Source organism: Budorcas taxicolor, chromosome 5 (genome assembly GCF_023091745.1).
Source record: "Budorcas taxicolor isolate Tak-1 chromosome 5, Takin1.1, whole genome shotgun sequence".
In the NCBI taxonomy this organism is placed as follows: Eukaryota; Metazoa; Chordata; class Mammalia; order Artiodactyla; family Bovidae; genus Budorcas; species Budorcas taxicolor.
In genome coordinates this window covers 162,823,644-162,892,215 of record NC_068914.1, presented here as the reverse complement: position 1 = coordinate 162,892,215, position 68,572 = coordinate 162,823,644, and the positions used below count along the sequence as shown (strand labels likewise).

Genomic DNA, 68,572 nt, shown 5'->3' with positions numbered 1-68,572 from the left:
TGGCCTTAGCATGCTGTTTCCCTGGAGACTCATCCGCCTGGCCTGAGTGTCACTGCCCATCCCTCATGCTGCTCGGGAGCGTTCCCTGGTGTGGATGGGCCACTGTTTGTTCTAGCATCAGCCTGTGGTGTGGCTGGACCACGGTTGGCTCAGCCATCTCCAGTTGAAGGACATCTGTGTTGATTCCTGTTTGGGTCTATTCCAAATAAAGATCCTAGGGATGCTTGTGTGTGTATGTGTTTGGTGTGAAGAGGAGTCTTCAGTTCTCCAGGGTAAATAACCAGAGGGCGCCTTCTGGGTCACGTGGGCCTGCATGTTTGGATTCTGAGGAAGCTGCCAGGTTCTACCTCTTCACGTCCTCGCTAGCAGGCATCAGTGATCTCGTCTCTCCGCATCCTTGCCGGCGCCAGTTATGGCCATGACTTCTCACTCTGTCGCTGTAATGGGGGTGATATCTCACTGTGCTTTAGAGGCTAATGCGAGGTCTTAGTCCCCGGACCAGGGATCGAACCCTTGCCCGCTGCAGCAAAAGCTCGGACTCCTAACCACTGGGAGGCCGCCAGGGAAGCCCCTACTGGTACTTAATTGACATCTGTGTATGTTTCCCTTAAAATGTCTCTTCATGTCTCTTGCTGATTTTCAAAGTTGGATGACTTATTTTTCTACTGCTGAGTTTTTAGGGTTTTGCATATTCTGTATACTAGCCCTTGGTCAGGTAGACGGCTTGCTTTTCCTCCTACAGAGCAAGTTGTAAATTTCAATGCGATCTGCTTTATCCGTATTTTCTTTTACGTCATTTGCCTTTGGTGTCGAGTTAAGAGTTTCGTCCTGGCCCTAGATCCCAAAGATCTACTACTGCATTTCTCCGAAATGGTTTCTAGCTTTACGTCAACGCTCATGATCCATTTTGAGTTTTGTGTAAATTGTGAAATCCTTGGGTTTCCTTCCGCTCTTCCTCCCCGCCACTTCCCTCCCCGACCCATGCGTGTCTAATTGTCTTTGTTTAGTCCTTCAGTCATGTCCTTCTCTTTTGCGACCCCATGGACTGTAGCCTGCCAGGCTCCTCTGTCCATGGGATTTGCCCACAAGAGTACTGGAGTGGGTTGCCCTTCCCTCCTCCAGGGGATCTTCCCGACCCAGGGACTGGACCCACAGCCTGCAGCTCCTGCTCTGCCAGGCGGACTCTTTACCACTGCCCCGCCTGGAAACCCATGCACGTCTAATTGTTCCAGCACAACTGGCTGAAAGCGCCGGCTGTCTTTCCTTCATCGAAATGCTTTTACACGTTCGTCAAAAATCACTTGGACACAGTTGTGTGGGTCTGTTTCTGGGTTGTCTGTTTTGTTCTGTTGATCTGTGTGTCTGTCCCTCCGCCAGTACCGCAGTCTTGATTACCATAGCTTCCCTGGTAGCTCAGCTGGGAAAGAGTCTGCGTGCAATTGAAGGAGACCTGGGTTCGGTTCCGGAGTTGGGAAGATCCCCTGGAGAAGGGATAGGCTACCCACTCCAGTATTCTTGGGCTTCCCTGGTGGCTCAGACTGTGAAGAATCCGCCTGCAGTGTGGGAGACCTCTGTTCAATCCCTGAGTCGGGAAGGTCCCTTAGAAGAGCGCCTGACGACCCCCTCCAGTATCCTTGCCTGGAGAATCCCCATGGACAGAGGAGCCGGGGGGGTGGGGGGGGGCTGCTGTCCACAGGGACAGGACGTGCAAGTGTCAGAGTTGAGTTGATGAGTGCCCCCACTTTATTCTCCTTTTCAAAACCGTTTTGGCTATTATAGTGCTTTGCCATTCTGTACACATCTGAGGATAATCTTGTCTGTATCTACAAAAAACCTTGCTGGAATTTTGATAGGATTTGTGTTATCTTGTATATCCATTTGGAGAGAATTGGCATTTTCACTATTTTTAGTCTTATAAGCATGAAAGTGGTATGGCTCTCTGTTTATTTAGATCTGTGATTTTTAAAATCAGCATTATGTTATTTTCAGAATTTTAACTTTATTCTGAAACATTGTAGGTGGTGTTATGTTTTTAATTCCAGTGTCTTTGTGTTCATTGCTAGTATGTAGAAATACAATTGATTTTTTAAATTGCTTATATTGTATTCTGAGACCTGCCTGAACTCACTTATTATTTCTAGGAATTTTATGGGTAGATTCCTTGGGATACTCTAGTAGATAATCATGTTATCTGCAAATAAAATGCAGGTGGTTTTATTTCTTCATTTTGGAGTTAAATGCATTTCTTCCCTTTTCCTGTCTTATTTTTAAAGAATTGGTTGCGCCCAGGCGTGTGGGGTCTTCTTGGACTGGGGGTTGGACCCATGTCCCCTGCATCGGCAAGCGGGCTCTAACCCCGGCAGCAGCGGAGACACCCCTCCTCGGGTTACTGCCCTGCGTGATGCTCCCAGCCTGCCTGGGACTGAGTAAAGGCGGTGAGGGGAGCGTGCTTCCCTTATTCCCGATCTTAGGAGAAGGCATCCAGTCTCTCACCACGAAATATGTTAGTTATAGTTGAGATCACTCCCCTCTATCACTGCTTTTCTGAGAGTTTTTATCATGTATGCGTGTTGAATTTTGTCAAACTGCCTTTTCTGAATTGATTGATATCATGTAATTTTTCTACTCTAGCTTGCTAATACGTTGGACCACATTACTTTTGAATATTGAACCATCCTTGCAGCCTTGGAATAAATCCCACTTGGTCATGGTGTATGATTTTTTTTTACACATTGCTGAATTCTATTCACTAATACTTTGTTGAGGGTTTTTGTGTCTATATTCATGAAGGACTTTGGTCTGTAGTGCCCTTTTTTGATACTGTCTTTGGTTTTGGTATTAGACAGTTCTAGCTTCCTGCTTGTTTGAGTTTTAAATTATGAATTCAACTTCATTAATAGTTATACGACTCTTTAAATCATCTGTTTTGTTTTGAGTGAATAGTGGTAGTTGGTGTTTTTTAAGAGATTAGTTCATTTCATCTCAACTGTCAAATTTTCTCTGTAGAGTTGCTCATGTTGTTGTTTAGCCTCTGAGTCACTTTGGACTCTTTGCGACGCTACGGACGGGAGCCCACCAGGCTCCTCTGTCCACGGGATTCTCCAGGCAAGAATACTGGAGTGGGCTGCCATCTCCTCCTCCGGAGGACCTTCCCGACCCGGGGACTGAACCCGGGTCTACTGCAATAGCAGGCGGACTCTTCAGCACTGAGCCACCAGGGGAGGTCCAGAGTTGCTCATATTTGCTTATTATCCTTTTACTGCGTGTGGGGCTCATAGCGGGACCCCTGTTTTTCCCCTAATATTATTAACTTATCTTTCTTTTCTGCCTTCTGCTTTGTATGAGGGTTCTTCAGAGAAACAACCAATAATGTGTGTGTGTGTGTGTGTTTATTTTAAGCAATTGGCTCATGAGATTGCAGAGGCTTGGTGGGTCCAAGATCTGATCAGAGAGGCTGGAGGGTCAAAGTTCAAGTCCAAAGGGAGTCTGCCATGGAAATCAGGAAGAGCTGATGCTACCAATGAAATCAGAAGACAGTCCGCTGGAGAATTTACTCGTGCATGGAGGAGGTCAGCCTTTGTTCTCTTTGGTCTTCTACTGACGGGACAGGGGCTTTCCAGGTTGCTCGGGGGTAACGAGTCCCCTGCCAATGCAAAACGTTCAATCCCTGGGCCGGGAAGATCCCCTGGAGAAGGGAACGGCAACCCACTCCAGTGTTCTTGCCTGGGAAATCTCACGGACAGAAGAGCCTGTGGGCTACAGTCCATGGGGTTGCAGAGTCAGACTCGGCTGAGTGACTGAGTGCACGAATGATTGGACAATGTATTCTATAGGATTTCAATCCTTTCACATTTCTTGACGTTTGTTCTATGACCCAGGATGTGGTCTATCTTGGTCAGTGTTCCATGGATGCTTGAAAAGGATGTTTATTCTGCTGCTGTTTGGTGGACAGTTCTATAAATGCCCTTTAGGTCCTGTTGCTTGGTGATGGTTTTGCCTTCTTCTAAATCTTGGTTGACTCTGTGTAGACGTCCCATCATTTGCTGACAGTGGAGTCAATGGGGGGCAGTGGAAGTCCCTAAGTAAGAGCTATAATTTTAGATTTGTCTATTTCTTCTTTCAGCTCTATTATATTTTGCTACACACACACACACACACACACACAAATACACACACATATATGTATATATGTATTTTTTTGGCCACACCATGTGGCAAATGGTATCTTAGTTGTCCATCCAGGGATTGAACCGACACCCCTGCGTTAGAAGCGAAGTCTTAACCACCAGACCAGCAGAGGAGCCCCACTTTGCATGTTTTTAACTCTGTTGTTTGGTGTGTAAATGCTTACAGTCATCATGTCTTCCGACTGCATTGATTCTTGTGTCACTATGTGACAGTCCTCTTTGATTCTAGCCATTTTCTTTGCTCTGCAATCTACTTTATGTGATTTTAATATATAATAAATGATAACATGATAATGCGTTCAGTTCAGTTCAGTCGCTCAGTTGTGTCCGACTCTGTGCGACCCCATAGACGGCAGCCCACCAGGCTCCCCTGTCCCTGGGATTCTCCAGGCAAGAACACTGGAGTGGGTTGCCATTTCCTTCTCCAGTGCAGGACAGTGAAAAGTGAAAGTGAAGTCGCTCAGTCGTGTCCGACTCTTCGAGACCCCATGGACTGCAGCCCCCAGGCCTCTCTGTCCCTGGGATTTTCCAGGCGAGAGTCCTGGAGTGGGGGGCCATCGCCTTGTCCGCACTCCCTTCACTATTCCCACTTCAAAACCAGAAGTGCCCAAGTCTTTCTTAAACGTACGTTTCGCCCCACATCGGACAGTGTGACAAGTGCTGCTTCAGCCCCCCAGCGTGACATAAGAGGGTCATGATGAGAATTGTGACATTTCCCTCTGTCTTACACATTCTGTTATTTTTCTTACCTTTCTGAGGGTTTAAGCCTTCTGGTATCATCTCTGTTTGAAGAACTTTACCAGCTCTTTCGGGGTAGTTGTGCTAGTGATAAGTCCTTTTCGTTTTCTTCGTCTGTGGGTGTCTCTGTTTCCCCTCCCTTCTCTTTTTGGCTGTGCTGTGTGGCAAGGGGGTCCCAGCTCCCTGACCAGGGATCAAACCTAGGCCCCTGGCAGTGAAGTGCAAAGCCCTAACCACTGGACAGCCAGCTAAGTCCCTCTCCTTCATTCTTTTTTTTTGTTTGTTTAAATTTTCTTCCTCTTCACCAGCTGAGGCTCTGGCTAGTGTTGTTTATTTTCTGGGTCTCCGTTGCCCGTGGGCTCTGCTCTGGTTGCTGTGAGCAGGGGCTGCTCTCGAGCGCGCTGTGCGGGCTTCTCACTGCAGCGGCTCCTCTCGCTGTCGCACGTGGGCTCTAGGGCCCGAGGGCTCAGCAGCTGTGGATGAGACTCGAGCGCACAGGCTCAAGGACTGTGGCCTGCGGGCCTAGCTGCTCTTCGGCCCGCGGGGTCTCCGGCAGGGGAGGCTGAACCAGCGTCTCCAGCGTTGGCAGGCAGTCTTCACCGCTGAGCCACCAGGGGAGCCCCGCTTCATCCCTGAAGCGTTTTTCGCTAGATATGCAGTTCGTGGTTGACAGTCCTTTCCTTCCAGCATTTGAAAAATGTGGCGCTTCCTTCTGGCCTCTGTGGTTTCTGATAAAAGCCAGTGTTATTCCAGTTGCTCTTCCCTTATAGGCAGTGTATTATTTCTGTCTGCTTTCAGGAGGTTTTTGGTTGTGTTTTTACTTGTATTTTTTGTTTGTTTTCCTTCAGCCTGTTTTCTTTTGGCTGCTGAGACTGGGTAATTTCTCCTATTCTGTTCTCTAGTTCATAGACTTTCTGTCATAACACAATTCATTGTGTTATTGAGCCCATTCAGCGAGTTTTAAATTTGGTGTATTTTTCAGTCCTGCGATTCCGTTTGAGTTTTTAATAGCTTGTTTCTATGCGAGAAGATTTTCTATTTTTCTACTTGTTTCAGGATAATGTGTAATTGATTATAGAGGCATTTTTGCGGCAGCTGCTTTGCAGTCTCTCTCAGCACCTGATTCGTTTCACTATTGGTATCTGTTGATCGTTTCCCTCTCCTGTGGGTTCTTTCTCTTTTAGTACGTGCTCTTTCTGTCCATTCACTTTGGCTGTGCTGGGCTTCTCTCTGGTTGTGGCGAGCAGGGCCGCTCTCTCGCTGTGCTGTGCACGCTTCTCATTGCGGCGGCTTCGCTTGCAGAGCGCAGGCTCGGGCGTGGGGGCTTCGGTAGTGTTGGTTCCCAGGCTCTGGAGTCGTGGCGCGTGGACTTAGCCACTCTGTGGCATGTGGGATCTTCCCGGATCTGGGATTGAACCTGTTTGCTGCACTGACAGGCAGGTTCTTTACCAGTGAATCACCAGGGCAGCCCTTTTCCCAATTTTTAAAATTGTATTTAGTTGGGGGAGCAGGAAGAGGTGAGTCTAAATCATCTACTCTCTGGTGTTAGGATTTTTAACTTTTTAATTTATGTGATTACTCAGTGTGTTTTAAGACAGCTTTGAAAGAAAGCGAAAAAAGTGAAAGTGGAGTCGCTCAGTCGTGTCCGACTATTTGGGACCCCATGGACTGTAGCCCACCAGGCTCCTCCATCCATGGGATTCTCCAGGCACGAGTACTGGCGTGAGGGTGCCATTGCCTTCTCCAGAGGATCTTCGCGACCCAGGGATTGAACCTGGGTCTCCCGTATTGTAAGTGGATGCTTAACCATCTGAGCCATCAGGGAAGACAACTTTATTGGGATATAATTCACATGCCCTACAGTTCACTCCTTTGAAATGTGCAATTCGAGGGCGTTCACTGGCGGCCCAGTGCCTAGGACTTGGTGCCGTCCCTGCTGTGCCTGGGCTCTGTCCCTGGCTGGAGAGGTAAGGTCCTACAAGCCACATGGTGTGGCCAAAAAAAGCAAAACTCGATAGTTTTCAGGTTATGCACCTAGTTGTGCAACCCTTGCCAGAGGCAGTTTTAGAAGAGACTTCTTTCCCGTAAGAAACGCCACACCCCCCGGCCTGGCCACGGCCCTGGCAACAGCTCATCTGCTCTGTCTGCACGGGCTCCCCTGCCCTGGACACGCCCTGTGAGTGGGGCCATGTGACCTGTGACGCTCTGCCCCTTTCACTCTGCAGAACACGGCTCAAGATCCATCCCTGCTGGGCCCACTTCAGCGCTTCATCCCTTTTTACTGCTGAAAAGGGCCCCATCTGGGCTCCCCTGTCGGCTCAGTGGTACAGAGCCTGCCTGCCAGTGCAGCAGATGTGGGTTTGATCCCCAGGTTGGAAAGATCCCCTCGAGGAGGAAATGGCAACCCACTCAAGTATTTCCTGCTTGAAAAACTACCATGAGCAGAGGAGCCTTGCATGGTACAGTCCATGGGGTGGCAAAGACTTGGACACAACTCAGTAACTGAGCACTATAAGCTAATACTCCATGTACGCCAGGCTGGAGGAAGCACAAGCTGGAATCAAGGTTGCCGGGAGAAATATCAATAACCTCAGATATGCAGATGACACCTTCCTTATGGCAGAAAGCGAAGAAGAACTAAAGAGCCTCTTGATGAAGGTGAAAGAGGAGAGTCATTAAACTGACTTAAAACTTAAAACTCCACATTCAAAAAACTAAGATCATGGCATCCAGTCCCATCATTTCATGGCAAATAGGTGGGGAAATAATGGAAACAGTGAGAGACTGTTTTTTCTTGGGCTCCAAAATCACTGCAGATGGTGATTGCAGCCACGAAATGAAAAGATGTTTACTCCTTGGAGGGAAAGTTATGACCAACCTAGACAGCATATTAAAAAGCAGAGACATTACTTTGCCAACAAAGATCCATCTAGTCAAGGCTATGGTTTTTCCAGTAGTCATGTATGGATGTGAGTTGGACCATAAAGAAGGCTGAGTGCCAAAGAATTGATGCTTTTGAACTGTGGTGTTGGAGAAGACTCTTGAGAGTCCCTTGGACTGCAAGGAGATCCAACCAGTGCATCCTAAAGGAAATCAGTCCTGAATGTTCATTGGAAGGACTGATGCTGAAGCTGAAGCTCCAATACTTTGGCCACCTGATGGGAAGAGCTGACTCAATGGAAAAGACCGTGATGCTGGGAAAGATTGAAGGTGGGAGAAGGGGACGACAGAGGATGAGATGGTTGGATGGCATCACCGACTCAGTGGGGTTTGAGCAAGCTCCAGGAGATGATGAAGGACAGGGAGGCCTGGCGTGCTGCTGTCCGTGGGGTCACGAAGCGTCGGACACAACTGAGTGGCTGACCAGCAGCAGCAGCATGCATGGAGAGACCACACTCAGACATGGATCAGCTGATGGATATCTGGTTTGCTTCACCTCTTGGCTATTGCAAACGACACTGCTGTGAATGTTCAGGGACACGCTCTGTGTGTGCCTGGGTCTTCCTTTCTCTTGGGCACATACCTAGGAGTGGAATTGCTGAGGCACTGCCCAGCTGTTTTCCAAAACAGCTGTACCATTTTCCATTCCCACCAGCAATGCAAGAGGGTTCCAACTTCTCCACATCCTCACCAATACTTGTTATTATCGTTTTTTTTTTTTTTTTTTTTTTTGCGACACACGGCTTGCAGGATCCTAGTTCCCGAATCAGGGATTGAACCCCGGCCCCAGCCCAGGAATGTTGGAGTCCTGACCACTGGGCTGTGAGGGGAGTCCCCTAATTTTTTGATTCTAGGCACTCTAGAGGGTGTGAGGTGGTATCTCATTGTGTTTTTTTCAAATTAACGAATTTCTTGCTTTGGCTGTGCTAGGTCTTGGTTGCTGCACGTGGGCTTTCTCTAGTTGCAGTGAGTTGGGGCTACTGCTCACTGTGGGGCATGGGCTTCTCACTCCGGTGGCTGCTCCTGTGAGCACAGGATCGAGGCACGTGGGCTCAGGAGCTGTGTGGGCCTTAGTTGCCGCGGCATGTGGAATCTTCCCGGACTGGGGAGGGAGCCTGCGGCCCCTGCGCTGTAGGGCGGGCTCCCATCCACTGCACGCCCAGAGGCGCTCCTCCCCGTGGCTCTGGGCTGCGCTCCTCCCCGTGGCTCTGGGCTGCGCTTCCATGGCGGCCAGGGGCGTGCGCATCTTCTCATGCGCTTGTTGGCCATTTGCAGGCCTTCTCCGGGCAAGTGTTTATTCAGTTCATTTGTCGATTCTTTCATCTGGTTATTTTTTGGTTGTCGAGTTGAGGACTTTGGCTTTGATTCTGAGGGAGACTGCGGAGCCACCGGGAGGTTCTGAGCACAGGGGTGATGGTATCACATGGGCTGCTGTCCAGAGAAGAGCTACAGCGACGCCAGGGGTGGCGGAGAGACCGGTCAGGACACCTGGATGACACAGTTGAGAGACGAAAGCCTGGCACTGGGGTCGTAGCAGGGGCAGAGACACTGGGCTGGTTCCAGATGCCTCCGAGGGGAACTCACAGGATTCGCTGACGGCTCAGAGAAGCCTGGCGTGCTGCAGTCCACGGGGTCACAAAGAGTCAGATCCAACTTGGCAACTGAACAACAGCAACAGACGTGAGCAGTAGGAGAGCCGCTCGGGACGCGTGGAGTCACCACCACCTGAGACGGTGGACTGGCGTGCTGTGCACCCCGACAAAGCGCTACAGACCCGGCGGCTATGAGGCTTCGACCCCAGAGCCCTGCAGCCCGGGCGTCTGAGCTCTGGTGTCAGGCGCTGCCCCCCACCGGAGGTCCGTCGGGAGCATCCTTCCCGCCTCTCCCGGCTCTGGGGGTCACTCCTGGCGTTCCTGGGCGCGCAGCCGCGTCCCTCCAGCCTCTGCCTCTATGATCCCGTGGCCTTCTCCCTGGAGTCTGCGTCCACAATTCCCCTGCTTGTGGGGACACCACTCATGGGCTCAGGGCCACCCCCAGTGACCTCGATCGCCGGCAGGGACCCTATTTCCAAGCAAGGTCATGTCCACGGGTACTGAGCATGAAGGTGCCAACCTATCTCTGTGGGGAGGACACGATTCAACCCGTAACAGATGGGGAGACACCAGCGGAGCAGTTTGGGGACGGAGGCCAGGAGCCGGGAGTCAGGCGTGTTTGGTTAGGGGAATCCATTACGTCTCTTAGAGGAGACGCCGAGGACGCACAGAGATACAGAGCTGCCCAAGTGTGATTTTCAAAAGTTAAGAATACGACTCCCCAGCTCTGAAGTGAGGATGTGTCCAAGATTTAGTTACCTCGTTAACGAGGAAACCAGTGTGATGGTGAGGCTGGTTCAAAACCCTGGAGAGAGAGAAGGATGTGTAGTGAGTGGCTGAAAAAAAGCTTGCTTGAGTAAGCGTGCTGATTTAGATTAAAACCTAGTTAATGTTCTACAGGGCTGTAAAACTGCAACCTCTTCCAACTAACATTTTCTGCAGAAATAAATTCTATCACCGCTGGGAAAATTCATTTGCAATGCTATCAGACAAGAATCTCATTACCTACCCATCCATTTTCTGCAATCTACCTTTTCTGAGTTATTAAAAATCATAATCAGTAGTAAACAGCAAGTAAGACAGACACACGCCCTAGAGAATCAAAAAGTACCTTGGTGGGTCTGCTGGAACACACTCAGCCTCCCACAGAAAGGACCCACCGCCATTCTCTCGTGCATTCATGTTTTGGAAATGTTTAAGGAGTCCCCTGCTATGAGGATACATACTCTCCAAAGGTGGTTCTTCACAGAAAGCCGGTCTTTTCGCGTTTGGGCCTGACTCACCTACACAGGTGCTGAAAGAAGTGGTAATTAACACATCCCCGCCTCCTCGCTGGGCTGGCACAACTAAGCCGCACGGGGTTACCTAACAACCACGGCCGGAAAATCCACTTCTGCCTGGAGATGTCCTCACCAGGAATGTGGGCCTGCATCTCTAGCACGCTGGAGGTTCCAGTTTCTCTTGCCTGTGACACCTGTGCACGTGGGTGAGTTTCTCTTTTCACAAGGACCTAGGGGTTGGGCATAGTTCCCGTCTGCCCGACTGCATCCGAAGCTGAACTGGGCACGCCATCGTTCAGGCCCCGGTGTGGGCCTGCGGGCCCTGGCTCATCGCTGAGGCTACAGCCCTGGTTCCACAGGTGGACGGGTCATCCTGTCACAGGAGACATGTTCTCAAATGTGACACCTGTCTCAGGCCAGGGCGGCACAGTCCTTTTGTCTGATTAGTGTCGGTCACTCAGTCACGTCCGGCTCTTCGCGACCCCATGGACTGCAGCCTGCCAGGCTCCTCCATCCATGGGATTCTCCAGGCAAGAACACTGGAGTCGGTTGCCATTCCCTTCTCCATTTGTCTAATTACATCCTGGTAAAAAAAAAGAGGGCTGATTTCTATTGAACCTATGCAAATAACTAGATTTCTCTTGGAATTTAATTGTGGGTAAAAATGATTTTCCCTCAATTCCAAAGTAAGAAAATATCATTTAAAGAGTGTTTTGTTTGCAAAAGTACAGTCTACTAAATGAAAGGTTAGAGGCAGATCAAGAAGGATTTTAATCTTACTTCTGCCAAAAAATGTCGATAGAACATTACAAAGTAATACTGATACTGTCTCCTTGCCTTCGTTAGGCCCAAGCTTTCAGCAAAGATAGAATGGGGTGGGTTGGGGAGGGAGGGCTATGGAGCGGGAGGGTCAGGGATGTACCCAGAGCTGGGCTGAGCTTGATGTGTCTAATGGGGAGCTTCCCTGACGCCTTGGGCTTTCATGGTGGCTCAGCAGTAAAGAATGCGCCTGCAGTGCAGGAGACCCAGGAGACCCAGTTTCGATCCCTCGGTCAGGAAGATCCCCTGGAGGAGGGCATGGCAACCCACTCCAGTATTCTTGCCTGGAAAATCACATGGACAGAGGGACCTGGCGGGCTACAGTCCAAAGGGTCGCAAAGAGTCAGACAACTGAGTGACTAAGCAAGCAAGCAATGGGGCGTGGGGGGAGGCAGTTGTGCTTCTCGAGCCAAGTGTCTGGCTGGTATAGCCAACAGACGATGGCGCCGGAGCGGCAGGGTAAACACTCAGAGCCTTCTCACTGTTGAAAGGGTTACAAACCTAGAAACGGGGAAGGACAGACGAGATCTGTTGTGCTACAACTAAAGCTATCATTGTGAGCTCAAGATTTGTCCATAGGTATCAGACACGACATAGGTGTGTGCCTGTGTGTGCGTGTGTACGTGTGCACGCGCGTGCACACCCTCCTGACTCTCTCTGCTGAGTGCAAATGGAAGCATATTTTGTATTGTCACGATGACATTGTGTTCTATTTCTCCCATTCAGCATCACATGATTGAGATCCAGCCGCGTGGACCCGAGTGGTGCAGCTCCTTTTCAGTCGCTGTGTGCCAGTCCGTGTGTGGACACACCTCACTCCATTCGTCCTACTGTCCATGAACACGTCCATGTCTGTGTTCCTCCCCCCGGTATTTTTTGGGGCTTCCCTGGTGGCTCTGACGGTGAAGAATCTGCCTGCAGTGCAGGAGACCTGGGTTTGATCCCTGGGTTGGGAAGATCCCCTGGAGAAGGGAATGGCAACCTGCTCCAGTACTCTTGCCTGGAGAATTTCATGGACAGAGAAGCCTGATGGGCTACAGTCCATGGAGTCGCAAGGAGTCAGACACGACTGAGCGACTAACACTTTCACTTTGCAGTATTTTTGCTCTTAAAAGTAGTGCTGCTTGGAAAATGTTGCCAGGTCTCCTGATGGGTTAGTGCAGCTTTCTCTGGCATGCAGCCAGGCATGGGACGTCCCAGGAGGATCTGTTGACTGAACCCTAGCGTTGGGAACAGGTGTGCGAACCCTGGCAGCTTGCATTTTCCCAAACGCCAGTCACTTCTCCCTGCCGCGTGCTCCTCTTAAAATGTGACTCTGAGACTGATTTTCACAGGAAGTAGGGGTCATTGTTCCTCTATCTGCCGAATCGGCTCAGCTTTGTGGACAAGTGATGCTACATGTCTGAAAAGTGATACTGGGGCCACCTGGTTCTCTTGGAACCTGGCCACCCTCCCTTGAGGGCATCCCCACCAGGCCGCCAGTCCACAGCAGGAACCAGCTTGCCAGGCACACAGGTGCTGGATGTTCTAGGAGGCGCCTGGGGTGCAGTGAGGAGCAGACCAGCCATGCCGCTGAATCTCTCCCAAGTAGCAGATTCCTGAGTGAAAGGAGTGATTGCTCTGGTTTGAAGCTGCCCAGTTTGGGGGTGGTTTGTTATGCGGCAATGGCTAACTGCTGCACACACCCAGTTTCTTTGAAGAATGCCACATTGTTTACAAGATAATTGTACCACCTGGAGCTCTGGCCAGCAGGGTTTGTGCTCATTCGGTGTGGTTCTAGTTTGTATTTCCAAAATCGCCAGTGAGGTTACTGGCTTCTTCCACGTTCTTCTCTGAAAGAAGACTGATGGCAGATGTGCCCATCATTCTTTCGGCTTGTCTTTCTCTAATGGATTTGGAGAGCTCTTTGTTGTGGATACGAATCACTTGCAAGGTGTTTGTGTTGCAAATATCTTCTAGTTTTCAGTTCTTCATTCTCCTTATGGTCTTCTGAGGAACAAAAGTCGCATGATACATGCTTTCCACCTTTTTATTTTCAATCTTGGTGATGTTTTTGGGGTGTGTTTGCCATAAGTAGTATTTAAGTGTGTCAACCTTCTAATTAGAGAGTCTCTGTGTTTTAACAGATGATTTTAATTCCATCATGTCTCTGATTACTCAGGTGTTTGAGTTCATTCCTGTCGTCCAATTTTGTGTTCATTTATCACGTATTTATCTTTTTTCTCTTTTCTGCTTTTTGTTGGCACAATTTTTCTTCACTTCAGTTTTCTCCTGGCTGTTTTGAAATCTACAAGTCCTATTTCCATTTTTCTCATGGAAACTTTGGAAATTTTAGGCTTTTCTTCTTTTGATTCTAAAATTTTCTTCTTGTTGCTCAGTTGCTAAGTCATGTCCAACTCTTTGTGGTCCCATGGACTGCAGCACACCAGGCTTCCCTGTCCTTCACCGTCTCCCGGCGTTTGCTCAAACTCACGTCCACTGAGTCGGTGATGCCATCCAACCATCTCATCCTCTGTCATCCCCTTCTCCTCCTGCCCTCAATCTTTCCCAGCATCAGGGTCTTTTCCAATGAGTTGCCTCTTTGAATCAGGTGGCCGAAGTATTGGAGCTTCAGCTTCAGCATCAGCATCAGTCCTTCCAGCGAGCACTCAGCGTTTGTGATACAAGAGCTGTTGGGTGCTCCTTCTTCCTGCTCCTCCCTCCTCTTTCCATAGGCCGTGTTCATCTCACGTGGGACTTTCTCTCAAGTTGTTGGATTCTCCCTGAACAGTCTAAGCTAGTTTCTTTGTGGCATCAAGGTCTCATACTTGGATTCATTTTCTAGGGCCTATCTTTCAGTCCTTTTTGAGAGACTTGGTGTACGGATGTTTATAGGTGTGAAGACACCTTTATTTTGCTGTTTCACTTGAATGCTAGTTTCACTGTGTACGGAATTTTAGGTTCAGTTCTCTGAGAATGTTGACAGGTTCACCCCTTTGCCAACTGACAATCAGGTTCCATCTGATTAAAGAAAATCCTTCCTGACTGAAGGCCTTTGAGCTATTCTCTTCATCCCTGGAATTCCGGAAGGCCACTAGGACACGCCTTCCCTCCTCCTGGCATCCCCCTGGTGGTGGAGAAGCCATCCTCCTAGGCTGTCTCCAGCTTCCCGCTGGCACCCAGCTTGCCTGCGGTGGACAAGGGTGCTCCTTCTCCACTGCTGCTCCCACACATCTGGACCCAGGCAACGACATTTGCGAGAGAGGGGCCATGCGCGCGGCTCCTGCATCTGGTGCGAATGTGGTCGGGCCACTGCTGGGTCTGCCTCACCTTGGCCCAAGGATAAGTCTGGAGGTTGGGCTTTGCTCGGGAACTTGATCTCTGGGCGGCCTTGCCTGCAGCCCTCAGCCGCCCGCCCAGCCTTCGCTTTTCAACCTGAGCAGTGGCTGCACAAATCCTGGTCAGCAAAAGGCCCGGCCAGCACTCCTGTGTGGACAGGGCCAGCCTACTGCCAATAAGGTGTTTGCCCGAAGAGCCTAAGCGGCGGCCCCTGCCCTGCCTGCCCACGTGGAGGAAGGTCTCCCGGGGCTCCGAAGAACCCAGGCTCTGCCCTGGGAGCGTGTTTCTTCTCCTACACTGGGGCCTCCCTGGCTGCCACAGACTGGGGGTCATCTGCCGCTCGTCCCCAGGCAGGGCTGGGCTCCCTCATGGCCAAAATCCTCAGGGAAACAGCCAAGCCTCTCCCTCCTCCCAAAATACTTGGGGACTCAATCTCGAGAGGAAAACTATCATGAAACCACTGAATTTTGGAGTTCAAGCCAAGGCCACAGTGGAAGCTGCCAGTGGAGACTGCAGCTAACCCTCAGGCCTCTGAACTAGCGCTGCTCAGGCCCCTTCTGTCCTACCTGGATCCTACAGAGGCCGTTCCCATCGCAGGCCCCCCACTCTCGGTTCCTCAGGGCTCCCGGGCTGCCCCTGTCAGTACTGGCGCGCCCTGGTCTCCAGCAGGGCCGTCCAGGCTGCCCGCGGCTGTCTGCCTGGCCCAGCCTGCGTCCATCTGGCGCTCACTCTGGGCTCCCCCAGTCCTGTGGCCCCCCTCCAGGTTCCCCCCAACACTCAGCGGGGCCTGCCCCATCCAGTGCTTCCGACGCCTGGACCGGCCCCCTTCATCCCCTTCCCACTCCCCTCCCAGGCTCCCCTCCAGCGCCCCCTCAGATGCCCCCAGTCCTGTGTCCGCGACTCCCTCGCCCGCCCGGCGCCCCCTCTCCCGAAGCCCGCGCCCCTCGGGTGCCCCCGGCCCGTGTGCGGCGCCCCCTCTCCCGAAGCCCGCGCCCCTCGGGTGCCCCCCGGCCCGTGTGCGGCGCCCCTCGCCCGCCCGGCGCCCCCTCTCGTGAAGCCCGCGCCCCTCGGGTGCCCCCGGCCCGTGTGCGGCCCCCCTCGCCCGCCCGGCGGCCCCTCTCCCGAAGCCCGCGCCCCTCGGGTGCCCCCCGGCCCGTGTGCGGCCCCCCTCGCCCGCCCGGCGGCCCCTCTCCCGAAGCCCGCGCCCCTCGGGTGCCCCCGGCCCGTGTGCGGCGCCCCTCGCCCGCCCGGCGCCCCCTCTCGTGAAGCCCGCGCCCCTCGGGTGCCCCCGGCCCGTGTGCGGCCCCCCTCGCCCGCCCGGCGCCCCCTCTCCCGAAGCCCGCGCCCCTCGGGTGCCCCCGGCCCGTGTGCGGCGCCCCTCGCCCGCCCGGCGCCCCCTCTCGTGAAGCCCGCGCCCCTCGGGTGCCCCCGGCCCGTGTGCGGCCCCCCTCGCCCGCCCGGCGCCCCCTCTCCCGAAGCCCGCGCCCCTCGGGTGCCCCCCGGCCCGTGTGCGGCCCCCCTCGCCCGCCCGGCGGCCCCTCTCCCGAAGCCCGCGCCCCTCGGGTGCCCCCGGCCCGTGTGCGGCGCCCCTCGCCCGCCCGGCGGCCCCTCTCCCGAAGCCCGCGCCCCTCGGGTGCCCCCGGCCCCGGCGGCGGCGGCGGCCCTGCCCGCGTCCCCTCCCCCGGCGGCGGCCGCGCGTCATGGCGGCGGCGGGCGGGGCGCGTCTCGCACGCAGCGCGCCGGGCGGAGCGCCCGCCGCATTGTTTGCTTCGCTGGGGAGCGAGCGGGCGAGCCAGCCGGCCCTGGCGTCCGAGCAGCCGCGCGCCAGCGCCCCGCCGCCCCGCCGCCCCGCCGCCGCCCGCCGCCCGCCGGCCGGGCTCCCGCGCCGGGCCTCCGCTCGGCCCCGCCGCCCGCGCGAGCCGCCGCCCGCGAGCCCGCGGCCGCCGCGCCGAGCCGGGCCGGGCCGCCGCCGCCAGGAGCCCGCGCCCAGAGCGGCGGCGGGCCGGGCCTGCGCGGCCGTTGGCGGAGGAGCCGCGGGCGCCATTAGCGCCGCCTCGGCCGCGCCGGCCCCCGCGCCCGCCGCCCGGCTCCCGCGGCCGCGGCCCCGAAGGTGAGTGCGCCGGGCGGGCCGCCGCCGCCGCCGGCCTCTCGGTGCTGGGGCCGCCGCCATGTTTGGGGCCGCCGCGGCGGCGCATTGTCCGCGGGCGGCGGGGCCGGGGCAGGCCGCGGTGTGGGGGCGGCGGGCCGGCGGGCGGGAGGCCGGGGGGCCGGGGAGGGAGGCCTGGAGAGGCGGGGCGGGAGGCCGGCCCGGAGGCCCGGTCGGGAGGCCGGGGGGCCGGGGAGGGAGGCCGGGCGGCTTGGGAGCTCGACGGGGAGGGAGGCGAGGCCGGCGGGCGGGGAGGCCGGCCGGCGGGGAGGCCTGGGGCGCCGGTCTGGAGGCTGCAAGGCCAGGGAGGGCGGGCGGGCCGGGTTGAGAGGCTGAGCGGCCGGCAGGGAGCGAGGCCGGGCGGCGGGGAGGCCCGGTCGGGAGGCCGGGGGGCCGGGGAGGGAGGCCGGGCGGCTTGGGAGCTCGACGGGGAGGGAGGCGAGGCCGGCGGGCGGGAGGCTGGACGGGGAGGGAGGCCGGGCTGTGGAGGTGCCGAGGCCGCCCTGCCCGCCGCGCCCCCCGCCCGGCGAGGTGGGGGCGGCCCGGGGTCTCGGCTTCCCCGGCCGAGCGTTTGCCCGAGGGTCGCGTTATGTAACGGACGCGCTGGGCTTGTTGAGCCGGGACGGCAAACTTCCTGTTCCAGGGCCGCGCGGACCCGGGCGGCCGCCCCCTGCCGCGCCCGCGGCGGGCGGCCTCCGGGCCCCCAGGAAGAAGTGACCTGGTTGTAACTTACGGGGCACGCGCTACAGGCGGGCCCTGCTGGAGGAGCCGCCCACCGCCCGAGAAGGGTCGCGGGGGCGGCGCTGCATGCCGCCCCTGCGCGAGGGTGTTCGTGGCTTTCCTAGGGCCCGGCGGGAAAGGCGGTGTTGGAAGCTGAACCGGTCTTGGGTGCCGCGTTCCTCTCTTGTGGCCACAGGGCTTTTCAGGCGGCGTTTATCAGAAGGGTCTGGAGGGTCTGTGAATGGCCTCCACGTGGGAACCTTTGTCCTGCACGGAAGCTCCAGCTGGACGGAGGTTGGAGGTTTGGAGCCTGGGGTGTAGGGGAATGGTGGCCTGGTGAGGTGGTCTGCAGAGTGACCAGCGCCTTCTTGTCCCTGTCACCATCGAGCTTTCAGATTGCAGAGCTGCCATGACCAGTAAGTGCTGTCCTTCTTATAGCAAGTGGCCAGGTACGAAGTCTTGGTCACTTCAGGAGCATGTGGGTTTTGAAGAGCCGGTTATGGTTAGTGCTGTTGGTACTGTGCTCTGGAGGAGAAAATTACACGTTTGCCTTTCCTCTGCTGAGTAACCAGCTGTGGCTTCTGCCCCACCCCAAAGGACCCCTGAGGCTGCACGCTGTGCCCTGGCTGCACTGGGGGCCGCCCTGCAGGCTGGGGTGTTGACAGCAGGGGGACTTGCTCCGCTCCCCCAGAAGGGCTGGCAGGGCCAGGGCCAGCTGGGGGGCAGCTTGGCTGGCTGCACCCCAGGAATGCAGGGCTGTGGGCCCCTTGGGATGTGGAGATGCAGGTGGGTTAGGGTTGGTTTGCCCACGGGCTCTCAGGCTCCCCTTTGTAGGGCATTCTTGTCAGATTTCACAGAAACATTTCTGTTTTACGAAAGAGAAGGAAAACCACAGTGAGAAGGCTCTGTCTCAAGGAATGCATCTCGGGCCTGCTGCGATTTCCTTTCAGGTGTGACAGCGCAGGCCGCTGTATGGCACCTTTTCCTGGCCGACTCCCCAGGGCCTTGTCCAGCGGGGGGCCTTGGGCTCCACCGGGCACGAGTGTCAGCCAGTCTCGTCAGCATCACTCTGCTTCCTGTCAGTGGCGTGTGGTGGTTTGGAGTGGGGAGAGGGCACTGTCATCAGTTCCTAAGGTGTCACCCTGCTTGGCGGGTGCTGGACCAGAGTCAGGGATCGTCACGAGAGGGAGACTGGAAGTAGAACTTGCTGGTGGCCGATGGCGGATGTCTGACAAGAGCAAGTGCTCGAAAGTCTCCATGGCCAAGGCTTTAGGCGCCTGAGCCTGTGCTGCACCCAGTAGAGAGGAGGAGCACTCTGTGGATGGCGAGGGGGTCTCTGGGTTGCCCTCACTGTGACAGGATGATGGCCCAGCACTGTGGTCAAGCCAGCAGCGAGAAGGTCCCTGAGGGGCAGGCAGGTGGCTGGAATGCGGTGGCCACTTCTGAGGCCCTGCAGGGGCTGGGTGGGGTCTCCTGGGGTGAAGCCTGCCCAGGCCAGTATGGGGCTGCCCTCATGGGTCCTGGCACGGGCGGTGGCCTGTGCCTCAGCATGGCTGTGCAGGGTGTGTTCGTGGCGACAGTGGCGGGCTGAGGGCTCTCTCCTGAGCAGCAGCGGGGGACAGGCAGTGGCCAGAGCCTGCAGGAGTGCAGCTCTGTGCACATACTGTCTTGGGCTCGGGACTGTGACCCGAACTCGTGAGGGGTGTGGATCCAAGACGACCAGTGAGCTGTGGGCGTCAGCATTCTGGAGGGACTTGTCCCCGTGTGTGCCTCTGGGGGCCCTCCTGACTGCCTGCCTTCTGCTCTGGTCCTGGGAGCCCTTGGGGGGCAGTGGCCTGGTGGCAGTGGCTGGTGGCGGTTGTTGAGGTGCCTGCGTGAGTCCAGGATGAGTGATTTTGGGAGCCTCGGGCAGGTTACCTGGGAGTTGTGTTTGGATTTAGTGCCAGTTGGTTGGCTCTTCGCACATGTGCTGGGTGGTTTTCGCCTTTCCTGTCTTTTGCATGGCGCTCACGTGTTGTCTGTCTGTTTCAGGGAGTCAGTGCCAAATGAGGAGGAAAGGCCGAGGTCATCGCGCTGCAGCGAGGCACCCTTCCTCCCCCGGCAGCACCAAGCACTCCCCCACACGAGAGACCCTGACCTACGCTCAAGCCCAGAGGATGGTGGAGATCGAGATCGAGGGGCGCCTGCACAGGATCAGCATCTTCGACCCCCTGGAGATCATCCTGGAAGATGACCTCACTGCCCAGGAAATGAGCGAGTGCAACAGCAACAAGGAGAACAGCGAGCGGCCGCCCGTGTGCTTGAGAACTAAGCGGCACAAGAACAACCGGGTCAAGAAGAAAGGCGACGCCCCGCCCAGTGCCCACGGCGCGCCCGCCTCCACCAGCGCCCTCCCTGAGCCCAAGGTGCGGGTGGTGGAGTACAGCCCCCCGTCGGCGCCGCGGCGGCCCCCCGTGTACTACAAGTTCGTGGAGAAGTCGGCCGAGGAGCTGGACAACGAGGTGGAGTATGACATGGACGAGGAGGACTACGCCTGGCTGGAGATCGTCAACGAGAAGCGCAGGGGCGACTGCGTGCCGGCCGTGTCGCAGAGCGTGTTCGAGTTCCTCATGGACCGCTTCGAGAAGGCCTCGCACTGCGAGAAGCAGAAGCAGGGGGAGCAGCAGTGCCTGATCGACGAGGATGCGGTGTGCTGCGTCTGCATGGACGGCGAGTGCCAGAACAGCAATGCGATCCTCTTCTGCGACATGTGCAACCTGGCGGTGCACCAGGAGTGCTACGGCGTGCCCTACATCCCCGAGGGCCAGTGGCTCTGCCGCCACTGCCTGCAGTCCCGCGCCCGGCCGGCCGACTGCGTGCTCTGCCCCAACAAGGGCGGCGCCTTCAAGAAGACGGACGACGACCGCTGGGGCCATGTGGTGTGCGCCCTGTGGATCCCCGAGGTGGGCTTCGCCAACACCGTCTTCATCGAGCCCATCGACGGCGTGCGGAACATCCCCCCCGCGCGCTGGAAGCTGACCTGCTACCTCTGCAAGCAGAAGGGCGTGGGCGCCTGCATCCAGTGCCACAAAGCCAACTGCTACACCGCCTTCCACGTGACGTGCGCCCAGCGGGCCGGCCTCTACATGAAGATGGAGCCCGTGAAGGAGCTGGCCGGCGGCGCCGCCACCTTCTCCGTCAGGAAGACCGCTTACTGTGACGTCCACACGCCCCCTGGCTGCACCCGCAGGCCTCTGAACATTTACGGGGACGTGGAGATGAAAAACGGTGTCTGTCGGAAGGAGAGTTCGGTCAAAGCGGTCAGGTCCACGTCCAAGGTCAGGAAGAAAGCCAAGAAGGCCAAGAAGACGGCCCGGGAGCCCTGCACGGCCCTGCCGCCCGTGTGTGCGCCCTACATCCCCCCGCAGAGGTGAGCGCTGCAAGGGGGCGCAGGGTCTGTGCGGGCCCGCCACGTGCCGTCTGCCTGGCCCTGACGGCCCCGCTGACGGGGGCCTTGTTCCCGCTGCCCTTGGAGGGAGCGTGGCTGTCGTCAGAGACTCGGGTCTGAGGCGGGGCCGTGTGTGTGTGTCTGGTCTCCTCGAGGCCCAGGGCCGAGCTCGCCCGGCCGCAGCCCCGCCTCTGGTGCCCAGGGGTCACTGCCCTCTCTGCCTTCCTCGCTGTGCTCACGGCAGCGTTTGGGGATCTTGTGTGGACTGAAAAAACGCACGCATCTATTTATCTGGCTGCCTCGGGTCTTAACCGCAGTGCATAGGATGCTCTGTGCTGTGTGGCCCCGAGCACGTGGGCTCCGTTGCCCTGCAGCATGTGGGGGCCCAGGTCCCCAGCCAGCGACTGAACCCATGTTCCTTGCACGGGAAGGCGGACTCCCACCCGCTGGATCACCAGGGAGTCCCCTGGTGGGATGTTTGATTTGCTGAACTTAGGCAGTGTGGTCGGGTGAGGCAGACACGGTGGAGACGAGAGTGGGGCTGACGGGGACCCTGGCGGGAGACTCTGCCTGCCTTTCTGTCGGGGCACGGGCTGTCTGGTTTCCCAACTGTTTCTCTTAGATGAGCGTCGCCTGGTCAGCATGGGATTCTCTTTCTCGAGTGGTCCTGGTGGTGGGTCAGGATCCTGCTGGCCACCCCCATCTCTAGACTTGCCCCCTTCTGCTTGTCTCTCTGGCTGCTGACTTGTTTTTGTTTCATTGGATTTAAAAATGCTCTTGTTGGGAACACCAGGTAAGTGGTTTGGGGACTTTCTCAGCAGACCTGTGAGCACTGTGGTTTGGGAAAGCCTTAAACACAGGCTCCAGTGTTGAGGGCCCAGGGCCCTGGGACCTCCCATCAGCGGCAGAGGCAGGGAGAGCGGTTCAGGGGGCTGCGGCAGGGCGGCCCATGTGGTAGGCGCAGCCAGGGATGTCCTCCCTTGTGCTAGAGGAGCAGGCACATCCTGGGTGTTTGTTATGAGTTAGAAGTGTCCAAGGGGAGAGAAGTACGTAGATAACGGAGCCAGTAAATTCAGACAGTGAATAGAAAGCACTTATCATTCCTCTTGTCTGGAGAAGACTTCTGGTAAAACCAAGTGTCTCTTTGCAAATAAGTCGGTCTGACTTTTTAAGACAGTTTCACTTGCATTTGGAGAAGGAAATGGCAACCCACTCCAGTACCCTTACCTGGAAAATCCCGTGGATGGAGGAGCTTGGTATGCAAGAGTCCACGGGGTCGCAGAAAGTCGGACACGACTGAGCGAATTCACTTTGACTTCACTTGCATTTCTACCCGAGGGTTGGAAAGTATAGGATTTATATCAAGAGGTTTTGTTTAAGACCCCAAAGTTTTCAGGTTTACTAAAATCAAAGTAAATAAAAGTTGCGACTTTATAAATCGAGAAGCCAGGAGTCCAAGGTGCTGCCCTCTGTCCAGTCCCATGTGGTGCCCACTGCCCATCCGTCCTCCAGAGGGTCAGGTGCGCGGCTGGGAAGCATGGGCTCCTGGGGTCGGAGGTGCCGCCTCATGGGGGCCAAGCGGAGGAGTGACAGGCCCTTGCCCTGCCTTCCCTGGCTCAGAGTGGAGGTCAGCGATGCACCTGGGCGAGTGTGCGTGGCTGTGGGCCTTGCCGTAGTTGTCGCCCAGAGTCTGCAGAGACCCTGACGTCAGACCAGCGTGTAGGGTGTTGGGGCGGCTGGGAGGCCCAAGCTCACGACCACTGCTCTCTTCCTGAGGCTGTGGTCCGCGGTATGGCCTTAGGATCCAGGCCCCAGAGGGGGTCACTGGAGGCGAAACCCCGCGCTCTCCACAGCCACAGGACAGAGCTGCCGCCAGGACGGCTCAGGCGCCGGCTGCGGAGGTCTCAGAAGAGGAGGCCCCTCACTCGGCTGAGGGGAGGGTCGGCTGAGAAGGCTGGGGGTGGTGGCGGGGACTGTGAGTGCTTCATAGTTTGCGTGGTTTAAAAAGTTGTTTGCAAGTGAAAAAGATAGTTCAGACACAGTGATTCTGAGACCGTCCTCTGCTCTCAGCTAGAGGCGGGCAGTCGGCTTAGTTTTTCTCATCTTGCAGCATGCTTACACTACAAAGGTCACTTTCTTGGTGTCTAGTAACAGACCCCAGGGCAGAGGTGTGGGTGCCCTGAGCGAGTGCTGCCTCCGGTCCGCGGGCCCCAGGCCCGCGGTTAGGCCGGCTGGCTGTGTGGCTCAGCCCGGCAGCTGCTCTGGGCGCGGCCAGGCGCGGCATTGGCTCTTTGGGGAGCGCCGAGCGCTGCCCTGGCTGGGGCCCTCCTGGCCTCCCGGGCCTGCTGCCGTGAGGGCCCAGCCTGCAGCGAGCTCGGGAGCTGTGCCCGTCTGCCTGCCTGCCCCCTCTCCCCTGTTCTTCAGTTGGAGGGACTCTCTCCCCGACGTAACAGCGGCGCGTTTGAAGTTGGGGAAGGCCCGAGAGGTCAGAGCGGAAGGAGAGGGAGCGGCCGCTCGCCCTCCCTGCCGCCTGCGCTGGTGCCGCCCGTCTGGTGAGGGGCCTTGTCATCGGGTGGTACTGTCCTCCTCGGAGCCTCTGCTTCCTCACCCGCTTTTTTTGCCTTGTGCGTGAGGGCAGAGGGCGGGAGAGGCAGCCGCAGGAGGACTGTCACAGGCCCGGAGAAGGGGCATGTGGGGTCTCTGGGGTCATTGGGTGAGTGAAGCTCCTGCGGAGCTGCAGGTCGTCTGCACTCTGGGTGCTGTGGGTGCTGCTCTGGGCATGCGGAGGGGCTGCGGCAGGCCCGCGTGGCCGCCCGGGCGGTTTACGCGCTGTTGCGCGCTGTGGACGCTGCCTCATGAGCCCTGACGGGGCCCTCGCCAGGGTGGGGGCTCGGCGTCTCATCCCTAGAGGACACGACTGAAACCCCAGGGGGGCTGGCTGGACGGCGGGGGCTCAGGGGTTGCTGGGCTCACGTGCTTAATGCTTGTTGAATGTAGCAGCGAGGAGTCTGGGCCTGTGTCTTGTTTGCCCTCTTTTCTGACAGCTAGTTCTATCACGATCTCTAAAGTTCTGACGGGCTGTGGCCTGGGGAGACGGGGGAGCTTCGTGGCCCCGCAGGTGGGAGCACGGCTCTGGGTGCCCTGTGTGTGTGGGTGCCGCCAGGCAGCCCCTAGCCGGGTCCTTGGGGAGGGGCTGTTGACAGACCCCAGGTCGGGAGTGCGGGCTGGACCGTGGCCGTGGTGCGGGGAGCCAGCTGCGAGTCTGCCCCTGCCCCATTGGGCGAGCGCACAGCTGGGGGACCGCGCCATGTGGGTGCCACGTGTCTGTGCTGACCTTCCCGTGACTTCGCTGGTTTCCCTGTACTTGAATTTGGGGTGGGGGTGTGGGGGCTGGCAGCCAGCTCCAGGCTCTGCCCCTGAGGGCCTTTGGGGGTGGGGTGGGGCCTGGGCACACGCCAGCCTGTGGGCACTGAGAGTCAGTGAAGCCCAGTGTGGGGAGCCTGGCGCTTCATGGTGCCTGTGCCGCGTCTTGGGCATTTCTGAGCACCTCTCTCGGGCTCCCGTGTGTCTGGGGCTGAAGCCAGTGCCGAGCGGGGTGCGTCCCATGTCCCTCACGTGTGTGGACCCCTGGCGGGCCAGGCATCCTGGGGGCGCAGAGTGGGCCCGGCCCCTAGGGTGTCTGCTGAGAACTGGGGTCTGGCAGTGCCTGCTCACGGTCCCCACGTCTCCTTCTGCAGAGGGGGGCAGACACACGCGGACGCTTTGCTTCGCCCTGCGCTTGGGGCCGCTGCCAGGAGTGGGCCGTGGGACGGGCCCAGTGCCCGTGGGGACTGGCCTCGGCATCCTGTCCCGCCTTGTCCTTTTATTAGTTTCAAGTGTTTGTTCTGAAATAACTTCGGGTTTATAAAAGGTTGCAGAAGTAGGGGGAGAGAAGTCTCCCCGTCACCCCCCTTACCCAGAGGCCCCTCTCGCTAATGGCTCACCCGTGTGCTGTCCTGAGGTCAGACCATGTGCCCCTGTGCACCTCCCAGGCGGGGGCCAGCCTCCCCAGGCGCCTTCTTGCCTGCGTCTGGGAGTCCTGCTTGGCCTCCTTGGATCAGGGTCGCCCTTAGACTGCCTGTGCCTCTCTGTGAGGACTGAAGGGCGTGCCCACCCCGTGGGGTTCTCCTCTCCTCAGCGCCACGGAGGGAGGTGCAGTTTTCAGAGGGTGTGCCCAGCAGGCCTGGGTGCTGAGGCGGGCATCTGCGGGCGTCAGCGCTGGTGGGCTTTCTCAGGAGAGGGGTCTCTGACCAGCTGGCTGTCACTTGCCTGCTCGGGCTCTGAGGGGCGGCGCCCGGTGCAGGCAGCTGCCTGCCTGGGGGTGGGGGGGGTCCCGCCGGGAGGCATGCACAGGCCCCCCGGGGCTCCCGGCCGTGATCTGTGCAGTCGGGCAGGGGGCGCCCCAGGAACCAGCAAGGCCCAGAACTGCACCCCTCCAGAGGCTGACTCTGGGCTTTTGGGGGCTGGCGGGGGTGCTTCTCTCATGTCCCCTGACCTCCGTCTCAGCTGTTCTGAAAGGGCAGGGACTGTCGTGGAGTTATAGCCGGCTGGGAAGGGAAGGTGGCCCCGCTCCCTGAGACGCCGGTGGGGCGGCCCAGGCCCTGCTCCCCCGTCTGTGGGTGTGAGGAGGGATGGTGTTTTTAAAAAACCAAGTAACGAATCCGGCTGCGCGGGCTCTGCAGTTGTGGCATCTGGGCTCGTGGTTGTGGCCTGAGGGGTCCCTGACCTTGGCCCCTGTGTGTGGGGTCTCAGCCACAGGACCGCCGGGAAGTCCCAGGGGATGGTTTTTAATGCTGTTTTCTCCCTGATTTTCAAGACTTTAATATAGAAAGTTTAACAGAAAGACACCGACAGGGATTTATCAAATGCAGCAAAAAACGTCGGCTGACACTCGTTCCTGAGAGCCCTCAGGCCCGTCAGCCTGGCCGTGGTGACACAGGCTGCTTGCCGCGCATGCGGCTGGGTCCGTCCCAGGCCTGCTTTCCCGTCCTTCGTGCCGGGGTGGCTGCTGTCCTGCCGTGGGCGTGGGCAGGCCTTGAGTGCAGCCTGTGGCCGCAGGCCTGGCCCTGGTCGGCAGGGTCGGTCTCCGTGCCCTGGGGTCCCGGGCCTCTCCCCGGTTCCCTGGGGCCCTGGTCTGGCCTGTGGGTGGCTGGCCATTTGCTGTGCTCATTGCACGTCTCCCCCGCGGTGTCCCTGCTCTTCACGTCTTTAGAAGCCCTTGTCAAAGCTGGACGTTTGTGAGGCCGGAAGCGCCACCCCCGCACCCCAGCTTCGGGGGCTCTGGGCCAGCCCCCTCACCCGCCTCGTCCTTTGGGTCACTTGGAAGCACACCCCAGTCCCGTGACTTCCCCCGGGGCCTTGGCAAGCGCAGCTAACAGCTCGCTTCAGAGTCCGGCCATGCCCGGGCCGTGCCCTGCGGCCCTGGAGTGGGTGTGTCTGGACGGCGTGTGTCTGTCTGCTCTGAAGACGCGGCGGCTGACCCTGTGGTCCTCAGCCCACACACCTGTCTTTCCTGCTGGCGGGCAGGGCCGTCACTGACTGTTCCTGCACCCCTGACCCGGAGACCGCTCTGTGGACCCCCCGTCCCCGAGATGTCCGTCTCCTTCTGGAAGTCCGGCTCCACGCCAGCCTTCACCCTGGCCTGGGCAAGGCCCACCTTTTGCTCACTATCACCTCTCCAGTGTTTGTTGAAAGTTCACGGTTTTCTCCATAAAAATGTCCATGGAAAACTTAGTATTAGAAATAGTGTTCTCTCAAGTTGGCACGTTTGGGTGTTTGTGTAGACCCAGGGTTTTTACGTTGGTGCCGCGCGTTGCAGGTTCCCTTAGGTTCTCTGTGGACGTCACGTGTGAAGTGACGGTTTGGGCGGACTTTCCCTCTTTGGGTTTCCTGTGTTTTTCCGCTAGCCCGAGTGGGTTTGGCGGGCGAGAGCGCGCAGCCCCGCCTCGGCCCCCTTCACAGGGATCGCCTCCTGCTTTCAGTGTGTGTTTTTGCTCTATTTTATGGCTTGTATTTGTCACGTCTCACTTAAGTGTTCATTCCCTGAGGGCCTCGAGGTTTTCTTCTGAAAGCTTTGCAGCTATCCCTCCACCCCTGCCCCCTGCCCCGCGGCCTTGGCACTGACGGGACCTCTGGGGCGCAGACTGCTGGCCTCCCGGGTCAGGATGGCCCCGAGGCGAGGCTTCGCAGCCATGCCGTCCCTCACGCGCCGGTGTCCGAGCAGCTCTTTGCCCACTTCGTCCACGGAGCACCTCCTCCCCCAGAGACCCACAGCCACCCAGCCCCGGGGGCGTCTGTGCGGCCAGCCTGCGCGCTGTGCCTGCCTGCCTCCTATGCGCCCCCGGTCGTCCGTCAGGTTCTTGGACTTTCGAGTCGGTTTGGAGGTGGCCTGTGTGCCCCTTTCTGCCCTCCTCACTGGCATCGTCATGGGGCGCCTCCACCTGGCCTTCCTGTCACTCGAGCGTGTCTTGTGGCCGTCTCCCTTCGCGGTTGGTGTACCCACCTGTGTGGTGAGCGCAGCCCTGGTGGGGGCTCTGGGGGGGCTGCTCTCGAGGGGCACCTCCCAGTGAGCCAGGAGTGAGTTACAGGGTGCGAGGGCCCCGTTTCTTGTCTTTTGTCGGGGTGGGGGGGGTCGCAGTCTGGTCTCCAGGTGTGAGTGGTACTTCTGGAACTTCGATCTCTAGACCATTGGCGGCCTGCGCTTGGCCATGGACCCCAGGCCCTGGGATGTGTCTGTGCGTGTGGCGTCTGGCCTGACCCCAGTCTCCGGCCTGGTCGGGACTCTCACCCAGAGGACTGGATGCGTGTCCTTGCCTTGCCATAGTCAGCGCAGGGCTGGGTTGGCTTGATTTCCTTTTCTGATAGTGAACCTCCTCTGAAAAATGGGTTCTTTTATTTCTTTTGGGGGTGGTAAGGAAACTTTTAAATGGCTCATTCAGTTTCTAGGGTGATGGTTAAAGGAATGTACTTCAGCTTTTTTCTTTTTCGTAATTCGGATTTGGCCAGGTACATTTTTCTACAGGCTTGTTTGGCATCTCAGTCTTCATGATACTCTCTTCTCTTTTTTAAATTGAGGTTTGGTTGATTGCTTTAGAAAGTGTTAGTTTCTGCTTCGTTGGAAGGACTCATGCTGAAACGCCAATACTTTGGCCACCTGATGCGAAGAGCTGACTCTTGGAAAAGACCCTGATGCTGTGAAAGATTGAGGGCAGGAGGAGAAGGGGGCGACAGAGGACGAGATGGTTGGATGGCATCACCAACTCAGTGGACGTGAGTTTGAGCAAACGCCGGGAGACGGTGAAGGACAGGGAAGCCTGGCTTGCTACAGCCAGTCCATGGGGGTTGCAGAGAGTTGGACGTGACTTAGCGACAGAGCAGTGGCAAGTTTCTGATGTGCTGCAGTGAGTGACATGCAGTTACCGGCTGTTCTCATCTTCTTTCCCGTGACGGTTGATTATGGGACACTGAGTGTCATCCCCTGTGCTGCACAGTAGCCACTTGTTGTTTATCTATTTTACATCCAGTCCTCTACGTTAATCCTGAACTCCTAGTTCATCTCTCCCCACCCCTGCCCCCTTGGTCACTGTAAGTCTGGTCCCTAAGCCAAGCCTGCGAGTCTCTCTCTGTTTTGTGGATGAGTTGGTCTGTGTCGTTTAGACTGCACACGAGTGACGCAGTGTTCAGCTTTGATTCCGCTCGCTCAGCGCGGCAGCCTCCAGGCCCGGCTGTGCTGCTGCCCCGCCGCCATTCCCTTCTTCTGATGGCTGCGTAGTATTCCCTCCTTCCCTCCCGCGCTCTCTCTCTCTCCCTCTCTCTCACACACACACCCCATCGCTGTTGCTACTGTGTCATCCTTTCCTTTTTCATGGCTGAGTAGCGCTGTCTCACACACACCCCGTCCTCTCTGTCGTTCCCGTCGGCGGGCGTTTAGGTTGTCTCTGTGTGTCTTGGCTGTTGGGAATGGTGCTGCTTTAAAGGCACGAGGCTCACTGTTCGTTGCTTTCTGCTCCCGTTTGTCTCTTTGCTGCTCTTTACAGCGAACACGTTTCTGGGTTTGCTGAGCTTTGCCCGTGCGCTCTTGTGTGCTGCCTCGCGTCCTTCCTGGCGGCTCAGCCAGTGTTGCACGCCGAGTCCACCTTTTACCGGTGCCGCCCTTCACTGTTGCCGGAGCTGCGCGTGTGTGAGAGCACATGTCTGCGTGTGCTCCGTGTGTTAAGCTGCCTGCTCTTTGCTGGCCCTGAGTCAGGTGGCAGTCGCGGGGTGAGGGCAGACCTCAGCAGAAGGGCGCCTGCTAGGTGCCTAGGACAGACACAGCCCCTCTGCAGAGGGGGGTCTGGGGTCCCCAGCGCCTTCCGCTGGAGCCAGCACCGTGTGACTGGGTGGGCCTGTGGACGCGCTGGGTGGGGCTCGCTGTCTGCCCGGGCTGCGTGCCTGGGTGGAGCTGCCCCTCGCTGGGTTCCTCGGCTGCCAGAAGAGGCCCTGGGCAGGGCTACCCTGAGCGGCACGTGGCCTTCGGCCCCGAGGCTCGAGCTGTAGCAACTGCCTTAATGAGAAGGAGCATTGTGGGTTTGGACACAGCGGAGCCAAGGATGTCAGTACAGTTACGTATGATTTAGGAATCACACTCCTTGGAAGATGTCCTTTTAAAATTCCTTAATTTCCGCCCTGAAATGTTGATGTCCGGTGTACTGAAAGGAAGCCTCCTGTTCCATTGGGGTTTGGTCCTCAGCCTGCATTTGTTGTCTTCGGGAGGCGTGGTTCCCAGGAGGGGTGAAGGCAGGGGCCAGAAGCCGGCCTGGAGGGCGTGAAGCCCTTTGTATCCCCTTGTGTGTTCTTAAGATCTGTCGAGTTTTACAGTCTCTGAAACGATGGTCCTGCCACGAGGCCTGGGGACGCTTGTGTGCACTTTTGTGACGCGCTGACCCCGCCCCCAGCAGCTTCTGCCTCCAGTCGTCCCATTGCTTTTTGTCTTGTGGGCTCTGGGGCCCCTTGAGAGGGGCCATCCTGCAGGCCTGCTCCCACCTGGGGGAGGCTGGTGTGAGCCTGCGCATCTCGGGGCGGGGGACACCTGGAGTCCTTGGACGCGTGACCTGAGGCCTCGGAGCAGGGGACACCCAGGGTCCCTGGACGTGTGAGCTGAGGTCTCGGAGCAGGGGACACCCAGGGTCCCTGGACGCGTGAGCTGAGGGCTTGGCGTGGAGGACACCCAGGGTCCCTGGACACATGAGCTGAGGGCTCGGAGCGGGAGACACCCGGGGTCCCTGGACGCGTGAGCTGAGGGCTCGGAGCGGGGGACACCCAGGGTCCCTGGACACATGAGCTGAGGGCTCGGAGCGGGGGACATCCGGGGTCCCTGGACGCGTGAGCTGAGGGCTCGGAGCGGGGGACACCCAGGGTCCCTGGACACATGAGCTGAGGGCTCGGAGCGGGGGACACCCGGGGTCCCTGGACGCGTGAGCTGAGGGCTCAGAACGGGGGACACCTGGGGTCCCTGGACGCGTGAGCTGAGGGCTCAGCAGGTGACACCCAGGGTCCCTGGATGCTTGAGCTGAGGGCTCAGAGCAGGTGACACCTGGGGTCCCTGGACGCGTGAGCTGAGTGGTGGTGGCGGGAATGCGGCCCGCAGGCAGGCGGAGCCGGGAGGCAGGTGGTGGTGGTGAGGGGGCGGGGTGTAGCCAGGGGGACGCATATGGTTTGTTGACTTCATTTCTAGTTTCCGTGATAAAGTGTCCATGTCTTGCTTCATAGCTAAACCCTGAGTTTTCCCATGTTCTAGATTAAATAGGATTGCGAATCAGGTGGCCATTCAGCGGAAGAAGCAGTTTGTCGAGCGCGCCCACAGCTACTGGCTCCTCAAGAGGCTGTCCAGGAACGGAGCCCCGCTGCTGCGCAGACTCCAGTCCAGCCTGCAGTCCCACAGAAGCTCGCAGCAGGTACGTGGCCCGCCGGGGTGGCAGGCGGCGTTTGGCTGGGGCGGCAGGCGGAGCCTCCGTCTGAGGTGCCCCTCGGCCCTGCGGTGTGCTGTCCTTTGCTGGCCCTGCCCGCTGGGGGTGCACGGGGGAGCCTCTGCCAGCTGAGCAGGGGGTGGGTGTGCCAGGGCCTCAGGTCAGGGACCCGTGCGCAGGAAGGGCGGCCGGGCGGGACGCGTGCCTTCCTCTCAGTAGCTGATGCGGGTTCACAGGCTGGCTGACGTTCAGGTGCTTTTCTGAAAGGTGGGTTTAGGAAGGGAGAAGCCGTCTTCGTGAGCTGTCACAGACAAACGGGGCTTGGCCGCCGCTGGAGCTGAGGGCGGGCTTCAGGGCTGAGTGGAGTCTGCTCTTCCCGTCGCCTGCGTGCAGCAGGGCCACCTCTGCCGGTTCCCGTCGCCGTTTGTGGGCCGCCCAGCCCATTGTCCGGAAGGCTCCATGAGCCACGATGCCCAAGGGGTGCAGCGGACGCAGTGCCCCTGGGCTGGCAGGGGCTTCCCTGGCGTGGGGAGCCCTCTTCTGTGTTCTGGTCGGGGCAGGCCTGCCTGGCTGGAGGCTCCGGTCGCTGGTCCCACAGCGGGTGATGGCGGCCGCCCGTTCCGTCGCGTTGTCCTGAGAGCCGCTGCTTCCCCGCTCTGCGCCTTCTTCCCGCGGTTCCTGTGCGAGTCCGGGCTGTCTGCTGCCCGGCCTGGACGGAGCTCTGCCTCTTCGCCTCTTCAGGCTTGCGGTGCTGACGGCAGGTCATTCAGCGTCGCGCACACGTGAATGCGCGTTTAAAAAGAGAAGCTTAGATGTCTGAAGCTTGGATATCTTTCTAATGCTTTTTGAAATCCAGAGGAGTGTGACGTTTCTGGGCGACTGTGGGGCGGGCTGTGCCCCTGACCCTCCTCTGTCTCCAGGGAAGGAGGCAGCACATGGCTGTGGGGCCGCTCCCGGGATGCCGGGCGGTCCTGGTGCCTGCAGGCACAGCTGTGCAGGCTCACCAACCCCGCCCCGCTGGGGGGGCCGAGCCCCACGCGCTAGGCCGGAGCCACCTCGGGCATGTACAGAGGGGCTGACGGGGCCGGGTGCTCGGCTCCCTGCCTCCTGCCCGCTCCGTGCGGCGTCAGGGCTGCTGGCGGCCAAGTCCAGTCCTGCTGCCCACCCTGGGGCGGGGATGCTCGTCCTGAACCTTGCGCCCCTCCGGGGCCTTTCTTGGGGAGGCCCTGCACTCCCCTTCCTCCCCGCTGGATACGGGGTTCTGTCTCCGTCAGGGCTGTGTCAGGACCTGGGCCTGTGGGCTGCAGGGCTGGCTGTGGGCGGGGGGAGTGTCCACGGGGCTGCAGGGCTGGAACCGTGGGGACTGAGGCTGGCTGGCTGGCTTAGTGCTGCCTCAGGAGCTCCAGGAAGGGGGGCAGGGCAGAGCCCGCAGGGCCTTTGGGTGATCGGAGAGGGTGCTGGGCCTTGGGGGTAGCGAGTTAGGCAGAGGGTATCTCGAGATGGGAGCAGGGAGGCCAGATGCGGGCCCTTGTCCTCAGCCTGGCGACGGCGGAGCAGTGGGAGGTGCAGAGTGCAGAGCTGGGAGTGTGTTCTGGGGCTGGGCTGGCGGGGGGAATTGCGTGGGGCGCAAGACCTGGGCCCAGGTTGGGGTGCGTGAGGGGCCTGCCCGCACCTCAGGGGAGCACACGTTCCCAGGGTCAGCATGTGGGTTTGAGAGCAGTTGTGTTCTCCTCATGTCCTGCCACACATGAGGGAAATTTGTAATGACAGGAGAATTCACGCACAGGAAACAGAAGGGTCAGTTCTCTTGGCTGAAGGAATTGGGAGGAACCACAGAGATTCAGACGGAGGTGCAGCTGGGCTTGACCAGGGGCCAGTCCTGACTTGGTGGTAGTGGGCTCAGCGGTGCAGCCCGTGTGGGCAGGGCCACGGGTGGGGGTCTGCCTGCCCCCGCCAGCCTGGAATGGCTGGGAGCGCCCCATCGCAGGGTAGGTGGGAGGGCTGCACTACCTCTTGCTTCCCACCCCTTCCTAGCGGAGGTTGGCTTTTGGGGGCAACCCGTTCATGTTCCACATGGACTGTTGAAGACTTGGTGTGATTCTGATGATTTTTGAAACTTTAAAAATGCTTGGTATTAGTGTTTAACCTGATGCACTAGTCTGTGTGTCTGGGCGTCTGCCCTGAGCTGGGCCCTGGGAGAGGCTAGGTGCAGCCCTTCTCTCTCACGGCAGACCTTCCAGTCAGGGACGGACAGACAGACGGGATGAGCTGGGCTGGACGGGATGAGGTGCTTCGGTTGCTGGGTACTCCTGTCCCCTGCCTCCTCAGTGGTCTGGCCCCTCCGTGGTGTCTGCTGGGCCCGTGGAGCCCTGGCCTCTGTAGGTGCCCGTGGTGGTTCCGTCCTGCAGAGCAGGCTGGGGGCCTGCGGGCATGTGCTGGGCTGGGGGGGGGGGGGTGCGGCTCCTGTCCCACCCGCCCTCGAGTGCTCACGTCCGCCAGCTCCCCTTGACGCGCCCTGTGGTGGGGAGGGCATCCCCTCTTCGCTTTCCGGGGGCTTTCGGACAGCTGGTTGTCCTGCTGAGCTGGGGCAGGGCCTCTTGCTGTCTACACCACTGTTGCTGGCGGCTTGGCAGGGCGAGATGGCTGTTCCTCAGGGTCTCCCACCCTTGCTCGTGCCCTGGGAGTCGGCCTGATGTGCGGGGTCCTCACGCTGCAGAGCTGGCCTGCTCTGTCCCCAGCCGGGGTGCTGGTCTGACCCAGTTGGTGTTGACCTTGTGGGGTGGGGGGGTTCTGTCTGTCTCACTTCTAGGCACTGGGTGTGCTCCCTTCCTTCCACGGGTGAACGACGGCTGGGTTGCAGACAGTGTCCTCAGAGCTCTCTTGATAGCTGATTGAAACCAGAAATGACTGCAGTACTCCCCCAGTGTATGGAACCTTCCCGGATTGGTTTCACGTAGGAATTAGACTGCTCGTGTAGAGTCAGAAAGGCAGGCCCTTCTTTCTGTACACAAGAGGTGTGGGGCTTGGCCAGGTCCTCCCCGCAGGTTCCTGCTTGGCGGGGGCACTGTGTCGGAGGCAGGGCCTGTGGTCCTGCAGCCAGCGGCAGGCACAGCAGGTGGGCACCAGTGGTTTCTGGGGACTTAACTGCTTTCCTGTGTCTCGTGGGCCACCAGGCTAAACGTCCTTCGAGCTGATATTTTCAGTGTCTGTTTCAAACTGACGGAAGAGATGATTTCAGATGCTCTCGGGAAATTTGGTTTTCTGAGCCCACTGTTTAATGTATTTACTGGCCTTGTTTATACAGCTCATGTTACTGTTAACTCCTGTTTGATGTCTGAGAATTTTAAATACCGTAAAAACAAGCCGGTGATTGGAATCCGGTAGAGCTGGAGGATGCTGGTGGAGGGGAGACTCAGGCCCGGCTCCTTCCCTGCGTCCGGCCTCCTGGGTGGGCCCCTCTGCTGCCTTCCCCGGTAGAGCGAGAGGGGCCTTGCAACTCTGGCCACGGGTCTTTTGCCTTCAGACCCTGAGGTCCTGGAACGCAGCGTCAGCCTTAGTGAGGGTCGATCCTCTCAGAGCAGAGTGCTCCTTGCTGCCAGGGTTCGGGGTTTGCACTGGGATAGGGGTTGGGGGCCGCGGACGCAGCCAGATGGCTGCCCTGTTACAGCTCGCTCTGGATGGAGGTGGGCCTCAAGGGGCAGAGGAGGCTGAGTGCGGAGCGTTCTGGAAAGCGGTGCCTGCGCTGCCGCAGCCGGAGCAGGCCCATGGCGGTGGCGGTGGCGGTGGCGGTGGCGCGGCGGCAGGGAAGGGGAGCCTCATGCGTGAGGTTGGACTCGGCTTCCGAGTGGCCTTGACCGAGAGGGCCCCAGACTCCCGACAGGAGCCTTAGTGGGGGGTGTGGGAGGAGCTGTGGTGGGACAGCCTTCAGGTGCACTGAGAGGCCCGCACGTGCAGCGGTGGGAGGGTAGGCCCCTGGGGCTGGGGGCGGGCAGCCCTGAGCCCCTCCAGGAGGCTCTGAGGACCCCAGGTCCTGGGCAGAGCTCGGGGAGGGACGGGAGTGAGGCCGGGGGTGCGGGCATTGGCGGTGGGGTGCCGGCGGAAGCGCTCTGCGCGCTGGCCGCGCGCTCTCCCTGCCTGGCCCCACCCCCGCCACAGCGCTGGCCTGGAGATGAACCAGCTTGTCCCGGGAGGAGGCTTCCCGGGGCGGAGGCGAGGGGCTGAGCCGCGGAGCCTTACCCGTGTATGTCTGTGTGGGGGACAAGGCCGACTCCATTCTTTTTCTCAGAGAGAGAACGATGAGGAGATTCAAGCTGCCAAAGAGAAGCTCAAGTACTGGCAGCGGCTTCGGCACGACTTGGAGCGCGCCCGCCTGCTCATCGAGCTTCTGCGCAAGCGCGAGAAGCTCAAGCGGGAGCAGGTGAGGCTGCGGGGGCGGGGCGTCCCGGGGAAGGGGCGGGGCGTCCCGGGGAAGGGGCGGGGCGTCCCGGGGAAGGGGCGGGGCGTCCCGGGAAGGGGCGGGGCGTCCCGGGAAGGGGCGGGGCGTCCCGGGGAAGAGGCGGGGCGTCCCGGGGAAGGGGCGGGGCGTCCCGGGGAAGGGGCGGGGCGTCCCGGGGAAGGGGCGGGGCGTCCCGGGGAAGGGGCAGCTTGTGCTAGGCCCACAGTCCTTGCCCCGGCTTCCTGAGTGGTCCTCTCTGGTGAAGGGTGCTGGTGGCTTTAGGGGCTGACACCGATCTCTGCCGTGAAGTAGACTGGCTGGGGTGGGGTGTGGTGTTCAGCGGGTCCCAGGAGGTGTGAGCAGGAGGGGGATACTGTACTCTGTGCCTTTAATGTGGACCTCCGTCGGCCCCTGGATGGTGCTGCACCCTCGAGGTGGGAGGTGGCTCCTCAGAGGGCGCATCCCCTCGGGCGCTGAGCCCTGGTGCACTGGCCCCCAGGTGAAGGTGGAGCAGATGGCCTTGGAGCTGCGGCTGACCCCGCTCACTGTGCTGCTGCGCTCGGTGCTGGACCAGCTGCAGGAGAAGGACCCGGCCCGCATATTTGCCCAGCCAGTGAGCCTGAAGGAGGTAGGTGTCCTCGCCTCCTGTGCCGGCCTCCCTCGGGTCTGCAGTGGCCCAGGGGATGTGGAGGACCCCTCCCAGTGTGTGCGTGTCTGGCCAGAGGAGCTGGGCTGCCCTGCGGTACTGCGTGAGCATGGAGTATGCCCGTGTGTGTATGTATGTACATGACGGGTGTCCTGGTTGCGTGGAGTGTGTGACTCTGGTTGTGTCTGTAAACGGTTGCTTTGTTCCCTGAAACCAGGTCCCGGATTATCTGGATCACATCAAACGCCCCATGGACTTTGCCACAATGCGGAAGCGGCTAGAAGCACAGGGGTACCGGACACTCAGGGAGCTGGAAGAGGACTTTGACCTCATCGTGGACAACTGCATGAAGTACAACGCCAAGGACACAGTGTTCTACCGGGCCGCTGTGCGGCTGCGTGACCAGGGCGGCGTGGTGCTCAGGCAGGCCCGGCGCCAGGCGGACAGCGTCGGCTTCGACGAGGCCTCGGGGATGCACCTGCCCGAGCGGCCGCCCCCGGCCCCTCGGCGGCCTTTCTCCTGGGACGAGGGTGAGCACGGCCGTCCAGGAGCAGGTGGTGGGGCACTTTTCCTGATGCTGGAGTGCAGGCTCAGGAGGCGGGATGCGAGCTGCACGCTGGCTTGAGGTTTCCTAGGAGCCCCGTGAGGACTTGTGTTCGCATCCTATCTTTGACCTGGTACACCTGATTATTGTGGTTTTAATGTGAAAGTGACCCAGGAATGGCAGGGTTGCTCTCAATGGCTTCTCCTTCTGTGTGTGCCATGTAGCGTGGATCTTACCCTCAGCGCATCTTTGCTGAGAGCATCCACATTTCAGGTGCCCACTTGAGAGGCACGTGAGCCGTGGCCCGAGTGGGACAGCAGGTCGCCCTGATACAGACCAGGGAGCAGTGTCGCTCGGGCTGTGTGCGCAGGTGGGCCTGGGGGCCTCTGAGGACGTCCTGTGGCAGAGGAAGCGCCTTGCAAGGGATCAGGGATCAGGTGCAGGCCGTCCCTGCTGGTCTCCCTGTCCCACCTCACGAGGCGGCCTCGGGAGGGACGCCGTGTCTGCTGGCTCTCCCGGGTCCTCGGAAGCAGACCTACCTCCTCCCCCACCTGAGTGCTCTGGGTCGGGAAGGGGTGCCAGCCCTGCAGGAAGTGGCCAGGCAAGTCACCGTGAGTCTCTGCGTCCATTTCTGCGCCCAGGTTTTCACGAAGGATGGACTGGGGCGAGAAGTACGGTTGTGTCCCCTCTGTGCTTGGGCGGCCCCAGGCCCCTCCCCGTAGTGTCCTCTGCCTGGGGGGCTTTCGGATGAGATGGGATTTCTTGCTGTGGACCTTCCTGTCTGTGGCATTCTGTTAGGACGCATTCTTACTTGGTTCCCTGTACTGGCATCTTGCTCTTCTCATGATGAGGCGGGTGCTTTAGGGAGAGGTTTGCCTGTGGAGCCAGAGGCACCTCCGTGTCTGATGGCCGCGCTGCCGTGGTTTTTGTCCCAGTTCTGTTTGCAGGAGATTCTGTAGACTCACTCAGTTTCTTAGCCGCTTCTCACTGATTCAAGGTAGTTTACTCTATACGTTTTGGTGTTTGGCTGAAATTTATTTTGTTGAGGATTTTTCTTATAAATATATCCCAAACTCCAAATTACCTGTGAACTTTGCAGCCCAGTTTAAAAAAAGTCACATAACAACCTGGCACTGAGACTCAGGCTCAGACGCACGTGGCCCCGAGCTGGTGCCCCTGGCGAGTCTGGACCTCTTTCCGGCCTTTCTTCGCCTGGGCGCCTGGTCTTGGTGGGAGGGCTCAGCGGCCCCGGGCGCGGCCCCGGCCCCTGTGTCTGCCAGTGGTGCCCAGCCGGTAGGCGCCATGCGAGGGTAGGGCCCTGGGGCCCCTGGGGAGGTGGTCTCAGGTTGGCGGCGCCCATGTGGCGACTGATGGCCGTGTCTCTGCCTCCAGTGGACAGGTTGCTGAACCCAGCCAACAGGGCCCACATGGTCCTGGAGGAGCAGCTGAGGGAGCTACTGGACATGCTGGACCTCACGTGTGCCATGAAGTCCAGTGGGTCACGGAGCAAACGGGCCAAGCTGCTGAAGAAGGAGATTGCCGTCCTGCGGAGCAAGCTGAGCCAGCAGCACAGCCAGCCCCCGGCCGCGGAGTCAGGTACTGCAGGCTCGGAAGAGGACGGTGCTCCGCGGGGGCAGGAGGCCGCGGAGGAAGGTAAGCGCTCGGAGACACTCCGGGCTGAGGCTGGGGTAGTCCTGTCTGCGCCGCATTTGGCCACTTAAAAACGTTGGGGGTGAAATGAGGTTTGTCTCTAGAGCACGGTTCAGGTTGTCCACAGCCTTGCAGAGCGGTCAGAGAGTGAGGGGCTGGTGTGCCAGGAGGCGCGGCCGTGTGCCGGGGCGGGAACGTGGAGCAGTCTCCCAGCAGGTGCCCGGTAACCCGGCGAGGCTGCGCGTGGGGAGGACCGTCTCAGCTCCTCTCCCAGGGCGTGCAGGGCAGCAGGGCCCTCCAGTGGCCCCGTGCCCCTGTGGCTGGGACGCGCGTGGGGGCCCCTCCCCGGGGACAGCCCGGGCTCAGCCTGGGCTCCTGGAGGTGCCCTTCAGGTGCCCTTTGGGCGGGTGGAGCGTCGCCCCCTCCTGCCCTCCTCTCCTCACTTGAGAGTTGGGCGTTTCAGGCAGCAGCACAGGTGGTGGGGTCAGGCTCCCTCCCTGCACGGCTCTTAGCAGCTGTGTGTGGTCTTTCTGAATTTTTACGACTTTGTCCAAATAAGAACAACAAAGCGGTTTAACGAAAGGACATAGAAAGCTGCTCTACTGCTCACCCTTTGAAAAGGACCGAGGTCTCTGCAGGTGTGTGCTGGCCTTGGGGCCCTGCCGTGTCCTGGCAGTGATGCTACGTCTCTCTCTGTGGTGCCCGTGAGCGGGTGGACTGCTCTGGTCCGGTGGTGTCCTGCAGTCCAGCTGCCTGAGGAGCAGCGGGTAGGACCTGGATCCCCAAGCTTTCTCTGCTCGGAGAAGGTGGCCATGCGGTGGGGTGGGGCCCCTCATGGTGCCCTCTGCCTGGGTGGCCGTGTGCCAGCTGCAGGCTCTGGAGCGTCCCTGCTCGGGGGCGGGACTCGCGCTTGGACTGTAGAGTCCGGGGCCTCCCTGCCATCAGCACAGTGGCCCTGCCTGTGGGTTTGGTTCCAAGCAGCCCTTCTCCCAGGGGCCTTCGGCAGCCAGGTCTCGCTGGGCTCCCCGACGGTGCCCCCCTGTGCCCTCGGGGTTCTCTGGGTATAGGACGGCCCCTCCTGCCAGCCACCCCTGCTGCCCCCGCTGCGGGAGAACGGGCCACCAGGTTGGTGTTACCATCGCCCCAGCAGTGGGGCAGCTTCTCTGAGCTCTCCCGCTATGCGGGTGTCCCGTGGGCCCCTCATGCTGCTTTTGGGGTTGGGCGCACGTTAGAGGAAGCCAGCGTAGTGGTCTGAGCGGGGCCAGCTGGAAGGGGCGTGTGGGAGGAGCAGTGTGGTGGAGGTGGCTGGCCAGCGGCGCGGGCGGGGGTGCCCCCAGTGAAGCGACAGACATCAGCACTGGGGGGGGTCTGTGAGCAGTGGTCGGCGCAGGCCGTGGAGACGGCCGCGTGTGAAGGAGTGCAGAAATGTGCTTGGGAGCACGGTCCTGGGGCAGGAGTTGCGCCGTGTCGTCCATCACACCTGAAAGGGCAGTGGCTTCTCAACGCCTTGGTTGTGACTTGATGCTCACGGGGTTTCCACTGGAAACCCTGACAAGGAGACTCGGGGCAGGCTGGAGGGGTGGCAGCATGACCTTCCCACGGTCAGCGGGGAGCCTCGCGGGCAGGTCTTCAGTTTCCAGGTTGGTTTCCTTGAGCAGTGGGGGCCCGAACGGCGTGGCCGTGGGCCTTGGAGGGGAGTCTGCCGCCTACTGCCGCCCTCTCGGGCTAGTCTCAGGTTGGGGCTCTGTCTTCACCGCTCAGGACTGGGTCCTCTCCTTCCCCAGAGGAGTAGGGGCCGCGGGAACCAGCGCAGCTGAGGCTGGATGAAGAGGTCACGCTCGAGTCAGGCGGGGGGGCCGCCCCGACTCGGGAGAGGTGGTGGCACGGTGTCCAGTGAAGCTCCCAGGCTGGGTCCCCGGTGCATGTGTAGCTTTGGTTTGGAAGCATCTCATGGGAGGGCAGTGCCTGGGGTGTGGATGGTGGGGTGGGGTGCCCTGGGTGGGGCCCATGCTGATCTGTGCGTCGTGAGTTCCCTCGACTGGGACTCCAGATGCCAGGTTTCACGCTGATGCGTCCTGAGGCTCTGCGTTCGTTTGTGCTGCGAGCACGGCGTTTATTCCAGACGTCCCCGGAATGTCTCTCCCGAGCAGCTGAGCGGTGTGTTAGCGACCAGTGGCCGCGGGGGTGTAAGGTCTAGTGTGTGGTCCCCGAGGACAGGCCCCAGCAGCCCTGGCCAGCACCTGCCTGTGGGCCGCCGGATGGCGGGCACCGCCCTGTCTGTTCCCGTCTGACGAATGAGAACACCGAGGCTTGGAGTCCGCGGCCCGTGGGACGCCTGCAGCTGGTCGGGGGGTGGTTTGCACTGGGTCACCTGAGTACCTTCTGCCATGACCCCCGCCGTCCATGAGGCTGTGGACGCCCGGGACACATCTGTGAGCCGCTCTGGCAGCCTCAGAGCCCTGAGCCATAGCGTCGTCTTCGGGGGGAGGAGTGAGGCGCCCCTCTGACGAGCCCCCCTCGTGGCTGGTGTAGGCAGAGTGTGGGCCCAGTGGGGGCCGCGGGCTGTGGGGTTCAGGGCCTGTGTGCTGGGGGCAGCTGCCCTGGCAGGAACGCCCAGGCCTGGGGTGGGGCGGCCGTTGTCTTGGCTCACTGCTGAGTGGGGACCCTGGGAGCGGCGTCCTCCATGGAGGGCGGGGCAGCGCAGGTCCCCTGCCGAGGCAGAGGCAGAGGCGGATGCCGGCAGCTTGGGTATCAGGTCAGCATGAGAGCCCCTGTGGGGCCCCGGGTTGTGGGGAGAGGAGGCCTCTCCAGGGAAGGAGGAGGGGCCGGCTCCCAGGGAGGTTCCAGCACTCACCCTGCCCGCCTGCAGCTCCCCCACGGGTCAGTGTCCTGCACGGCCGCGGGCAGCAGGTGGGAGCTTCGTCAGCAGGATTCGAGCCCTGCCAGCTGCACACGTGTTTCCAGTTTGCACGTGTGTTTTCACTGACGTTTCTAACAGCTTTGGTCAAGGAAAGGCTGTCTCCTCGTTTTCCAAGCCGTGTCACGAGGCTCGTCTGAAAGCTCTGGGTGGAGCCTGACCGCGGCCCCCCTCCTGGGTGCCAAGCCTGGCCGGCCCATCTCACTGTCAGTGGGGAGAATTCACAAAACGTGCTCTGAGACCTAAGTGAACCTTTGAAGTTGTGTAGCGTCTCACTTTCAAAATGACTTTGAGTTGAAACCTGTCACCTTGTGTTGTTTCCGATAGATCTGGGGGGATTTGCAGGTTTCCTCCAGTAGAGACGACTTTGTAATCGTACGTGCTGCTTACACTTGTTCTGTGTTGCACGTCTTGATGCCAGCCTCAACCTTGATTGGAGGGAAACCTCAGGGGCTCATCCCAGAGGACATGCCCACCCCGTCCTCCAAGGACAGGTCTCTCCAGCTACCCAGGGCCCGGGGCTAATGCACTGGTTCTCAAGTATCTTGTTTTTTTTTTTTTGTAATTTCTAAAAGCTTTTCTACAGAGGCTAAGATTAAGATAGTCTTTGTCCAAAGATTGTGTTTTTATCTTTCAAGTCAGATTTAAAATAACGCGCTTGGATTGTAACGTTTCTGAAGGCGGCACGGTCTGAGAACCGACGGGGGGCTTTCCTGGCGCCTTTGCAGCCACTCACCGCTCCCTGTTCTTTGCCATCGACTTAGAATGCCCTGGTCAGAAATCAGATTTACATGCTTGTTTCCTTCTGTTTGCTAACCTTGTGGACCAGGTCAGGACTGTGGGAATGCCCGCTTAGACCCCCTTAGTTACGTGACATATTTTTCTTCCTCAAGGTAAGTGGCTGTCGATTGCAGCGACTGTCATGAGTTCGAATGATGTCTTGGGCTGGCGCATGTGCGGTGGGCTCAGGGAGCCTCTGGACCCTGGGTGCAGGCGCCGGCCGGGCGTCAGGGACGCGCACACAGTAACCGCGGCTGCTTGCAGACAGTTATGTGTGATGCTGTGTTTCCTTGATTGAATTAGTATTTTGGTGGACTTCACAATTATAGTAAGTTTTATGATAGCTTTGATAATTATCAGCTTTCAAAAATCACTTTATTTATAATTTTTTCAGGAGATAAATCTCCCCCTAAACTTGAACCATCAGATGCATTACCTCTTCCTTCAAACTCGGAGCCTAACTCAGAACCACCAACCCTCAACCCAGTAGAACTCCACCCAGAGCAGAGTAAACTGCCCAAAAGAGTCACATTTGGTAATGAGTCACATAACACTTGCACTCAGAGCGCGCTGCTAAGCGGACACTCTCCAGAGCCCACCCTCGCCCGTAGTGGCGCTGCGCCGGGGGCGGAGCCATCGAGCGATGTAAACAGACGCACTTCTGTTCTCTTCTGCAAACCGAAAAGTGTAAGCCCCCCAAAGTCTGCCGAGAACACTGAAACCCAGCCAACTTCTCCTCAGCTAGGGACCAAAACCTTTTTGTCTGTAGTCCTTCCGAGGTTGGAGACTCTTCTGCAGCCAAGAAAAAGGTCGCGAAGCACCTGCGGCGACTCTGAGGTGGAGGAGGGGTCCCCGGGAAAGCGCCTGGACACAGGTAAACAGCGCCCCCCGTGTGCTCCCAGTCTCGGGCAGTCGGGGTGGGGTGGGGGGGCCTCCAGGGCCGGTGTTTGCCCTTTGCTGTCCACGGGAGGAGACAGACACGGTTTCTTTTTGAAAAGCGCCCAGTCGCAGGCCTGAGGTGGCAGCACCTCAGGGTGGCCGAGGGCCCGGGTCCGCTTGGCCTGGGGGCCCTGCTGGTCCCCTCCTGGGAGTCTGGCCCCGGAGGCTCCGACTGTGGCGGGTGCGTGGGTGCCGGGCGGCGGGCCCCTCTTCTGAAGCCTGCGGGCCCGGTGGACACGGCATGTCGTCCGCCTGCCCTCTTGCTGTCCTGTGTGGCTTGGTTGGTTCACGTGCACTGAGCTGTCTGCTGCTAAGGCAGTGTGAATGTGGTTCTGGTTTATCACAGAGCACTCATGGCTGAGGTCTGTCTGATGAGCTCACGTCCGTGTGCCTGCGCTCCTCAGGAGTCCCCCGGGTTGTTTACACACCGGGCGTCTTTGCTCCCCTGCTTTCAGCCTGTACTGAACCCCAGCCCTTCTGGCGGATGCGCAGGGTTTCCGTGCTGGTGAACTAGCGGTGGGTCACCCTCGCGTCCCCTCTGGGGTGGCTGTGCTGTGGTTGTCTCTGGAGGCGTGCTGGCCGCGGACTGGAGCCGTGGCGTGAGTTGTTGGTGCGTCGGTCACAGCCACACAGAGAAGTGTGTCCTCCCCTCTGCTGCTTGGATTTGAGCCGCGGGTCCGCGGGGTGGGCAGGTCCCAGCTTTCACGGAGGTGTGTCTCCTGCACCTTGACAGACAGACCGGTCTTCTTGGCGCCAGAGTAAATGTGTGCCCGTTAACTAGCTTTATTAGATAGTACACTTTCCAGTAAGTAGAGTGCTTTTGATGAGTTGATGCCAAGTTGGCAGTTCTGGTGCATTTTAGAGCTAGGAGCTCTTCGGGCTGCGTGGGTGTCCGGGGCCCAGGCTCAGATGGGGCCCTTTGTGGCGGCCCTTTCTCAGCCGGGCTTAGTGGGAGACGCTTGGCTTGGCTTTCTGTTGCTAGGATTCTCCTAGCAGCGTCCCCGATGCCGGGAGGCGAGGCAGACGCCACTCTGTGGTCAGGGCCCTGGCGAAGCCGGTGTGCCGGGACTGCCAGGCCCTGAGTGCCCTCTCTAAGTGGCTGAGCTTCGGACCTCTGGCCCCGTGGGTCTCCGGCTGCTGGGCTTTCGGGGCCTCTGGGCTCCCTCCTGAGACGTCTCTGTAGGAACCACGTCCCTCCTTTGCTGCCACCCCTGAGACAAGGCCGCTGCAGGTTCTCAGGGATGGTGGCTGCTCTGGAAGGCAGTTCTGGAGGCCTTGCGAGTGGGCTGGGCACGTTGGAGTTGCCACCCCTGCGGCCCGGCTCAGGCAGAGCCCTTTCTTCCTCTCCGGATGGCGGCGTCTTCCGTCTTCCACGCGCAGTTCGTCCTGAGGGTCTGCTCGGCACCGACTGGGCTGGCCCCAGGTCCTGGGGTGGCCTCACCCGGGCGTCTGGCGGGCTCCGTGGCTCCAAGCCACAGACTTTGCGGTCTCGGGATGTGGGCATTTGCAGCCTTCTGCTTTTCCCAGAGAGGTGTTTTTGTGCCTCGTAGGAAGTCCTCGGTGTCCACTGCGTGTGGCAAGGCCTCCCTTCTTCCGGGCACGTGGGCCTCTCGTTGCAGGCACCACTGGGGGTCATCGCGCTGGCTGTCGCTCCCGGAGCCGTGTCTCTGGGGCCCGCGCTGTCTGCCCGCTTCCTCCGTGCCCACCGACTCTTGGCCTGGGCCCTCCTGTCGCGACACCTGCCGCGTGGCTCCTGGCTCCCGGCTCCTGGCATGCGTGCTGTTCAGGGAGTGTCTGGCCTGCAGGCCTTCAGTCAGACTAAACGGCTGTTTCGCTGTTTTCCAGGTCCTCGTTTTAGCTACTAACATGCGGGGTAACTCACTCTTTGGACCCTAACTGTTCTCTCTCTCACCTTGGACGGGAGAAGTGGAAGGACCCCGCATCCTTGCGTGTCACCCAGTCCTTGTGGATGGCATTGGAAGCGCCACACAAAACCCACACACAGCACCTGGAGGAGCCAGGCCGCCTCACCCTGCCCGCCCCGTCCGGCGGCCGGCCGCCCGCAGGTGCTCAAGCTGGCTGGGACGTCGCGTGGCCTCCCTGCGCCCAGGGCGACTGTGCAGAGGGATGCCTTGGGCTGAGGCCCCCGCGGAGCCGCTGCCTCCACAGACGACTGACGTGGACAGACCTGGCCTGCCCTCCCCGGCACCGGACTGGCTCTAGAGGACCCGGGGTGGCGCTGGGGCCGGTGCAGGAAGGACCGCGTGGCCCGGCCCGCGTGGCGTCGGCGCCATCCGCCCTCGCTGTCGCTGTTGGCGCTGGCCTTCCGGCTCCTGCTGCCCCCTGCTTGTCCTCCCGCGCCTCGGTCGCCCCCGGGTCTCTGGGGGGCACAGCTCTGTTTCTGTCACCACGCCGAGTGCCTGCTGCCGGGAGCGGTCGTCCTGTCCCGGGCGTGGGCCTCCCCTGACGGGGGCCCTGCCGGCCTTCCTGCTGCTGCGTCTTCTTGGAGCCGCTCTGGGCACAAGCAGGGCGTCGGGATCCTACCTGCTGCGCATCTGTGCTTCCGTTGAAAGGTGGAGAGGCACCCCAGAGTGCAGTTCCATTGCCGACAGTGAAAATGAAAGCCTGTAACTAAGACAGCCGGCCCTTGACGCCGCTGCTCCGAGAGGCTGGCTGTGGTCCAGTGCCCGGGGCGCCCCGCGCGAGCCTGGTGGGCTGTGGCCTGCAGGAGCCCCTGGGGGCCTCCTGTCCCCACGCCGTGAGGGTTCAGGACGCTCACTGTGGCCCCGCCGACCGGCATCTCGAGTTGGGCCAGGGCTCCCCGCTCGGCGTGTCAGTCTCTGGGATGGAGAAGGGGGTGTGAGACCCTGGGTGCCTCTTGTCATCCGAGGCATTGGCTCTGATTCCCAGGGACCCTGGGGCCTTTGGCCTGTCCCCAGAGCCACTTTTGACTGGGCCCTGACCTGACTCCTGGTGTTTCAAAGGGACCCTGTGCGAGCTCCTGCCCAGTGTCACTTCAGGCCCGGTGAGGTGCTCCAGCCACGGGCCGCATGCCCTTGGGCTTGTCTGACACTCAGCGGGTAGCGTGTGGAAGACTCTGCTTGACTCACTCGTCACCCTGGGTAGGGGTGTCCCCTGAGTCCTGGGGAGGCGCGCGTGTCCTCGTGTGCCCCAGCTGCCCCCCGGGTCCTCTCCCCCTGGTGTCGCTCGTCACCAAGTGTGTGCACGGACAGGGCTCGGTGCTGTCACCCCGCGATGCGCTCAGGGTCCTGGGGCTGCCCATCCCCCCTTTCCCAGCCTCTGTCGGGCCTTGGGTGGGCGGCTCCCGCCTCGCGCCGTGTGCTGGGGCCGCAGACGGCAGGCCCCGTTCACCCCTCGCCGAGCCCTTCCCAGGCGCCGGGTGCCTGTCAGGTGGTGAGGCTGCCCGTCACCCTCTCGGGGTCCTCTTCTCTGCCAGGAAAGGCAGCTGAGCGGCTCGGGGGGCGGGGGAGGCGGCCCCCCAGCACTGGTTCTGCGCTCCGCGGCTGAGCACCCTTGGCCCTGCTGTCCCTGAGGGCGTGTCTGGGCCTGGCCCTGGGTCAGAGGCTATCTGGGGGCCTCCTGGGGTGCGGGTGGGGTCTCGGAGCCGATCTGGCCCCTGGGCTGAGACGAGACGCTTGCTTTCTCAGGGTGGTTTGGTCCAGGTTCCCAAAATGAGTGTAACACTCCTGACTACCTGTGGTTGCTACTTATAAATAAATAAGATCTGGGTAGAAGAGAGAACGTGCCAGGCTTGGTGTGCGTCCGGCAAGGGGCAGCCGTCTGACCGGCTCACTGCGGGCGGGGCAGCAGAAAGCGTGTTGTCTTCCTGCGTCTTTGCTGCTGGCTGGTAAAGGGTCTCCCCGTCTCCTTTTATTTACAGAGAAATATGTACGGCAGATGAGAAAGCCGGTAATCAGCCAGTCCTTCAAAACATTTTTAAAGAAATGGATTTTTAGGTTTTTGAAGCATGAGGAATGGGATTCTTTTGAAGGAAAAGTCACGTTCCCCCCTGCAGCCGTCGCCCAGAGGGTCTGGGCTGGGCTGGGTGGCGCTGGACACGCCTCAGGCTCCCGGCGTGTCGTGACCCGGGGGATGGGGCGCTTGGTCTCCTCCCTGCCTCCTGCTGGCGTGGACTTCTGGGGCAGGACCTGAGGTTGGCTCTGAGGCCCTCCTTGACCTGCGGCGTGATGCTGTGGGTTTGTGGGTCGCTTGCTGTTTGGGCCTCCTGGCCTCCTGTGTGCTGTGGCAGGGTCGGTGTGAGTGGCTTCCGGACACAAGGGTCCCACACGGACCGGACGCTTGTCTTGGGTCTCAGGCTCTGGAGGGCTGGGGACCCCACTCGTGCTTTGTTTTGGAAGAAGGTTTTCCTTCGCTGGGGACGTGCAGATCCCTTGGAAGCCCCCGTGCCCCCTCGCAGGCTCAGGGCCTCGGCTGGTGGGGCTGGAGCGTCCAGGAAGGAGTAGCCGGTGTCTGTTCGCCGTCGTGGGAACCTGTTTCCACTCGGTTCCCCTCTTCTGTGCGTCTGTCTGTCTCCATGTGCCGGGCGCGTGGGTGTGGGTTGCAGGTGCGTTTGTCTGTGTTGTCCCGATTTAGAGAGCTGGCGAGCTCAGGGCTGCACGCACACCTGTTTTCCAGGTCTCACCAATGGTTTTGGGGCCGCGCGGGGCGAGCAGGAGCTGGGCGGCGCCCCGGGGAGGACCGCCGCGCCGCGCCGCCGCTGCGCATCCGAGTCCAGCATCTCCTCCAGCAGCAGCCCGCTCTGCGACGCCAGGTAGGCCCCGGGTGTGCCTGCTCCCCGCCGCCCGCTCTGTGGAGCTCACAGTGGGGAAGACAGCACGCGAGAGTTGAGCACAACTTGTGAGCGTCTAGGTCACGTCCACAGGGGCCTCCCCCCAGTCCTGGTTTATCACGGAGATGGCTGGGAGTCCCTGGGGGTCCTGTGGTTAGGACCTGCCGCTCACATTGCCTGGCCCAGGCTGGTCCTTGGTTGGGAAACTGAGATCCCACATGGTGGAGCCAAAAAAAAGTGGCTGTAGCCCACATTGCGTCTCCTGAACCCCCCAGGCCCGGCACCTGTGTGCTCTGGGTGCTGACGGTCTGTCCGCTTTCCCCTGAAGCTTCAGTGCACCGAAGTGCGGCCGCGGCAAGCCAGCCCTGGTCCGCAGGCACACGCTGGAGGGCCGCAGCGAGCTGATATCCTGCATCGAGAATGGGAACTACGCCAAGGCGGCGCGCATTGCCGCTGGTGAGTCCGCGCTCACCAGCCCTGCGCGGAGGGGGGGGTGCCGGAACCCGGAGGCCCGGGGGTGTGGAGCGGGGCAGGGGCACAGCTGCAGAGGACCCCGACACCACGCAGGGCCACTCGTGCCCCCGGTCCTGGTGCCCAGGTGACCTCAGGTGCGCGGCCCAGTGGGTCCTGAGGGCCCTCCTGTGACTCCCCTCTCCCCCACCCTTCTCCCCAGAGGTCGGTCAGAACAGCATGTGGATATCCACCGATGCGGCCGCCTCCGTTCTCGAGCCCCTGAAGGTCGTGTGGGCCAAGTGCAGTGGCTACCCCTCGTACCCAGCCCTGGTGAGTGCGGGTGGGCGGGTCAGGTGTACAGGCGCCGAGCCTCGGGGCCGTGTCCCCCGCTCCTGGGCCTGGGGCCATCCCGCACTGCCAGGACAGCTGTCCCTGGAGACCCCATGCAGAGTCGGGGTCTCAGGGTGTCGGGCAGGCAGGGCATCAGGGAGTTGGGGTGTGGGGGTCTCAGCTGGGGACTCGGAGTCGGGGGGTCTCAGGGTATAGGAGAGTCGGGGTGTGGGGGTCTCAGAGTTGGGGTTTCGGAGTCGGGGTCTCAGGGTGTAGGAGAGTCGGGGTGTGGGGGTCTCAGAGTTGGGGTTTCGGAGTCGGGGTCTCAGGGTGTTGGGGAGTCAGGGTGTGGGGGTCTCAGAGTTGGGCGCTTGGAGTCGTGGGGTGGGGGTCTTGCAGCCAGGGCCTCACGGTGTCGGGGTGCCAGGGCCTCGGGGTTGGGGTGCGGCTGGGTCCCTCCTCGCCCGCCGCCCGTCTGGCCGCCGCCTGTGCCGTGACCTCGCGCCCTCCCTGTGCAGATCATCGACCCTAAGATGCCGCGCGTGCCTGGCCACCACAACGGGGTCACCATCCCGGCCCCGCCGCTGGGCGTGCTGAAGACCGGCGAGCACATGCAGACCAAGGCCGACGAGAAGCTCTTCCTCGTGCTCTTCTTCGACAACAAGAGGAGCTGGTGAGCTCGGCCAGCCCCGGGACGGGCAGGGGGCCGCCAGCGCTGGGCCCCCCGGGTCCTCGTGCACTCTGCGGGCTCTCTGCGAGGGCCGCTCCCGCCGTGGCTGCACGGCTTCCAGCTCCAGGCTCCTCCGCAGCCCCCGCCCTGAGGCCCGTCTGAGGCCAGACCGCCCTGTGCTGGGGCCCTGCAATGTCCCCAGGTCAGGGGGTGGGGCGTCTCGCTGACCCTGCCTGCTCCAGCCGGCTGCCCTGCTGGGTTCTGCTGGGCAGCCCTGTGCCCCGCCAGCTGGGTAGTGGTGTGCCTGGCAGTCAGGCGGGGGGCGGCGGGCGTGCCCGCAGGGCTTGCACTCTGGGGTTGCAAGGAGCTGCCTGGGGTGTGGAGGCCGGGCATGTGTCGGGTCGCCATGGGCAGGTGGTGTGCTCGGGCCTCACAGTCTGTTTTCTTCCTCAAAGGCAGTGGCTTCCGAAGTCCAAGATGGTCCCTCTGGGCATTGACGAGACGATAGACAAGCTGAAGATGATGGAGGGCAGGAACTCGAGCATCCGCAAGGCCGTGAGGGTCGCCTTCGACCGTGCCATGAGCCACCTGAGCCGCGTGCACGGGGAGCCGGCCAGCGACCTCAGCGACATCGACTGAGCGGCGGCCCGCCCAGTGTGCATAGCTGCACATGCTGTTCATTGCTCCCCACTTAACTTATTCTCCGTTTAGCTCAGCTGGGTTCTTCCTCCCAGGGAGGGGGAGGGGCTCTTTACCGGTTTCCTATGACCCATCCCCATCTGGGCGCCGCCCCATGCCCCTCACAGGGCACCGGCGGGGGCGCTGCTGGCGTCATTTCTTCAATCTGTAGCTCTCTCTGTCTCTCTCTCTTTTTTTTTTTAAAGACTTTTGAATGTTTAATAATTTTGTAAATCATACTCTTTACACAGAGTACCACTATTTAATAGACGGGATGTACATTTACAATGACAAATGTGTATTTTAAGAAAGAAAATGACATTATTTTGAATGGTACTTTGTGGAAAGAGGTGGAGAATAAATTTATGCCGCGTGCATCACTCGCAAATCACCAAAAACACTCCGCCGCCTCCGTGAGGGCCGGGGCAGGCCTCCTGGGCCTCCCCTGCCGCCTTGCCCACCTGCCAGCCTCCCACGGTGTGCCTCCCAGCGGATTATTTATTGTAGAAAGTGTATTCATTTGCTTTATAATGAAAAATAAATTTGCAGAAGTATATTGATATGCATTTTTATACAGGCACATAAAAATTCAACTTGCTTTGGGAGCAGGATGTTGGTTGTTGTATAAATGACTCTGGCTGTGTGTGCTTTGATTTTGTAACTTGTAATCTTTTGTTTACAATGAGGGGCTTTCTGTAACTCGTTTTAATTTAGAACACTTTGGTAGCAATAGAAACTTTGGATACATTTTTGTATGGTACATGTGATGTATATAGAATTAGTACTTTATTTTTATTTTTAAGAGGTAAAAGCATTATGTTAGGGGAAAAGGTAGGGTGGGTTTCCAAAATTGCATTTTTTATATAAAAAAAATAAAGTCAAGATTTGGACAGTGTGGCCCTTTCATTCCTGCCTCCCTAGCACGCCGAGTGGCCGGCAGCCGGGCTGGGGAGGGTGCCCCGGCCTGGGCCTGCCCCTGGCCCGTGCCCCGCCTTCATCTCAGTGTTCTGGGGTGTCGTTATTTATTACTTCACCTAATCATATTTTTATTTTAAAATGGTAGCTTGAAACTTTAAATGTTTTTTTCTTTTCAGTTTCCATTGTTTGTAACATTTCCATAGAAACTTGAAAATAAAACATCTTCCTTGGATAGCTCTGTCCCGTGTCTGACGGCCGCCTTCTCTCTGCTGGGATCCCAGGTCCTCGTGGACGGCCTGCTGGGCTGCCTTGCCGCGGTGCGGCCTTGGCCGTGGTCCGAGGGGGATGAGAGGGAAAGAGGCCTCCCGCCCGGGGCCTGTGCTCGTGGTGGGGTGGGCGCTCCTGCACCTCCGCTCCCCCAACCCCTCTGGGGCTGCCCCGCCTCTCTGGGCCACCCGCTCGGCCCTGCCCGCGTGCAGCCTGCCCGTCTGCCCAGGTTCCGTGGTGTCGGCATGGACGTTAGCATCGCCGTTCCTCACCCCGCTGTGAGGCTTCAGAGGCGCGCCCAGCCTGGCAGTGGCTCCTCTGACGGAGGACGGCCCCAGGGAGCCCCCGTCTCGGAAGCTCCCTCAGCCCAGTGCTGACGGCCTGGCTCCCAACCCTGGGCAGGGCTGTGGGGGGTGGGGCTGCTGGCGGACCCCTTCCCCGGGCCCGAGGGCACCCTGTGTCCTTAGCTTGGGTCACGCCCCAATGGCCCTGGGGCTCCAGGATGTAGATGTTTCACAGTTGAGAGGATTTGTCTAAAGTCCAGTCTCCTGGGGCCCGACTCTAGCCTGTCCCCCTCTTGTTGCTTCCAGCTCATCTTTCGTCTCCATCTCTGTTTCAGACGTGAGTGCAGAGCGGGCTGCTGAGAGCTTGGCGGGGGTGCGGGGTGGTGTGTGCCCGCTGGGGGTGTTAGCCAGCTTGGGCACCTGCTCCCTGGGTCTTGCTCCTCTGTCTCTGGCCAGGGTGGAGCATCTCGTTGATAGTCTGAATTCTGTCCCTCGCAGGGCGGTTTAAAGTGGGGGCACCTGTGTTTGGGGGTCTCTTGGCCCTGGGTCATGTGGAGGTGTCCTGGGCCTGGTGGAGACAACACCTTGGGTGGGCAGTGTGGGGGCTGGTGGAGGGGAGTAGGTTTTCCCAGGGGCTGTGTGGGGAGGGGCTGGGTCCTGGGGGACCAGTGGGCAGGGGGCAGCTTCGGCATGTGCGGGTCTGCACGGGCGGCTGGGGCCCTCGGGCTGGTCTCTCAGCTCCTGCAGCTAACCCTGTGTGTTCTCTACTCGGGGCCCTGGCCCTACTGACTTGAGGCCACAGGGCCAGAGACTAGACAGCGGGGTCTCCTGGTCCAGGCAGAGAGTATGCGGCCCCCACAAGTGTGGCCCTGGCGTCCAGCTCCCAGCCTGTCCTAGGGCATTCTGTGTTCAAGGCAGTGTAGAGGGTGCTTGTTACAGGGCTGGGACTCCCGACCTGTCCCCTCACACAGGGTCCCCCAGCGGTGCGGCTCCTCGCCAGTCCTGTGGGCAGCACTGAGCGGGGCAGGGATCCTTGTGTCCCCCTGCACGCCCTCTGTGGGGCCCTCCATCCCAGATGTGTCTTCCTGGCCCCCTTCCAGGCCTGCTCTGTGAGTATGATGGACTCGCCACTCCTGGACCAGGTACATCTGGCTTCTCGGGGGAGGAGGGATCAGTGGTCCCCCAAATCCTTCCCCACAAACCAGGGGCTGACCCCAGGCTGGGGAGACTGTTCACACCCCCCACACCCCAAGAACTGGTGGGGTCAGGTCTTGCCACCGTCACTCAGACCCCAGCCCCTCCTGGGACCCCCGCCCCTCCCCAAGGGAACACCATCCGTGGGCAGCTGAGGCCCCCAGCCTCATCCTTGAGCCCCAGGCTTTCAGAGCCGAGTTCTGCTGGGTGGGGCACGGCCTCTCCTACAGCGCCTGCTGCTGAGATGCCGGCTGGCCGCCCCCACTGCACTCTGCTTGTGTGTTGTGATGAAGCCTCTTGAAATAAAGGCCACACTTCCAGGCTCCTTTGCAGCTCGGTGAGGCCTGGGGACCAGATAGATGCTAAGTAACTGGAAGCACCACTTCCAGGAAATGTCCTCCAGGTGGGAGGAGTTTCCTCTTGCTGGCTGGAATGTGGATGGGGTGGTTGGAGCCAGAGCAGCCGTTCTGGGCCATGTGGAGAGTGGCAGGACCACAAGATGGATGGAGCCTGGATCTTTGATGCAAGCACAGAGTTTTCCTGTTGTGAAATGCAATTCATATTTTATGGCGAGACGAAAGTTTGTACAAAAAATGTTCTCTACCCTTTGGACCACTCTCTCCCCCTACTTCGCCTCTGCATGGCGTATCTGCAGTATGTATCAACCAAACTTTCCCCATTGGCAGGAATACCTGCTCAACCATGAAAACCAGTACTCTCCCAGCATCAGCAAGACAACTCCTTAAAGATAAATTCCTTCTTAATCTCCTGAGGGGTCATGATGACACTTAGATCTGGGTTGTGTAAATTGTCAATAATAAGTCATTTGATGTCCAACCCTCAAGGTTGAGATACAAGGTCTCAGAAACCTTATATCACTGTGCCTTGACATAAAATGGGCAAAACAGCTCTCAGAGCTTACTGATATGCCCTTCCCAGGTTATAATCCTCAAATTTGGCTCAGATAGAATGTTTCATTTCTTATGTAGCTTGGCTGATTAATTTTTCATCAACACCATGAATCCTGAAGGCTTTATGTACTGTGTGTGTGTGGCAAGTCACTTCAGTTCTGTCTGATTCTTTGAGATCCCATCCACTGTAGCCCGCCAGACTCCTCTGTCCATGGGATTCTCCAGGCAAGAATACTGGAGTGGGTTGACATTTTCTCCTCCAGGGGATCTTCCCGACCCAGGGATCGAACCCAGGTCACCCGCATTGCATGCGGATTCTTTACAAGTGCCACCTGGGAAGCCCAATAGTTCACCAATAGGACAGAAAAAAACGGGCAAACAGGGGACTCGTTTCACAGAAGAGTAAATACAATCGGCTCTACACATGGTGAAAAAAATGCTGAATTTCACGCATAGTAACAGAGATGCAAATTACAGTGGCGCCATAAAGGCCATTTTAAACCTTCCGGAGGGCAGAGAAGCAAGACGGGGTGCGGCCTGGCGGCCGGAGGACGCGGCGCCGAGCAGCCAGTCGGGCCCCAAGCCGGTCATCCGGCCGGAGCCCTTCCGGCCCGAGGCACTGCCTGAGTGACGAGCCGTGAGCCGTGCCCACCGCGAGAAGCGATCTCTCAGGCGGCAGAATCTAGGAAGAGCCACGGTTGGCAGCGCCCTCGACGTCCACAGGCAGGGAGGCGGGGCCCGTCGGAGACTCAGTGCCCGGGGCTCCTCACGGCCTCGCCCCCTGACGGGGGAGGGTGGACACTGTGTGCCCTGCTGGGTCAGAGGGGGCGCCCGCTTGCATACGTGCAGAGACCTGATCCCCGATCCCCGATCCCTGGAGCGGGCCCGGAGCCCGGCAGCCCAGGGGCTCCCTCCAGGTGAGGCTGGGTGGGCGGGGGTCCAGCCTGGGGTCCGACAAGGACCAACCAGCATCCAGCGGCTCCTGGTTCCCGTATTAAAGGTCGGGGACACAGAGCCGACGGTCGGTCTCTGCTCCATTGCCAGGCAGCCGGGACTGTGGGAACCGGCCTCGGGTTGGGGGACACTGGCTGGCTGGGGGGCTCCGCGGGGCTCCGTGTGCTTCCTCCCTGTTGGGGGCCCCGCCGTTTATAACCGACTCTTGCTTTAAAATGCCTCGTCACTGTTCCGCTGGCTTCTGCCATAAACGACGTGAATGAGTGACAAGAACACACGTTCCCTCCCTCCCGAACCTACCCACCCTCCACGTCCCACCCTTTAGTTTGTCACCGAGCGCCCCTCTGGTAGCTTCCACGGGCTGGCTGTTTTACACACATCCTCCAATTAATACACACACCAAAGCAAAACAAAATCTGTAAAAAAAAAAAAGCACGTCAATAAAAGCACAGAACCGGCATGTGGTCACAGCGTGTGCTGACTGCTGAGCGGAGGCTCGGCCTGGGTCCAGTCCCATGGTTATCACCCCACTTGACACACGAGACTTGTGTTTAAAAATAAATACTTACCTGTCCTGGAGGACTTATTTTATTTGGTCTTAAAAAGCGATATACACAAAGATATTGAAAATTAAAAATTCATCAGTGCTCCAAGACCATCAGGCTCACCGAGATACAAGGGGGTGATTTGTCAAGGTGGCTGGGAGTAGGGGGCCTGAGCTCTTTGCTGCAGATTTGGGGAGACACCGTGGAGGGCAGAGGCTCCTTGGGAAATCCGTTTGATGGTGTTCTATTGCCTTATCTCATTAACGTGCTTCTTCTGTTGCAAATGAAAAGTGTCTCTTGTGCTACCAACTCCCATCCTAGAGCCTAGACCCTCCAGGCCCCCACGCCTCCTTCCGCCTGCCCGACCAGAAGAGGCCCCCAGGGTAGAGGTACCCAGAGGTCTGAGAGCTGTGGTTGTGTCTGGGGTGGTGGGCGGCCCTGTGCACAGGACTTGGGCTGGGTGGGGGTAGGGGGTGGGCAGGAGCCCCAGGCCCTCCTGCTGTTATTAACCAGTTCAGCTCAGTCTGTCCTACTCTTTTCGATCCCATGGACTGCAGCCCACCAGGCCTCCCTGTCCTTTACCAACTCCCGCAGTTTGCTCAAACTCATGTCCATCAAGTCAGATAAAACAGCCATAGTTGGAAAGTGTTCCCTTGGTATCTCTAATTTTCTTGAAGAAATCTCTCGTCTTTCCCATTCTGTTGTTTTCCTCTATTTCTTTGCATTGATCGCTGAAGAAGGCTTTCTTATCTCTTCTTGCTATTCTTTGGAACTCTGCATTCAGATGCTTATATCTTTCCTTTTCTCCTTTGCTTTTCGCTTCTCTTCTTTTCACAGCTATTTGTAAGGCCTCCCTAGACAGCCATTTTGCTTTTTTACATTTCTTTTCCATGGGGATGGTCTTGATCCCTGTCTCCTGGACAATGTCATGAACCTCCGTCCACAGTTCATCAGGCACTCTGTCTATCAGATCTAGGCCCTTAAAATCTATTTCTCACTTTCACTGTATAGTCATAAGGGATTTGATTTAGGTCATACCTGAATGGTCTAGTGGTTTTCCCTACTTTCTTCAATTTAAGTCTATATTTGGCAATAAGGAGTTCATGATCTGAGCCACAGTCAGCTCCCGGTCTGGTTTTTGCTGACTGTATAGAGCTTCTCCATCTTTGGCTGCAAAGAATATAATCAATCTGATTTCGGTGTTGACCATCTGGTGATGTCCATGTGTAGAGTCTTCTCTTGTGTTGTTGGAAGAGGGTGTTTGCTATGACCAGTGCATTCTCTTGGCAAAACTCTATTAGTCTTTGCCCTGCTTCATTCCGCATTCCAAGGCCAAATTTGCTTGTTACTCCAGGTGTTTCTTGACTTCCTACTTTTGCATTCCAGTCCCCTATAATGAAAAGGACATCTTTTTGGGTGTTAGTTCTAAAAGGCCTTGTAGATCTTCATAGAACCGTTCAACTTCAGCTTTTTCAGCATTACTGGTTGGGGCATAGACTTAGATTACTGTGATATTGAATGGTTTGCCTTAGAAATGAACATAGATCATTCTGTTGTTTTTGAGATTGCATCCAAGTACTGCATTTTGGACTCTTTTGTTGACTATGATGGCTACTTCATTTCGTCTAAGGCACTCCTGCCCACAGTAGTAGATATAATGGTCATCTGAGTTAAAATCACCCATTCCAGTTCCTTTTAGTTCGCTGATTCCTAGAATGTCGACGTTCACTCTTGCCATCTCCTGTTTGACCACTTCCAATTTGCCTTGATTCATGGACCTGACATTCCAGGTTCCTATGCAATATTGCTCTTTACAGCATCGGACCTTGCTTCTATCACCAGTCACATCCATAACTGGGTATTGTTTTTGCTTTGGCTCCATCCCTTCATTCTTCCTGGAGTTATTTCTCCACTGATCTCCAGTAGCATATTGGTTACCTACCAGCCCAGGGAGTTCATCTTTCAGTGTCCTATCTTTTTGCCTTTTCATACTGTTCATGGGGTTCTCAAGGCAAGAATACTGAAGTGGTTTGCCATTCCCTTCTCCAGTGGACCACATTTTGTCAGACCTCTCCACCATGATCCGCCCGTCTTGTGTTGCCCCGCGGGCATGGCTTGGTTTCATTGAGTTAGAAAAGGCTGTGGTCCTAGTGTGATTAGATTGGTTTGTTTTCTGTGATTGTGGTTTCCATCTGTCTGCCCTCTGATGCCCTTTCTCAGCACCTACTGTCTTACTTGGGTTTCTCTTACCTTGGATGTGGGGTCTCTCTTCATGGCCTCTCCAGCGCCACGGAGTCAGGAGAAGATATTAAGAAGAGGTGGCAAGAATACACAGAACTGTACAAAAAAGATCTTCACGACCCAGATAATCACGATGGTGTGATCACTCACCTAGAGCCAGACAGCCTGGAATGTGAAGTCAAGGGGGCTTTAGGAAGCATCATGACAAACAAAGCTAGTGGGGGTGATGGAATTCCACTCAAGCTCTTTCAAATCCTAAAAGATGATGCTGTGAAAGTGCTGCACTCAACATGTCAGCAAATTTGGAAAACTCAGCAGTGGCCACAGGACTGGAAAAGATGTTTTTGTTCCAATCCCAAAGAAAGGCTATGCCAAAGAATGCTCAAACTACCACGCAATTGTACTCATCTCACATGCTAGTAAAGTAATGCTCAAAATTCTCCAAGCCAGGCTTCAACAGTATGTGAACTGTGAAATTCCAGGTGTTCAAGCTGGTTTTAGAAAAGGCAGAGGAACCAGAGATCAAATTGACAACATCTGCTGGATCATCAAAAAAGCAAGAGAGTTCCAGAAAAACATCTATTTCTGCTTTATTGACTATGCCAAAACCTTTGTGTGGATCACAACAATCTGTGGAAAATTCTTAAAGAGATGGGAATACCAGACCACCTGACCTGCCTCATGAGAAATCTGTATGCAGGTCAGGAAGCAACAGTTAGAACTGAACATGGAACAACAGACTGGTTCCAAATAGGAAAAGGAGAACGTGAAGGCTGTATATTGTCAGCCTGTTTATTTAACTTATATGCAGAGTACACCATGAGAAACGCTGGGCTGGAAGAAGCACAAGCTGGAATCAAGACTGCCAGGAGAAATATCAATAACCTCAGATATGCACATGATACCACCCTTCTGGGAGAAAGTGAAGAGGAGCTAAAAAGCCTCTTGATGAAAGTGAAAGAACTAAGATCATGGCATCTGGTCCCGTCACTTTATGGCAAATAGATGGGGAAACAGTGGGCTCCAAAATCACTGCAGATGGTGACTGCAGCCATGAAGTTAAAAGATGCTTGCTCCTTGGACGGAAAGCTATGACCAACCTAGACAGTATATTAAAAAGCAGAGGCATTACTTTGCCAGCAAAGGTCCGTCTAGTCAAAGCTATGGTTTTTCCAGTAGTCATGTATGGCTGTGAGAGTTGGACTATAAAGAAACCTGAGTGCCGAAGAATTGATGCTTTTGAACTGTGGTGTTGGGGAAGACTCTTGAGAGTCCCTTGGACTGCAAGGAGATCCAACCAGTTCATCCTAAAGGAAATCAGTCCTGAATATTCATTGGAAAGACTCATGCTGAAGCTGAAACTCCAATACTTTGGCCACCTGATGCAAAGAGCCGACTCATTTGTAAAGACCCTGATGCTGGGAAACATTGAGGGTGAGAGAAGGGGATGACAAAGAATGAGACGGTTGGATGGCATCACCAATTTGATGAACATGGGTTTGAGTAAGCTCCAGGAGTTGGTGGTGGACAGGGAGGCCTTGCGTGCTGCAGTCCCTGGGATCGCAGAGAGTCGGACACGGCTGAGCGACTGAACTGTGTTGAACTGAGTTGGAAAGTGACGCCCTCCGTTCCTCTTCCCTCTGCCCCCTGTGTCCTCCGTGAGCCTGGCTTCTGTGACCTGTCCCAGTGGACGTGGGTCTCAGTGGGTGACCACCAAGTTCTGAGGACAGGCCGATCCTGCTCTGCTCTGCTGAGGGTGAAGCTGGTGGTTCTGGGGTGGGGGCTACAGGTTGGGGGCAGTCTGGCCAGTGGCCCCTGGAGCAGCAGCTTCCTGGCTGTGTTGGTGATTCTGTACTTTCTGCACATAAATCACCGTGTGTCACGTGCTGGCCACGCTTGTGACGGCTGCATGTCCTTAGAGAGACGGCGGATTTGTTTTAATTTATACGTAGCAGATGCTGCGACTTTGCTGGTGCACCCAGTGGATCGTGGCCTGTGCTTGCTGACTTCTGTGAATATTAAGCAATCCGGAGCCCAGAAGGTGCTCAGCTCAGGGCTGGGGGCTGGTGTGGACCTGGGAACTTGGCTCCCCACCCTCAGCCGCCCACCCCGGCCTGGGAACCCCACATGCCCCTGGCCCATGCACGGTGGCCCCCGAGCAAGTCCTCCCCATGCCTCTGTGAGTGCCCAGCCAGCAGGGTGCCTGGGCAGGAGGCTCGGTCCACAGGGGACGATGACCGGCCCCCACAGCCAGTGCTGCTGAGGGGAGCCCTGGGGAGCTGATGGCCTCCCGGGAGGGAGATGCCTCTGGTTTGGAGGTGCTGGGGCCCCTCCATGGCTCCCCCAGGACTACCACCAGACCCAGGCCTTCTCTGTTCTCTGCACAGAGACAGCCCTCATAGCACACCTGGGTCTGGGGGCAGCCCTGCTGGGCGCGCACCAGCTCCCCGTCCACCCCTGCCAGCCACCCTCCGCCCCCCGCACTGCTTTCCAGATCCCAGGCCTTTGTCTCCTGGGCTGCAAGCCTGGCAGGGCCCTCCTCGGGCAGTGCCCCCAGCTCGGCCTCCTTGGCCTCCTCCTCTGGTTCTTCCTCGAGCCCCCTGGTTACTGAGCCTCCTTCCTCTAGCCCATCTGTTCTCCCCCACGTTTCTGCATGTATCCACTTGGGTCCACAGCTGTTTTCTGGGAACTACTGTGTGCCAGGTTCTGTGTCAGAACAAGAGATGGGTGAGGGCCTGGTACCCCCTCCCAGGCAGGAGCTGAGCTGCGCCTAAAACGACAGTGTGGAGTCACAGGTATGCCGGGCAGGCTGCCTGGAAGAGGTGTCTCACAGCATTGCCCAGGGTGGGGTGCTCCTGGGTGCACGGCAGGAAGGCATCAGTTCAAGGGAGGTGAGGAGGGGTGTTGGGATGGAGGAGCTCCTGAGAGGCCCCGGGAGGGGCGTAAGACCACCACCTGGACAGGGGTACCAGGTTAGCTAGCTAGGGGTGCCACCGTGCTAGCCAGACGGTTGTGCACGTCGAAGGGTGAGGTGGAGGCCGTGACATGGCTGGACTGAACTGTGGAGGAGGCAGGTCTAAGGCTGTGGACAGAGTCGTGCCCACGGGGGTTTCCGGGCAGAGGGGCTCTGAGGACACAGCACGGAAGCGCGTGGTGTCAGGAGGGGCGGGCGCCTCAGCTCCCAGTTCTTTCTGAGCCAGCTTTGCGCTCTGCTCACTGTTACGTGGCGGGTCCTAGGTGGAGGGCAAGGCAAGGGCAGAGACCCGGCACCCAGGCAGGGGCCATAAGGCCAGAGCAAATGAGGAGGGGGAGATGCTGGGGGCTGTGTTCCAAGGCCTGGGGGTTGACGGTGGGTGACGCAATCTGAGCTACGAGGGCCCTTGAAGCTGTGGCTTTGAATGCAGGGCCTGGGGCCGCCCGGGGCGGCTCACCTGCGGGGAGGTGACGGAGGGCCCGGTGCGCAGGTGGGCCTGCAGGTCAGCAACAGGTGTGCTGATGGTGGGACCTGCGGGCAGGGGAACCGTGGGACGCCTGAGCGTGCTGACCACTGAGGTGGGGGTCCCAGGGAGTCCTTGGGGGCTGGAGAAGGCGGGGCAGGAATTCTTCAGAAAGAGGGAGGGTCCCCAGAGAGTGTGTGTGTTCAGAGCAGCGTGGTCTGGAGGGGGAGGGGCGAAAGGAGGGTCCAGGGAGGGAGGCGTCCTGGACACCAAGTGGAGAAGCTTCTGGGGGGGTGGTGGGGTGACTGAGGGGGTCGGAGGGGAGCTGGGGGCCCCTGGGGCCCTGGCGAGGTCGTCTCGATGCAGGGGGGCAGTGGAGCTGCCGAGGAGCTGGGTCCGGCCGGGGTGGGGCCGGGGCGGGGCCGGGACGGGTTGCCTGCTCTCAGGCCCACAGTCTCATCCCCTGTGGCTGGGACACGGCCCCGCCAGGCCAGGATAGCGCAGTCTGTGGACACGGGGGCCTCGGAGGGCCACAAGGCTTCTGTGGCCTTGAGACGCACAGGTACCCGGTCGGAGGGGACCTGGGACGCAGGCGAGGTCACGTCCAGAGAGACAGGAGGACAGGCCACGCGGGGAGACAGCCCACCCGCAGGCCCCACCGGATGCCCCTGGGATGTGGGATGGGAAGCCTCGGGGCCACTTTGCTTCCAGTCTTGTTGGGGGTCCAGACCCCTGCTGGCAGCTCCCTGGGCGTCTGGGAGCCGCCCTCCCGGTGGGTGGCCAGGGCCCGAGTTCTGCCAGTGAGGTCTATGGGCGCCCTGAGGGGCTGTGGGCACAGTTGGTGATGGAGGCCCTGCCACCCACTCTTCGGGGCATGCCGCACCCCCGACCCAGACTGGGGGGTGGACGCGCCCCCCAGGCCCACCCTGCCTCACCCTTCCCAGCTCCTGGCAGTTTGAGAAGCTGGATTGTGAATGATGAGGTTTGACTGAATCAGTCCTGATGGATTCCTGCAACTTAATTGAAAATAAAATGCATGATCTTTTCTTTTGATGAGAAAAGGCAGATTTAGCTGGAACTAATCAGCAATGGGGCTGGAGAAACTTGGGGACCGTGGAAGGAAAATAAGTTTGAAGGCATTTGAAAAATATGGTAATTCTCCCCAAACTGTGTGAATTATGATATATTACACTGGGCCGCCAGGCGCTGCCCCTCCCCCGACACAGCCCCAGGTCCGCCATCAGCACTTCATCACAGCTGGTTATTGATGCCGTCCGCTTCCTCACTTCCGCTGACCGTCCCCAGGGAATTGGACTGGGAGCCAGGAGCTGGAGCTGGGGGCTGGCTGGGGTGGGGGGCCATGCACCCCAGCCTCGCGGGACCCTCTGGCCCCCTGCCCACCCGTGCCTGCTGCTCCCACTTTCTGCCCTTCTTCCTTCCTGAGCTCGGCTCTCAGCACTGTGGGCGTGGGACTGCTGGTGACGTCCCCCGGGCTCCTGGGCCCGGCCTGGGGACCAGCTATGATGGCCCCTGTGCTGCTGAGCTCTGCCAGGAGCCTCCCCTGCGGTTTCTGCGGGCTGGCTGGTGCCGCCGGGCCCTCCGCTACGGCCTCGTGTGCCCGCGGTGCACGTGACCGCGGTGCTTCGCGCTCAGTCAAGCGGTTGGCCCTGTCCAGCTTCCTTTGGTCGTAGGACTGTGGCTTCCCTCTCTGCTGGCTGTTTGTTGGCCAGAGGCCACCCTCCATCCTGGTGTGTGTCTGTCCTGACGTGGCTGCTTTGCCCCGGTCCACGGAGACGGTTCCCACGTGAGGAGGGCAGGGGTACCTTCACTGGTGACGTGTTCCCTTGTTCAGAAGTGAGTCACAGGTCCTGCCCCCACTCACAGGGGCCACACACAGGGTGGACAGCAGGACGTGGGTGGCCTGGGACTGCCCCGTGTCTGTCTGCTGTGTTAACACGCAGGGGTCTGAGCCCCCAGTACCCAATGCACACGCTTCCTGGGGAAGGTGAGTCTAGGCTCCCCTTGCCGGGTTTGCCGAACTGGCCTGGACCTGGCTCCCTCCCCTTGGTGTGACCCCCCTCCCTGCCCAGACAAGCCCCCAGGGCCTTCGTCCGCCCCCTCAGCGCCCCCTGACTGCCTGGCAGAGGTAGCCGTGTCTGCTCGGACAGCAGAGCGTCCGAATAGCGGGCAAAGATGGCTAGACCTACGAGGACAGACGGCCAAATCCACCGGCAGAGGCCCTGGGCTCCTGTCAGCGAGGGGCAGAGAGACGATCACAAAGATGGAGCTGAGCTCACAGCGCCGCCCACCGACTGCCTGCGGCTGACGCCTGCCGGTGGCTGCCCCCAGCGCAGCAGCGCGCATTCTTCCCAGGCGCACAGCATTCTGGGCCACAAAACGCACCTTCACAAGTTCAGAAGCCTTGTAATCTTACAAAACACGCGCTCAGACCACAGCGGAATTAAACGGGAAATGCGTAAGAGAGAGACGGCTGGAAAACCTCCGATCATCTGCAGAAGAAACAGCACGAAGGTCAGAGGAAAGGCTCAGGAGAAGCTGAAAATATTATGAAGTAAATGAAGACGAAAGCGTGTCATCAAAATGGGTAGGGTGCAGCAAAAGCAGCGCTTACGGAGGAATTTAAAGAAAGCGGGTGTGTTGGAATAGAAGAAAGATCGGGAGCCGATCGCTAACCTCTCACTTAGGAGTCTAGGCTCAGAAGGACAAGTTGAATCCAAAGAAAGAAGAAGAAAAAGAGGGATGGAAACGGCAGGCGCTGACGAGGTGGGGGACCTGGGAACAACACTGATGGCGTAGACGCTAACAGCTGGCTCATTGCAGAGAGCAGTGGGAGCAACAAGCCTCTACTGAGGCCGAGAAAACAGAGAGACAGAACGCAGCAGTTAATGACAGCAGAAAGGTGGGCCGCCACTTCAGATCCTGTGGATGCTGAAAGGGCAAGAAGGGCACACCGTGAGCAACTCTATGCCACCGATTCTATAATCTAGGTGAGATGGACCAGTTCCTTCAAGGACACGATCTGCCAAAGCTCATGCAAGAGAGAGACAGTCTGAAGAGGCCCACACCTATTAAAGAAGCTGAATTAACTACTCGTAACCTTCCCAAACGGGGCTTCCCAGATGGCACTGGTGGCAAAGAACCTGCCTACCAATGCAAGGGATGGAGGACACATGGGTTCAAACCACGGGTCGGGAAGATCCCCTGGAAGAGGAAATGGACGCCCACTCCAGTACTCTTGCCTGAAAAGTCCTACGGACAGAGGAGACTGGCGGGCTGCAGCCCATGGGATCACCGAGAGTCGGACACGACTGAGAGATTCAGCACACACGCAACAACCCTCCTAAACAGAGGGCACCAGGCCCAGACGGCGTCTCCAGTGGATTCTGCCAAACGTTTGAGGGAGAGATGGTACCAGTTCGCTACAAGCTGTTCCAGAAAACAGCGGAGGGACTATCTTGTAACTCATTCTGTGAAGCTCTGTCGCTCAAGGGCCAAGACAAAGATTGATTAATTAATTACAAGAAAAGGGAACTACAGGCTAGTATTTCTCACGAATGTAGGGTGCAAAAGCTCTCAACAGCATATTAGCAAATCGAATCCGACAGTGTATAAAAACAATGCACTGTGACTACGAACAACTGGGATTTGTTTTAGGTATGCAAGGTTGGTTCAGCATTTAAAAATCAATTAATATAATTCGTCAACAGGCTAGAGAAAAAGTTCTGCAGAGTTATATCAATAGATACAAAGAAAGCCTTTGGTGAAATACGATACTCCTTCCTGATAACAATTCTTGGCAAAATAGGGATTGAGTGGAAGTTCTTCAGCTTGTACATCCACAAAAACCTACAGGGGGCATCATACTCAGTGATGGGAAGCTAGATGGGTGCAGAGGCACCGCCTCCAGGCAGCCTTCTGGATGCCCCCCTCCCTCTCCCGAGTGAGGGACCTCCTCTCTGGGGTCCCAGGTCCTTGTGCAGTCTCAGCTTGTCATCCACGCACCCGCTGCTCGTCTGCCTGGGCGGAGGAGCTGCATGCAGCAGACGACGAAACACCCCAAAATGGGATGACCAAGTTTTGCAGTGAGAACATCCCTCAAGGGGCTTTTGGAGCGAGGGGGCCGCATTCAGAATGCGGCCCACGGGTGTGGGCGGGTGGTTGAGCGGGGCAGTGACGAGGCACGTGCAGAATCCGGGCCAGTGACTGGCCGCCGGGCCTCAGGGCTGTCGCCTCCACTCTGTGGGCGGCTGTGTGTGACGGCTGGGGGTGGGACCGCACCTAGGGAGCTGGTGATCTTGTGCAATGAGTCTTCAAAGGTGGCTGATCAGCTGCCAGGTGAGAGGAGGCTCAGGATTGAGCAGGGTCATGAACTCTGGGCACGCTCTGGTGACGTTGAGGGTCATCCATCTCTCCCTCTGTTTGTCTATCCACTTACCCATCCACCCAACGATCCATCCATCATCCATCTATCCGCCCATCCACCCATCCACCCACACATCTAAGAAGCTTGATAAACTCCAAGCACACGAGGAAAAGGACACAGGTACATTGCTTAAAACGAGTGCTAAGATAACCTCAGGTATGCAGATGACACCACCCTTATGGCAGAAAGTGAACAGTGCCAGACTTTATTTTTTGGGCTCCAAAATCACTGCAGATGGTGACCACAGCCATGAAATTAAAAGACGCTTACTCCTTGGAAGGAAAGGTATGACCAACCTAGACACAGAATATTAAAAAGCAGTAACATTAGCTTGTCAACAAAGGTCTGTCTCATCAAGGCTATGGTTTTTCCAGTGGTCATGTATGGATGTGAGCGTTGGACTATAAAGAAAGCTGAGTGCCGAAGAATTGATGCTTCTGAACTGTGGTGCTGGGGAAGACTCTTAGGAGTCCCTTGGACTGCAAGGAGATCCAACCTGTCCATCCTAAAGGAGATCAGTCCTGGGTGTTCATTGGAAGGACTGATGTTGAAGCTGAAACTCCAAAACTTTGGCCACCTGATGTGAAGAACTGACTCATTCGAAAAGACCCTGATGCTGGGAGGGATTGGGGGCAGGAGGAGAAGGGGACGACAGAGGATGAGATGGCTGGATGGCATCACCGACTCATTGGACATGAGTTTGGGTGAACTCCGGGAGTTGGTGATGGACAGGGAGGCTTGGCATGCTTTGGTTCATGGGGTCGCAAAGACTCGGACACGACTGAGCAACTGAACTGAACTGAAAGAGAACATCCCACACGCAGGGAGAAGAACAAAGATAAAAATGACAGCTAAGTTCTGCTCAGAAATAAGCAAGCAGGACTTGGTGGGTCAACATTATGAAAGTATTGCAGTAAGATACTGGAACCAAGAGCTCTTTACATTAAAATATCTTTCAAAATTGAAGACAGAATAAATACTCCCAGATGCACGAACCTGAGAGAGCTTGTCCCCAGGAGATGCAAAGCAGCCCTGAGGTCTGCTCTGCCTGCTTCTCCTGCAGCTTAGAGCGGAGTCTTGGCACCCAGCCGGGGGCGGGTGGAGACAGGGCCAGGCTGCCATGTGGCTGCACTCCTGGGCATGGAGACCCTCCTGAGCCACCCAGTGCCTGGCTGATCAGAAGGAGGGCCCCTTCTTGGGGGAGCCAAGCTGAGCAGGGAGGATCCTGAGAGGGTCTGCTCTGAGACCCCACCCCACCCTGACACTGGCGGATCCCGAGGTGTGAGCTATGTCGATCTACGTTCTGCCTCCAGGGGCCCTAGGACCATGAGCCGCGGCATCCTGGTCGTGTCTCGGGGGTCCCCCTGAACACCCAGCTGTCCCTCTGAGTGTCTAGGCTTCCAGATTGTATCCCAGGGTCCCCTTGAACACCCAGCCATCCATCTGAATATCTAGGCTTCCTGGTCGTGTCCCGGGGGTCCCCCTGAACACCCAGCTGTCCCTCTGAGTGTCTAGGCTTCCAGATTGTATCCCAGGGTCCCCTTGAACACCCAGCCATCCACCTGAATATCTAGGCTTCCTGGTCGTGTCCCGGGGGTCCCCCTGAACACCCAGCCGTCCACCTGAATATCTAGGCTTCCTGGTCGTGTCCCGGGGGTCCCCCTGAACACCCAGCCGTCCACCTGAATATCTAGGCTTCCTGGTTGTGTCCCGGGGGTCCCCCTGAACACCCAGCTGTCCACCCGAATATCTAGGCTTCCTGGTCGTGTCCCGGGTGTCCCCCTGAACACCAGCCGTCCACCTGAATATCTAGGCTTCCTGATTGTATCCCGGGGGTCCCCCCAAATACCCAGTCATCCACCTGAATATCTAGCCTTCCTGATTGTATCCTGGGGTCCCCCTGAACACCCAGCCGTCCACCTGAATATCTAGGCTTTCTGGTCCTGTCCCGGGGATTCCCCCGAATACCCAGCTGTCCACCTGAATATCTAGGGATCCTGGTCGTGTCCCGGGGATTCCCCTGAATACCCAGCCATCCACCTGAATATCTAGGGATCCTGGTCGTGTCCCGGGCATCCCCCTGAACATCCAGCCATCCACCTGAATATCTAGGCTTCCTGGTCATGTCCCGGGGTCCCTCCGAATACCCAGCCATCCACCTGAATATCTGGGCTTCCTGGTCATGTCCTGGGTGTCCCCCTGAACATCCAGCCATCCACATGAATATCTAGGCTTCCTGGTCGTGTCCCGGGGGTCCCCCTGAATACCCAGCCGTCCAGCCAGGATCCAGCGATACAGCTGGTCCTTCCCTGTGTCCAGCATCTTAGCTGACTTCACTGTGGATGCATGCTCCATGCCCATGCTCCCCGGATTCTGGGAATGAACTGGGGGGCCAGCCAGCCCCTCTGAGGAGGTGGGTGCTGTGTCAAGCCCCTCTCCACCCCGGGGCAGCCCTCACAGGTCCCAAGGCCACAGCTTCATATGAGGGGTTGTCTCCATTCTTGCTCTTGGTGTGAAACCCACCGCTCAACCTGAGGGGTGCTCAAGTCTTGTCCACTTCTCCAAGGAGCTCCTGCCAGCTCATCTACAGGCCCCGTGCTTGTGCCCCATCCGCGTGGGGCACACACGGCCTGGAGGGGCAAGACAGGAGGAGGCCCGGCACGGCTTCCTGGGCACCAGCTTATTTGGGCGACTTCCTCCTGGAGCCCTGATCACCACCCAGCCGTCAGCATTGCTCCTCAGAAGCCAGCTACCTGTCAGGCTAAAAGCCCAGACGCGCAACATCCACGTGTATCAAAAATCGCTCATTTATTTCTGGCTGTTCTGCGTCTCGGTTGCTGTGCGGCTCTCCTCTAGTTGTGGAGCGTGGGGGCTGCTCTCCAGCTGTGATGGGAGGCAGAGCACGGGGCCCAGGGCCCAGGGTCAGCAGCTGCAGCGCGCGGCCTTCGTTGCTCCCCATCATGTGAAATCTTCCCAGACCAGGGGTCGAACCCGTGTCCCTGCGTTGGCAGGCAGACTCCACCACTGAGCCACCGGGCAAGTCCCAACACTCACCTTTAAAACTGTCAGAAGAGCCCGGCTTGGGGGTCTTTCCAGATTCATATTTCACCTACAGATCTTAATCTCTGAGGAGGTGGAGAAATTTGCTTCCCTTTGAGTCCACACTCGTCACCCTGATCCATCCCTAGGGGTGGCCTCAGCAGGGGCCCCTCGCTCATCCCAAGGAAACACTTGGAAGGGACTTAAAAGAAGCCATCTGACTCCATCGTGAACGAGAGCCCAGCAAGTGGTCCTGGTCCAGCTTTATAGACAAGCCGCTGTCTCGGTCTCTCAGCCCCTGTGCAGTGGCCGCAGGTACACGGTGGCGCTCACGTG

The 68,572-nt window shown here is 58.7% G+C and overlaps 1 protein-coding gene across 5 annotated transcripts; it reads left to right on the top strand.

Moving 5' to 3' along the window:
• Positions 1–17,972: 17,972 nt before the first annotated feature.
• On the top strand, positions 17,973–51,107 carry BRD1 (bromodomain containing 1). Of its 5 annotated transcripts, none has more exons than XM_052639317.1 (13): positions 17,974–18,156; positions 19,772–21,149; positions 30,982–31,138; positions 35,436–35,567; positions 36,085–36,213; positions 36,449–36,761; positions 38,168–38,428; positions 42,892–42,996; positions 47,718–47,853; positions 48,200–48,327; positions 48,545–48,654; positions 49,173–49,327; positions 49,780–51,107. In XM_052639317.1, the coding sequence occupies exons 1-13, from the start codon at positions 18,150–18,152 to the stop codon at positions 49,961–49,963; spliced, it is 3,195 nt and encodes a 1,064-aa protein (XP_052495277.1). In that variant the 5' UTR covers positions 17,974–18,149; the 3' UTR covers positions 49,964–51,107. The 5 variants fall into 5 exon arrangements, 4 of the variants coding, with proteins under 4 accessions (XP_052495277.1, XP_052495276.1, XP_052495278.1 ...); XM_052639316.1 differs by having other exon boundaries at positions 42,517–42,996; XR_008199328.1 differs by lacking the exons at positions 49,173–49,327; positions 49,780–51,107 and adding an exon at positions 42,517–42,809 and having other exon boundaries at positions 17,973–18,156; positions 48,545–48,652.
• Positions 51,108–68,572: the final 17,465 nt, after the last annotated feature.

Coding starts and splice junctions, on each gene's coding strand:
- BRD1 (XM_052639315.1), top strand. CDS start 19,705: ATGTGCTGGGTGGTTTTCGCCTTTCCTGTCTTTTGCATGGCGCTCACG. Junction 31,139..35,435: donor CCCACAGAAGCTCGCAGCAG/GTACGTGGCCCG, acceptor TCTTTTTCTCAG/AGAGAGAACGATGAGGAGAT. Junction 42,997..47,717: donor GGGAAAGCGCCTGGACACAG/GTAAACAGCGCC, acceptor CCTGTTTTCCAG/GTCTCACCAATGGTTTTGGG.